Here is a 71430-nt window from a genome sequence, read left to right on the forward strand (position 1 = left end):
TCACAAAGAGGGAACTTGCTGTTTACAGTTAACCGTGGAGGTAATGGGGAAGAACGGAGGCACTAACTCAACCTAGGGACCATGACGGCTCTGTCAGGAAGGCAGGTGAACAGGGTTCTCAAGGCCAAGACAGCATCTTCGCTCCTACAAACTGCCACTACCCTTAGAGAATACCGGCCTCTCAGTGCGCAACACCTACGGCAGCATGGCAGACAGGCCTGCGTAAATGAGTAAATTAAATTGCAGCACCCTGGGTCTCAGATCTCTCTGTTGTTTTTAACTCCCCTCTGGGAGGAGGAAATGAATGTGCTAACATTCCCCATAGGGGAACTAACTGATTTCTCAGAAGCCGTGGTCTCATATGCTCTATTTGTTTAAATGAGTTTAGGGCGCTGAGCAATTGGGAGCATGACAGGCTCTATTTGAAAAAGGCCTCCCTCAGAACTGACAAGGGTCCTGCCAACTTCTTGGTCTGTATGCCATTCCTCAGCCCTGGGGAGAAATAAGCTCAAAGCCAATTAGCCCATTAGCCACCAACCATGTGCACAGGAGCAGTGTGTCACTGGGGAAGTGGTCTCGTCATTATGTGTCTGTGGAATGCCTGCCATGTGTCGAGCATTGAGCACAGCACTTCGAGTCTAGCAGGAAAGGAAGTCCACCAAGGGTACAATGACTGCCTCATGCTAGTGCGGGCCTGTAATCTCAGCACTTAGAAGGCTGAGGCAGGAGGATTTCAGCGAGTTTGCAGGTCTAGTCAGTAAATTCCTGGGCTACACAGTGACATCCTGTGTCTTTACTTTTTTCCTGTTCCTGTGATAAAACGTCACGACCAAAAGCAGCTTCTGGAAGAGTTTATCGACATAATACTAAGCAACTGTATGTGGCCTATGGTTTCATTATGACTGGAATGTGGCAGGCATGGCGGCAGGAACAGGAAGCTGGGACCACATCTTTATCAGCAAGCATAAATCGGAGTGTAAACTGGAAGTGGGTGAGGGTTTATACTCTCAGATCCTTCCAGTGACGCACTTCTGCTCTCAAGACTGCACCTCGCCGTAGCCTCTTCAAGCAGCATACCAACCCTGAGGACCAAGTGTTCAAATGCCTGAAACTATGGGGGATATTTCAAACCTCAAACCCTGTCTCAAAATAAATAGATAAATAAATAAATAAAGTCATGCACTCTAGATAGCCAGGTGTTTGGTTTGAGGGCTCTGTGAAGCACGGGCTTTCTCCGGCTGGACCACTGGTGATCCTGGAAGACTCACTCTTGCGGTCTCTAGCTTGGGCATCTTGAGGAAGTTCTATGTTCTAGAGAGGCTGTGTATAAGAAGAGAGAGCACAGGCACTGTATGGACCTTATTCTTTATGTAAAAATGTCAGGTAGACAGAAGAGTTCCATGTTACAGCCAGGTAGGGAAGGTACTTTGCTGCATGGCTGTCCACTTCTTGACAACAAAAGGAATCTACACAGGTATAGCCCAATCTCTAGTCAACCCCTTCCTCAAAAGATGGGACAAAGCCAACGCAGGTAACTTTCTTGAGTCTTCCATTCACTACTAGAGAAAGTGCCTGAATCCGTTGGGCATCAGGATTGGTTTTAATGATCATAGGAAATGTGGAATAAAGACCTTTTAATTCTCAGTCCAACACAGGTTCTTGAGTGTGACAACTAGACTGATAATGTCAACTTGTCACCATGAAGCTACCATGCTGAGGGCAAAGGTCTGACAATCAGACAACAGTGAGGGGGAGGGAAAGGAGCCCCGCCACCACTTTGAAGGTGTGGCCCAAGCTAGGCATGAGGCTATGTGCTTATTAATTCCTGATATGTTTTCCTATCATTTAAGCCAGGCTGTGTTGGCCTTTTTAGCTACTTGCAAACTTGTCAAAAGCCCTGCAGAGGTACACTTTATAACAGGTGACAGGCCAGATCCTTTCTGAACTAGAAGGTTGAATTACAAATAATGTGCTACATTCTACTGAGAAGGAAGAAGAGATTTACTCAGGCCTTCTCATTTCTCTGTAGTCTGGCTTAATCTTGCACTTAGATGAAAAGGCTTACTGAAGTATGATCACCCCATAAACCAGGCCCCTCATTCTTGTGGTCCCAATGCTTGGGAGGTAGACCCAGGAGGGTAAGAAGTTCAAGATAATCCTCCTTGACATGTCAAAGTCAGCATGGGCCACACGAGACCTTATCTCAATACTAATACTCATAAATAAAAATAGGAAACACACATACTGGTTGTAAGGCAAACAGCAAGGACTATTCATGAAAACCCAGAGGATGTCAAGGACACTGCCTCTAAAGCCAGAGGGCAGACTAATATGCATGAAAACCAGCTCTTCTTGTCCCATCTTGGGGCAGCTGGGAGACAGGATGAATACAACCTTTGGATCACTTAGATCTTGGCTCAGTAGCCTTATTATATCCTCTCATTTTGGAGAGTCCCAGAGTCTCTTCAATGTAGTCAGCCTTTCTTATCTTACAATGCAGACCTTGGAGTTCAGACTGAGCATAATATTAAGTGACCATGTGACATTTTATATTCATACAACCTCTGATTTTATTCATTCTTTATAGTGTCCCCACTGACAGAAAGATAGTGAGAGTGTTATTAGACCCATTTTGCTGATGGAAAACGGAATTTCAAAAAGGTTATGGCAAGACTAAGTTTGATTTTTTTTTTTTTTTTTGGTTTTTCGAGACAGGGCTTTTCTGTGTAGCTTTGGAGCCTGTCCTGGAACTCACTCTGTAGACCAGGCTGGCCTTGAACTCACAGAGATCCACCTGCCTCTGCCTCCCGAGTGCTGGGATTAAAGACGTGCGCCCTCGGCGCCTGGCTAAATTTGAATAATAAGACTGAATGTGGGCCTTCTGAGTCAGACTCCAACCATTCCTTTGAGACATTGTCCCGTCACTACACTGGCCCCCTGATAGCATTCATGTAAGGGTTTGTGTATGTGCTTGATGTTCACAAATGTTGGGTCTGAAAGATTTGCTGTCAAATGGAAAGGATGCAGCCTTAGAACTTATGGATGAGACAAACTACTTGTTTAACTGATCTGGGTCCTGGTCTTGTGTGGCCAGCCATGGGTTCTGGAGATGAAGAATGAGACATCAAGTCAGAACTTGGAGCCGCTATCTTAGAAGACAGGTGAGGTCGGGGGACTTTTGCAACCACAAGCTCTATATACAAGGTTGGCTTAAAACTCAAAAGTTCCCTGCCCCATCATCCTCTTGAGCACTTGTCTGCCGACATGGACTACTACCATGGACAAATATGACAACAGGTTTTGTGATTCACCTTTCTAGCCCCGACTCACGCATAGGGCAGTGTGGCGGATGCTGCCTTAGATGGAGGAGGAAAAGGAGGATGGGCTTTGAGAATTCCACTGGGGCAGGGGGGGGGTACATCCAGCCATTGCAGTGCCTTTCCCTGGGAATAAGGAACTCACTGTGGGTTTTGTCTTGCTGAAGGTCATGTCCTTTAGGTTTTTACATGTGCAGGCATGCTGCAGACATACATGCATTGTACAATCCATCACAGCTCTCCCTCATCATTCCTCCGCCTCCACTCTCAACACACCTCTCTCTATCTCTGAAGCATCCCTTCCTAAGGATGCTCTGTTGTCCCGTGTCACACACACCTGCCTAACTGAGCCAGGAAAAGACAGTATGGGAAGGCAAGTCCTCCATCCACAGTGTGTCTGACAGAGATGCCAGTGTTGCAGGAAGGGAATCTCAGTCAGCCACGGTGCGTCACGTGTAATCCTAGCTCTCCAAGGGCAAATCTTGACCTCAAGGCCAGACTAGACTACTTCGGGAAAATATGTCTCAAAAAAGGAAAAAAGTGCCACCCAAACCACACTTTTCAGAAGAGGAAACCGAGGTCCTGTCAAGGCTATGACTTGTGTAATAGCCAACAAAAGACAGTGGTAGGGATGTCACCAGGAAGCTTTAGGCTCCTTTGCCCAGTTTCCTGGGATGTCACATTCCATGACCAAGTTGAATTTGACTGAGGACAAAGTTGAGTTTGACAGAGGTCTGGAAGCCACTGACCCTTTGGTCTACTGTTATCTTCAAGTGCCAGATGGTTGCTCCTGTCTCCTCCTATTCAGCTAGATTCCCGAGGCACTTTCACCTCTGAGCAGACATGCTTAAGCCGGGTTAGTGAGTGGGACACAGAGACAACAGGAGGCTTTAGCCAGCAGAGATCAGTCTGCCTGTAGTGGTTGCAGAGGTGTAAGATGGTACCGTAGGTCTGGAACCTTGAGGAGCAGGAGAAATACTTCTTTCTCAGATAGAGAGACAGCCCAGAACGAAACTGGTAGCTCTCCCCTGTCTGAGTCTCCCAAGTGCTGGGATGACAGGCTGGCTATCTACATCATGTCGTCGCTGCTACGCCCCTCCCCCCTTCCCCCTCCAGGCAGCCCCTCGGCCCCATTGCTGTATTCTGTTCAGGAAGCCTAGAAAAGAATCAAATAGAACTTAAATTCAGGGTCAAGATCAGGAGACAGCGGCAGGGGAGTGTCAGAAACATTCTGTTTCCCCCAGTCTATTAGAGATCCCTTTTCCTCCTCCCCTTAACCTTCAGGCCTGACTGATACTTTCTGGGCCGCACCTCAGGGGGCCTGGTTTTCACAATTCTACCCTCAGTGCACCCTCGGGCAGAAGGTGAAAAAGTGAGCGAACGGCTGCTGGTTTTCACTACTGGGGCTAGAAACTAAGGCTTCAACCTCTACCACTAAGCTTCATCTCCAGCCGCCCCCGCGCGCGCCTCATATTTCCACTTCATATTTTGAGACAAGATCACACACTTCGGTGATTAGACTGGCATTGAACTCATTTTGTGTGCCCCCCAAGCAAGCCTTAAATTTACAGTCCTCCTGTTTCGGCCTCCCAAGCCTCTGGGATTACTGGCTTGCACCACCAGGCCCGGCTTCCGAAGTGGCAAATTTTGAATTGAAATTGTTGAGCAGGGGAGCGGGAGCGCGGCAGCTCTTGGTTCCAGTCTGTAAGCTCAGCAGCGGGGTATAGCAATGCCCTCGTAACCCCTCTAGGCCTCTAGTCTGACCCTTGAACCAAGAAATCCAACCTTTAGCAGCGGCTGGGGCTGAAATACTGGTGAAATTACTGGTATGAGGTAGCAGCAGCAAAGAAGAGACCAGTGCAGAAAACGGGTTAAGAAAATCAGAAGGCGAACAGAATGCAGGTAGTAAAAGCGGGATCCGAGGAGCTAGTGCAAGATGGGGAAGGCATGAGAAAGGGAGAGGAAGGCTGAGCAGACCGGAGCCCCGGAGTGGGGTAGGATGAAGAGAGCGAAGAAACTGGGAAACGGGACGCGCGCGGGCTGTACGCGCCCAGGAACCAGGAGGTCGGAGCAACCCCAGCTGTCAGCCGGGAACAAAGGCCGAGGAGAGAGCAGGACCGGGCGCCGGCAGCACGGGCCAATGAGTGGCTCCGACGCTGGTCCCGCCCCGCCCTGCCCCGCCCCGCCCTGCCCCGCTCAGCCCCGCCCTCGGCTGGGGACCCGGCGCAGAGGCCAGCGCGCCCGAGCAAGCTGGCGGGAGCGGGGTGGCTCCGACAGGGTTCCAGTCCGAAAGTTTCTCTGCCCTTCCGCTGCTCCCGGGAGCGGGACTTGAGCACTGGGTCCAGCAGCTCTACAAGAAAAAGAGACAGGGACACCAGACAAAATACACCAAAAAATCAAAATCTGCAGCCATTTGCAGCTAGTCCCGAGGTGCAGGAGGACAGGCAGGTAAGGTTCGGGTACCCAGGGTCCTGTTCCTCCCCCGCAGAGTGTCTGCAGCCGTGCCCGCGACCCAGACGCTGGGACAGCTGCGCTCCCCGCAGCTTGCCACTCTGGGAGTGCGTCCGCTTGTCTGTCGGTCTTTGTCTGTCTGTGCCTGCGTCTGTCTAGGTGTCTTTGTTTCTGCATGTAACTGTCGGGCGCGGGGTGGGGGGTTCTTCTCCCCTGTCACTGCATGTGTTGCTGATCTGGCCCCAGCCGGGAGGAAACGAGGTGCGGCAGTCAATCATTCTGTCTTTGTCCCTGTCAGACTCGGGGGGCTGGGGGTGTTTCTTCCCAAACCTGAATTTGATCTTGGAGACATGCGTTAGGTGACATGAGTGTGGTGTTGAAGGAATGGGAGGTGAGGAAGTGAGGTCACAGGGACGAGCTCCAGAGAGAGGGTCCAGCGCTTGGGGACTGGCTAGTGAACTTTACCTTGCCGGTGGAACTTTGGTGGTGCATTGTGTCTCTCTGGAAGGTGTAAGAAGGAATGAGCTTGGACGCGCACACACACACACACACACACACACACACACACACACACACACTTCAATTCACTCCTTTTCCTCACTCACCACAGGGGGTCAGATCCCCGCTGCCTAGGCAGCTCCCTCTGCCCTAGTTTAACTCAGTAGCAACAGGCAATCCAAACACCCAGGGCCAGGTGATATTTTCCTTCTTGCTCCAAGTGGAAGAGATTAAACCCTGGGGCATGTGAGTATTCTGCTCGTCCTTGGGTTGCCAGGCCTGGGAAAGCGCTGCAGATCTCTTGGCTTCCGTCCTAACTCACACGGGATGTTTAGGAATCCAAGCACCCATGCCTTCTACCTTCAGCCTTTCTGCATGGTCCTGCTGTTTGGCTCAGAGGTTCTTTAGAGCCCTCACGGGAGGGAGCTTCTCCACCAAAGGGCCCCTGCTCTTTCCTGGAAGCACAGTGCACTTAGAGTCTCAGAGCCCATCCGCAGAGAGATAAGCTGCCTGCGTGCAATTCTTCCTGCATGCAGAACCTGGCTGCTGGAAGGGGCATTTGAGGGTTTGTAACCTGAGCTTCCTTCAAGTTCAAAAACAATTTTCTGCAGGAAGGCAGAGGGAAAACGGAGGTGTTTGCGAGGTGGGCGCTCATGGGTATTAGACTTAGATTTTATAGGGGTAAGAGTGTTCAAGGTTGGCACAGAGCAGAGTGTGGGCAGGAGTCTGCGGGCAGAGAATACACCCTAATCAGGCATGGCCCACACCTTGTATTTATCCAGTCCTTTCTTCTGACTATTTTCTGTGCATCATAGACATTATCTCATTTGTTATCTCCTTTATCCTCACAGCATAACTACCAGGTTAGCGTAAGATACGATTTACTCTGTGTCTGCCTGGGAAGAAACTGAGGCACCAAAAGAGAAGGGTGTAGTTCCTCCAGGTCCCATAGCTAATGAGGTCCAAATGGCGAGCACTCACCCGCTAAAGGTGAGAAGAAAAATACGTGGAAAAAGAAAGAGGAGCATCTTTCTAGGGAGTCTTTATGCAAACTACAGGGCCAGATATTTGCTTTTTCTCAAATATTTTATTTTTAACGTTGTTAATATTTCTAGCAGTCTTGGTGCACCCTGCAAGGCAAATCTGCTTTCACAATTCAGGCTGTGCACTTTCGTGACTGAAGGAGATATTCTTGTCTGTCTTTCTCCCTCCGATGGTTGGCAGGAGTTGAGGTAGAAGAAGTGTGTTGGGCGGAGTGGGCTGGGCGTGCCAATACTCTGAGTGTGAGAGCGCATAATTGCCACGCAGAGTTAGGAAGCCAGATGTCTGCATGTATGGGAGAAGAAGTGGATGGGCTCTAACTGGGTGAAAATGGCCTCTAGTCCTGAACACCCATTTTTATGCCTTTGCACCCGTTTAACATTCATTTCACAAATCCTCGTTGGATGCTCCAAAGTGCAAGGCTCTGGGGCCTGGCAGCGAAGCTTAGGAATGAATGTCACAGGCTGGAACCACGGTTTAGCTGAAAGACCGCGTGCTTGGCATGCACAGGCTCCGGGTTTGAGCCTTAGCACTGCCTAAAACTTCGTGTGATGGCTCAGGTGGTGGAGACTGGAGGAGCAGAAATTCAAGGCCAGCCTTGGCCACATAGGAGGTTCAGGATCAGCCTGGGCTGCCTGAGACAATCTCGAACACAGGAAAGAAAAAACATACAACAGCAAATAAGGTAGTGAGAAATAACCTACTTTAAAACATAGTCAACTCATGTATGAACAATACTGCAGTAAAGTTTAATACCATCTACTGAGTGCCATCAGATCTTACACTGTTACTTTATCCATGGGGATCTGTCACTGTAGGATAGTCTGCCCATCTTTTCCTTGGGTCCAAATCTGAAAGATTACTACAGCTGTTACCACGCAGATCCACATCTTCCCAAGAGCTGCAGAGTTTCTGAGGCACAGGTCATACAGTGAATCCCAGCTCAGGGTGTAGTGTCTGGCTGTTTGCAATAGGCCCTTAGTAAGTGTTTGTTTAGCAGAGTGTTGGGGAGGAGGGCTGTCAGGGGAGCTCCGGTTCCAGTGGTAGACCTCTGCATGGACACCCTTCACTGATCTGGCCCCTCGCTTCCCTTGCTGTTATAAGGCCCTGCCTACACTAGCCTGTTCCATCCCAGGCCTGGTCCTAACAGTTTTTAGAAACAAGGAAACCCTTACTTTACCTACTCAATGTGTTTGTCAGCCCACAAAAGCAGATGTGGCAGGAGAAGATGCTAGACCTGATTTAGACCTGGGGTCTGGAGTTTGTACCTTCAGAGCTTCAGGGCATATGGTTGCAGAACAGATAAGGGGCTTTTAAAAAAACTTTCCAACTAGCTCTTTGAGTTTGCTTTTGGATGGCTCTCCTTGATACTGCAGTTTGGACACCCCAGGGCTTCTCTGAGAGATGGGAACCGCTGCTGTGTTTAGGGAGGTAATTTAGCTGTGCTTTATCCAAGAGTAAGAGTAAATCCACATGTCTTAGCATTGCCACTCATCGTGTCTCATATTATGATGGTCACATATGCTTTCAGGGGCCCATGATCATTTTAATTTTTCTTTGGAATATCATTACTCAAGCTTTAAAACCTGTATTTCACTGTTATTTATTTAAGAAATGTTTTGAGACAGGGTCTCATGTATTTGAGGTGGGTCTGAAATCATTACATAGCTAAGAATGACTTTGAATTTCTGTTCCTTTAATGGTACTTAGATTATAGGCATGTGCCACTACACCCAAATTAAATGCTAGGGAGCAGACCCAGGTCTTCATGCATGTTCTCCTAACTGAGCTATGCTACCAGCCCTCATTCCTCTGTGAGGGGTGCTAGAGAAATGAATGATACCTTTGGAAAGGTGAACTAATGCTTGGAGGCTAAACTTGGTGACGACAACTAGAAAGCGAACCTAGCATTTATGAATTAGTGACAATCACACTGAAAATGGGGGCAAACTATCTTTACCACAGCAGCTGTCTCAAGATGGAAGTGAGCTGGAGATGCGGGAGAGGAGTGGTCAGGAGCTCAGCCTGGAAGATGAACCTAAATGGAGTGTAGAGACTAGGTAGAGCGATTATAGGTGAGGGCAGGAATGCATATTGCCACTGAGAGCTGGAGAAAACCCCCCTGAGAGGAGGCCCCAGGAGTAGGCCCTCCCCTCCGTATGTGGGAGACAGTTGTGTGGCTTGGACTGGCTGAGGGACCCCTGGCAGTAAGACCATAGTACAAACCTGGTACATGAGTTGTCTGGTTGGAGCCCACTCCTTAGGGTGAGATGCCCTGCTCAGTGGCAGTAGGACCGTGGTACAATCCCAGTACATGAGCTAGCTTGTCGGAGCCCACTCCTCATGGTGGGATGCCATGCCCAGCCTTATTGTGGCAGACTATGTTGACTCCTCATGGGAGTCCTTACCTGTGAGGAGGTGTGGACTGGAGGCGGGCTAGAGGGAAGGTGGGGGGGATAAAGGAGGCGAGGGGGGGCGGGAGGAGAGGTGGGAGGGGGAGTTGTGGTTGGAATGTACAAAGAAATTAAAAAAAAATTTTTTAATGGAAAAAAGCCCAGAACCTTCTAGGGAGCCTGCCGCCTCCCTCCTGATGGAAGTGAATGAAAAGTGGGAAGTAACTGTCTCCAATCAGTTTGCAGCTTGGGCCCCAGAATCACTCCTCTAAGAGTTAGGAGAGTGGGCAAGAGACCTTGGCTAAACTCAGGCCTGCCTGGGCTGGCCCCCTGGGCTCCTTAGTTATCTTTGTAGACTGCTGCTTCATCTAGTCCCTGGCTGCCATCTCCTTAGATAGTTCCAGAGCAATGGTGTGGAGTTTGGGAGGTCTTGCCAACCAAGAAGTATACAACCCTCTGGGAAGCAATTTATGTCAAGACTCTTTGAGTTCACTCTTTTTTCTTTAGCTTTTTTGGGGGACAAGATTTTATATAAGCCCCAAGTTGCCTTGAACGGTCTATGGAGCCAAAGATAGCCTTGAAGTTCTGATCCTCCTGGGCCAGGCTCTCACTGCTAGGGTTAGGCTTAGAATCCTGTACCAGTACAGCCCCAGGTTTGCTTTTGAATAGACCCAGACTTCCCCAAACAGCTACTTTTTTTTTTTTTTTTTTTTTTTTTGGCATTGAAACTACCAGGCGCTGGGGGTGCACACCTTTAATCCCAGCACTTGGGAGGCAGAGGCAGGAGGATGTCTGTGAGTTCGAGACCAACCTGGTCTACAGAGGCGAGTTCCAAGACAGGGTCCAAAGCTACACAGGGAAACCCTGTCTTGAAAAACCAAAAACCAAACCAACAAACAAAAAGCTACATTTTAAAAGAGGACTTCCTGTTACTATCATTGATAACCTCTCACTGACCTATGCAAAACCAAGGAACTCACCCAGGATTTTCAACTGAGTATTGAGCCCTAAACCAAACTGACTTGAGTCCTAGTTGCAACATAGTTATGAAGACACTGGGAGTCACTGATTTGTATTTTCTCCTTGTGGGTGGGGGAGGGGTGGGAGTGGAGTACTGCTGGATGTAGAACCCAGGGCCTTATATGTGCACAGAATGTATCATAGCTTGGAACTATTCTCTCAGCCTCTGGCCTTATAAATTAAACAGATATAGGCTCCCTAAGTTTTTGGGGGAAAAACCTAATAAACAAAGAGATATCTTTGGTGGTTCCGTGGGTAAATGTACTTGCCACCAAGCCTGACTACCTGGGTCCCAGTGGAAGGAAAGAACAGAATCCTACAAGGTACTCTTAGCATCATAGCTTATATGCTCCCACCAACAAATAAATGAAATAAATAAATGTAGTTACATTTTTTAATTGTAAGAACTGAGCTACTCTAATTATTATTATAAATTGAGGATGATAAAGACCTCAAATTTTTCTTTAGTTTTATTGTATGTCTCTTAACCCCTAAGTGCTATATACAAATATGTCATGTATCTGTTAAGCCACCAGGAAGTAGCTAGGGATGGGATATCTATTTGAGGTTTGCTTTAAAGAGTGACCTTAAGCTGGGCGGTGGTGACGCATGCCTTTAATCCCAGCACTCGGGAGGCAGAGGCAGGTGGATCTCTGTGAGTTCGAGGCCAGGCTGGACCGACAGCCTCCAAAACAATACAGAGAAACCCTGTCTCGGAAAAAAAAAAAAGAGTTACCTTAATATGTTAGATTTCTCTTTAAAATGAGCTAATTCATGACATTTATCGATAGAGTCCACATTAAAATTAGAGTAAATGTTTCCTGCAAAGAAACTGAGTTAATGACAGGTAACTGACAAGTCAAGACAAAGCTTTATTCTGCTTTGCCTTGTACATAGCAGGTAAGTTCCAGCATAAAACGCGGCTCCAACCTCTTTGCTGTGAGTCAGTGAACACACTCTGTGGAAGTCAGACTCCCCGGCATATCACCCATGGGAGCTCCCCCAGTGAGGGTGGGGTGTCCCAGGAAAGCAGCGTTGGTGGGGGAATGGGAGGAAACAGCACAGAGAGGGAATCGCTCTAATCAACACAGCAAAGTCTAAGTTTTCTTACTGAGTGACAGGCTAAATTGGCACCTAAGTAGATGTGATGTGGGTTGTGTCCACTACCTGGAACAAAGGCTGCCCTCTGCAGACCACCAATGGCTTTGCTTTGTCACTTAATCACTGTGACGACATGACTGCTCTCAGGGCAGCTGCCAGAGCACAGCATGCCGGCTCTCTCTCTCTCTCTCCCTCCCCTCCCTTTGGTTTATTCATCCCCTGACATTGCCTGTCCTTCTGAAATATGCTTCCCTGTGACACCCATGTACACATGCACAATCTCATCATGTGACACAAACCTTCTGTGACTCTGAAGATCTTAAGACCCAAAGTTCCACATCCTGCCATCCTGAGCTGCCTCTCTGTGGCACGACCTGAGCTGTGCTCAGTCAGCCCACTCCCTAACACCACAGAACCTCGCTATCTATCATCCCCAGAGCAGTTTGGGAAGCTCTGGATTCTTCACAGCTGCCGTTGAAACCCCCAGCTTGAGGAACGTACAAGAAAGGGTCCAGCCAGTGGAGCTGAGCTCAAAATGGGAGTGGCTTTTGCTCTTTGCTTGGAATCCCTGTGTGCTGTGTCCCATCCAGCACACTTCCAGGTGGCTGGTGCAACCTCTGCCCCAGGCACTCAGGGCAGGGCTGCGACTTGGCTCAGTGGCCTGCTGACTTTGGGGGCAGCTTCACTCTCATTGCTGTTGCAAAGCCATTTGATGCTAAATCACCCTCCTCCTGGCACCCTGGGCTGCTAAATTGGTCTCAACTTGCTGTACTTACACCCACCACCTTAGTCATTATTCGCTGGCAGCATTCAGAGTGGGTGTAAAGCAGCTGAACATTGTATTCCTGCTGTAAAGAGAGAACTGGGTATAGACAAGCATGGAGAGGGAAGGAGGTAAGAGGGAGCGAAAGGGGGCAGGGAGCCAGAGCTTGGGGTTCGCCAGCACCTTTTCCTGGGTACCCCAATAGCATGGGGTGCCACATGTCAGGGAGATAAGGCATCTGAGGGGCCGTTCCTGCTGGTCTGGAAGGAAGGGACAGGAGCCACAAGGAACGACTCTCACCTTCATAACTCTGTCCCTTGAATTTTACAGTGTGATTTTGTTGCTCCTAGTGAGCATTTGTCCTCAGGTGTTAGATTTAGCTTTTCAGCTCTGTCTTTCCTCCCAGCTGAGATTAGAAGCCCTTGAAAGAGAACGAGTACTACGTGTCCAGTGCCCTGGGTATAGGCTGGATACAGCCTGATAACTGAGACAGATGGTAGCCAGGCTTATGGTGGCCCTTTGGGTCTTCCTGTGCTAAACGAGGCACACCAGATGAGGAAAGTCATGTTGAAGAATCAGGAAGAGCTTGGCTGCCATTTCAGTGAGGAAGCTTCAGGGAGGGAAGGCATTATGTAAAGATCAGACAGTGCGGAGAAGGAAAACCCCTGATAACGTCCCCCAAGGAGACACCTTCCTCCAGGACACATCGTAGGCCTGGCGTTGTCCTGGGCTTGCAGGAGCTGGAGAACAGAGCATCCGTGGCTGCAGTACTCAACAGAGCAGTGCACCCGAGTCACTATTCACTATACGTTGCCATGGTGTGGGTTTGGCCATCCAGGGAGAGGAACACACTAACCCAAGAGAGCCTGAGGGCTAGTGTGTTCCTGAACCCGGGACCTTCTTCCTGCTCACCCTCCGCTTGAGCAAGATAATAGAGAAATCCTGAGAACCGGAGCCTGCACACTGCTAAGGAGCACTACAAACTGTTAGGGACAGAAACAAGGGGCCCCAGGGCTGCACCTGACCTTCCACTTGACCCAGCCCCTGAGCAGCCACGGGGAGCAGTGTTCCAGAAGAGAAGCCGAGCTTACAGGGCAGCTGTCTGATTATTGCAGCCTTCAGAAGTTTAGTCCCGGAGCCCCCGTGGAGGGTGGAAGGGCATCTCAGCAGTGCAAGGGGGGGGGAGGAGGGAGGGTTGTACTGGGCTCACATCTTGAGACAACACCCCCTCTTCACCGATCAAATTGCCCCAGCCTTAATGCCTCTGTGGCGCCAGCAGACAAACCGCACTGCAGGCAGGTGGGGGAAAACAAGAGAAGCCCGGAGGAACACTCCCCCCCCCACCGCCCCACCCCCCCCCTCCACCTGCACAGTAAAGGGAACTGAAGGAGAGGCCGGGAAAGAGTTTCCAGCTGCCATGGGCTTCTCCCTGGCCAGACGCACAGCTGCCCCTGCTCAGTCTCAGCAACCACAGAGGCTGGTAGGCAGGTGTGGGCAGCACCCATGGCTTTTCCTGAACCTCCATTTTCTCATCTATCAGATTAGGAAAGCTGCTTACACCGTCTCCGTGAGCCCTCTAAGAGTACCTCCAGACCTCCGCTGACTTAGAACGCTCCTGGAGTTACTTTTACAGAGCACCTACATCCCAGGTTCAAGTCTAAGGTTCCCAATGGTTCAGAGAACTGAAAAGCCCGCCAGGCTTTGGGGGTAGAAGAATTCCTAAATAGTAGTGTATCTGTAAGCACAAGCTCCTTGCCCCTCATTACTCCACAACTGTTCTTCCCCAAGTTGCTTTTATTCTACTCAGCTCCAAGAAATCTCAGTTTGAACTCCCAGAGCCCAGTCTGTTTCAGTTTAATTCCATTCTTAGAATCGTAGAATAATGGAGGTTCTGGGTGGCAGGAATGCAGACATATATCCATCCTTGAAGCACCCTACCAGCTGAAGAATGCACGTAACTGTGCTGTGACACCTAATGTGGCCCTCCTTGGGGGCCACCTCTAACCATGCTATGCCGTCTGTCTCCAGAGGGTGTTCCCCTCACCCAGGAAGCAGCCTGCTATCTAGCAGGGGAGTAGATGAGCCCTAAAGCCCATGAACCAACACTGTGGGTCCAGCTAGGGAGGTTGACAGCAACAAAATAGGGCTTGGAATCAGGCAAACAACTGGGAAACCAATTGTGATGTTTAGCTTTAATTGTCAAACTTGCCACAGTCTGTAATCACTTGGAAAGAGTCTCAGTGAAGGATTATCCGGATCAGGCTGGCCTGTGGGCAAGCCTGTGAGGGACTGCCTTAATTATATTAAACAGATGCAGGAAGACTCAGACTAGAAGTGATATATATGTAACAATAATCAAAGAAAAACAGCCATCGGTGTGAGAGGGAGTGAGGAGGGGACATGGGAGGGATTGGGGGGAAGGAAAGAGGAGGAGAAAGTGATGCAATTGCATTTTAACTTTAAAAAATGTAATAAAAAATTAAAATGTATGGCACCATTCTTCCCTGACTGTGGGTCCTGAATTTGAGATGAGCAGGTAAAGAAATCAGAGCAGTAGGCATGAATGTATTCCTTTCCTCTCTGCTCTTGACCATGAACATGAATGACTGGTTCGGGCCTGCCTTGGCTTCCCTCCAGTGATGGACTGGAAGCTAAAGAACTCTTTCTTCCCTAAATTAGCTTTTATCAGTTTATCACAGAAGCGGCAGTGGAGTTAGGACACTGAGTGTTAAAACCTAGCTCCGCTGCCTGTTGTCTGTCTGTGTGCTTGTGGGTAAGGCACCCGGCGTCTCTGAGCCTCGGTTTTGTATTGGCAAAACGAATTGTGTCTTCTGTAGTGTTGCCGTGGGAATACGTGAGCCAGTATAAGCAAAATCGTGTCAAACATGGTGGCTGTCCAATGTGTCAATGCCCTCCACATTAGTTCCAAAGGACGCCAAATGCCTGGAGCTGAGTTCCCTGTGTGTGAGAGATGGTCATGAGGTCTCCCTGTAGGTCGAGAAGGGACAGCTCTAGCGCAGTACCTTTCATCGGTTTGCTCTGGTGATGAGAATTAGTTTGATGCCTGGAGTCGGTGACAACTGAATATTGTCAAGGAGTGATTTCCAACTTTGTCCCTTGAGCTCCATCTCGCTTGTCTGTTTGACTAAATTTAAACTCAGATTACCTGTGAAAGGGTGCTGGGTAATGAGCTGGCATTGTCGTCCTGAAGTCAGCATTGAAAATTAATTCCTTGCTCAGAATGGCTGGTGCAGAATGCCCAGGAGAGGCAGCGGGTAGGAGGACAGTGTCAGGGACCATGCAAGCCAGCTGGCTTCCTTGTACCCCACCAAGACAAGATACCCCATCTTATCAGGAGTGGGCATAACTACATCCCAACTGACTATTGTCTGGAAAGGGGTCCATTCCCCTCATTTCCCTTCTCCTCCAGTCTCCTGCTTCAAAGTCAATGGCTTTCCCAGCTGGCTAATTCCAGGATTACGTTGATGCTTAAGGACAGGAAGGAAAACAAATAGGAGGGAACTTCTCTGTGTGTTCACCTTGTGGTAGTTCTTCAGATGCGAGATGGTCCAGGTCTGGCTGAGTCTCCGCAAAAGAGTGCAAAGCATGGCAGGGGTGAATCCTGCATGGGAAGATGAGAAGCTTGTCTCTGCTTAAATAGCATTAGACAAAGTCGGGCGGGGGCAGACTGAGTGGGCCTGGGAGAAGCTGCTTCTATTGGGGACACATTTTCCTACGAAGGAAACATCCAAATGCTCCCACAGGAAATGCGTAGGCTGGAGTTTAATGCACCATCCAGGAGGACTCTGTATTGCCTTCCTTCTCCTCCTTGCCCACCCCCCTCTAGCCCCCTCCACACACGCGCAGTGGAGGGAAGCTTTCCCTGTTACAGGTGTAGCTGTGTGTTGAGGTGACTTGCTTGGAGGTACACAGCTATTAAAGTGTCCAATCTGAGGTTCAGATGTGAGAACCCTGCATTGTCGACGTTCGGCAATCATTCTTTAATATGTCAGCATCTACCTGGGAGAGAGTGGTGTCTCTACCCACGCCAGGCTTCCTTAGCGGCTGGCAAGCCTAGAAGAGGGTGCTGTGGCTGTTTGCACAGGCTAGTTTGTAGGCCTTTTGATTCGGGAGCTAGGTGTGAGGACCAGAGCTCTTAAGCTGCTCTGAACCCGGATGAGGCCCAGGCATTTCCCTCCAGGCAGTCTCATCCCTCCTGCTTAAATTATAAATGATTCAGTGGTGGGAACCACCCACCTGTGGGCAGGGTTCAAAGGCTGCCCTCTGCAAAGTCCCAGAGATGACTATTAAACTCCCACTTGACCTTGCTTCAGAGACTCCCAAGCTCAGGAGAGATAGGAAACTCATTAATGAAGCACAAGGCAGCCTGGAATTGTATCTTACTCTCTTTTCGGGACGCCTGCCAGAAGTCAAAATCATGGTGCTACCTTGAGGTCTCTGATTAAGATTCCCTACCCAGAAAGCTCCGGGAAGGCATCCCACAGCACAGGAAACAAGAAGAGATGGCAGCAAGCCCCTTGTCCTCCTTTCCCTTCCCTGCTTTTTGACAGTCACTGCAAGCTCCAGGGCGAGGGACCCTGAGGCAAGCAAGGACCTCCTGGGAACGCCCAACTGCTGGGCTGGTTTAATTGCAGTGCTGGTCTCCCGGCCTTGCCCAGGCCTGTGCTTCCCAGGCAGCTGGACTAGGAAGTCTGTGAGGACAGAGTAAGGGAACCCTCCGTTGAGCGGCCACCTGCTTGCTTGGTCTTCTTGCTGAGAGGGGCTTTCTGAATCTGAGACTTGACAGGTGAGTCCATTTCAACCCCGAGTGGCAGTAAGGGACTTTCTGGAAGTGTCTGGCATCTGATTGCAGGTTTCTCTTGCCATGCATACCAGACCCAGTGTATGATCCAACATCTGGAGCCAAGCCTGGTGGTGCAGGCCTGTCATCCCAGCTTCTTCAGAACCTAGGGCATGCCTGGGCTGCAGTGTAAGTTCAAGACCAGCCTAAGCCAGTTTAGAGAAACCCTATCTCAACATAAAAAACACAAAAGGGTATGATACAGTATTGCCCTAAAAATACTTGTGTAAGCACGAGATCGAGGTGCAATCCAAGTACACATGTGGTGTACACATAAAAGGCCAGTCCTTGTCTAATCCCCATAAGCAGACAACCAGATATTTTTGGGGAGTGGGTGTTTCGAGACAGGGTTTCTCTGTATTGTTTTGGAGGCTGTCCTGGAACTCTCTGTAGACCAGGCTGGCCTCGAACTCACAGAGATCCGTCTGCCTCTGCCTCCCGAGTGCTGGGATTAAAGGGGTGCTCCATCACAGCCCGGCAGACAACCAGACTTTGTCCTCTGGTTTCCACATCTCCACATGCTGGTGCCCCACCGCCCGGCTGGGCATGCACTTACCTAGCATGCCTGATGACCTAGGCTCAGTCCCAAACAAATCTCCACTCGACTTCCTCCTGGTTCCCCACCTCTCCTCACTCTTCTTGCCCAAGCCATAGAGGTGAGAGGCGACCTTGGAAGTCCTTTGTGTTCTCCTCCCTCCCACCCCAAGACTCAGGAGAAAAGGACACCTCCTAAGAATCCCTAGCTAAGCTTCCTAAAGGCTGGGGGAAAGTTAAGACTGTAGCAAGGAGCCAGGAACAGGAGGTCAGCATTATAGACGCTAGAGTCGCCAAGACTCTAGGGTGGGGTTCAACAGAAGTGCCTCTGGCTAAAGATGGATGAATCTGATCCTATCTACACCTGGGGCTGGGTTGCTGTTACCTGCCCGAGAATCAAGGCAAAGCCAGCGGAGGACAACAGGAGATGACTTCAACTGAAACCCTCCAGGTCCAGTCTCTGGGTCTTAGTGGGAGGGGCTAGCCCTACCTAGCCCCTCCCTACTGCTGAGACACCATAGGGAGCCTGTCCTCAGGGAGTTTATCCGACACTGCAGAGCATTCTCCAAGCATTCTTCCAAACCATGCCGCCTAATCTTTTATGCTAATGTACTCCTGGTCCTGTCTTCATTTTAGTCGGTTCCAAAGGATCCAAATGAAAATGTTCTCAAAATTCTTTTGATCATGAAAAGACAGGAAATAGATCCCAGGGCACTGTGAACCTGTGAATCTGGAGAAAAATATATGAAGAATCTGAGCTTCAGTGATCCCACTAATGTCTTGAGTCACCAAGTCCCATATGTTAAGAAAAGCAAGCAAGAAAGAAAGAAAGAAAGAAAGAAAGAAAGAAAGAAAGAAAGAAAGAAAGAAAGAAAAAGAAAGAGAGAAACAAAACAGGAATCAAACTGTTAATTATACCCTGGTCCCTTCACAAGTGTGGTTTCCAGGTTATAGATAGGAACCAGAAACCCAGGGAAGTTACAGCAAGGCCCGAGGCTAGGAGCAAAGGATTGCAAGCGTTACCACAGACCAGCATGAGTGGAAGGGAGGGAACTTAGGAAGGAAAGGAGGGCAAGGCTTGGGGTAGAACTGGGGTAGGATCTGCAGGGACAGGGAAGCCCAGTGGTAAGCATCAGGGTACAAAGGAACAATGATGCCATTGTTTACTGGACTGTCACCGAGTTATGTTAGCCACAGCCTGCATTTGAGGCATGGCATACCATTGGCCAGACACAAAACTTGGAGTAATGAGTTGCCTGGGGCTGGAGAGATGGCTCAGTGGTTAAGAGCACTGACTGCTATTCCAGTGGACCCAGGTTCAATTCCCAGCACCCACATGGTGGTGGCTTACAACTGTCTGTAATCCCAGTTCCAGGGGACCTGACATTCATGGCAAAACACCAATGCACTAAAACTAAATAAATTTAAAAACTCAAAGAAATGACTTTCTTACGCTGTCAGATGGGGTGAAACCTGCCCCTTTGAGTTGGGATGAGGTTTTCACCTTTTTACGTCCAATACCAAAAATGCATTAAGAAGCCCAAGGCATCTGACAGGGAAACCCTATCCCCCTAGCTGGAAGTTGACTGATGCTTCAGGTGGGACATTGCCTGGGGCTGGGGGGGGGATCAGCCACTGGATTCCTGAGCTGGGGGAGGGGAGGTTCGCAGGCAGCCTTTTCAGCAGACTTTCTTATCAATATCCAGGTCTTGGTTCCTTGGGAGGCAGAGATGGAAGGAGTCCCAGCTGTGTGGGGGAGGAGGAGACAGGAGGACAGTCCTGCTCCCTAGCCTGCTGAGCTGACAGGCCAGACAGATGCTTCCCTCCCTCTTTTGGGGAAGAAGCTTGCTAGGCAGGGAGACAGCAGAGCCCTGAAGCCAGCGAGAGATGGAAGTTGGTGTCTGAGCTGATACCACATGGAGTTGTGTCCAACACACCCAACTTACATTAGCACGTGGTTGGTGGCTTTGCCTGAGGGGTGGGATGATAGCCCAAGCAGGAGGAAGGAGCCATCTTAACAGACATTTGTTCAGCCCCTTCATTTATGCTTTTCTACCTGTCCTTCTGGGTATGTGACTGACATCTGCCTGTCCCAGAGATGGCACTGATTTGGCCAAGTATTGAGGAAAAGTCGAGTTGGGACTGCTGGGGATGAGACTCAGAGGAAGAGCACTTGCCTTGGAGTACAACCCCAGCAGTGCAGAGAGGTAAAGAAGGCCAGGCTAAGTTTAGGACGTCTGTTAGAGCCAGAACAGAAGGCCGGTACAAGAGTGAGTGATGGGATTTTGTCTCTGACCTCCGTTCTTCAGTAAACATGCTCAGAGCTGTGGCTTCCAGCCCTGAACTGACTACAAAAACAGTTCAAGTGCCTGGCTTTGGTGGCTCAAAGCCCAGGGAGGAGCTGAATCAGAGCTGTGACGGGAATCAAACATAAAGGCAGGGGATGCTGTGTAGGAATGCAGAGTCTTGGCTGTGCTTCCCATCCCCCTCTACCACTGGACACAATTCTCATCCCTTTGGTGCATCTTTCTTTGCGAGATTATTGTGAGTAGATTTTAAATAAAAAATGCATTGACGTGTTTGTATATGTCATACAGAAATGTGTGCAAGCCATGAGGGACAAGTTTTCACACCAATAGAACACACAAGACATCTTGGAATCCCAGCACTCAGAAGGCAGAGGGTTTAATGTCCTTCTCAGTTACCAGTGAGTTGGAGGCTAGCCTGGTCTACATGAGATCCTGTCTCAAAATAAAAGAGGCAAGAATTTTAAAATTGAACAAGAACAGAAACCAGTCTTGTTTGTCAGTTGCTAGCATAATGATCTATCTAAAAAATATTTATTTATTTATATAATGATTTACTTGTTTGTTTGTTTGTTTATGTGTGTGTACACCAGAAGAGAGATTGGGTCCCTTGGAACTACAGTTACAGATGGCTGTAAGCTGCCATATGGGGGCTGGGGATTGAACTCAGGATTTCTGGAAGAACAGCTAGTGTTCTTAAATGCTGAGTCATTTCTCCAGAACTGTGGAATGGTGACTTTTATCTCTCTCTCACCAGCAGAATCACAGCATGTTCTCCTTTGTAGGTGACCAGTGCTGTTGCATATAGGAGCCATTCTGTTATTCTCCTTACCCTCTGCTCTCTGAATGTACCCATCTACTAATAACAAGTATTTAAGTTTCCAGGCCTTCTCCATTTGGGGACTCTCAATACAGTGCTGTGAGTACTCTTAGTGATCATGTGACCACCTCTCCCAGTGTGTAGGAATGGAACCATTGGGTCATACGCTCAGCTTGGATAGACATCCTGGCTGCATGTCCCAGGGTTGCAAAGCACATCTGTATTGTTGTCAGTAGTGGATGAGTTTCACACCTTCTTCCTCCCTGCCCATACTTGGTATTATAAGGCTTCTTCATTTTGCCATTCTAGTCATTATCTAGAGGCTATTGCTTATGACCTTAGCTTATATTTTCCAGATAACTAATCATACTGAACATTTCTTAGTCACTGTATGTCCTATTTTACAAATCACATGTTCAGATTTTTCACTCATTTTGAACTTGACTTCTGTCTTTTTACTGAGAATTTATGAGTTCATTTTTGTGTGTGTTCTGACAAGTTCTTTGGCAGATACTTTTACTGTAAACGTTTCTCTCCACGCAGGGCTTTGTCTTTTTTCTCCTAATGGAACTCCTTGACAAAGAAAAATATTTTATCAATATTTTTCCTTCACAGTTAGTACATTTTATACCCTGCCTGAGAGGCATTTGCAAAAAATCAAGAAAATCACTTCCCCTTTTTTCTAGAAGCTTCAGTGTTTTGCATTCTGCATTTGTGTCTATAATCTTCCCAGGATTGTATGTATATATGCGGTGTTAAGTAGGAGTCGTGATGAATTTCTTCATGACTTCATGCCAGAGGATACGGTTGTTATCTTACCTACGACGCATAAAGTTCTGGCACCACTGCCAGGTGTGCTGGAACATACCTGTAATCTCAGAGCCTGGGAGGTGGAAGGGAGCAAGAGGATCTCAGAAGCTCAAGGTCTGTGACCAGCCTGACCTATATGAGACCCTGACTTTTATTTTGTCTTGTCTTTTAATGAGTTGCATAACCACTTGTAATCCCAACACATGGAAGGCAGAGTTCAAGGTCAGGAGTTCAAGGTCATCTTAGCTGCCTAGCAAGTTTGAGGCCAGCTTCTGCTACATGAGACCCTTTCTCACAAACATCCAATAATAATTATTAATAATAGTAATAATAATAAATATAGATAGATGATAAAGAGATAGAATATTTTTCCAAATGGATACCAGCAGTTATTTTCCCACTCTGAAATGTCTCCTCCATCATAAATCAGGTGTCCCTTGTGGAATTCTCTTTCTGATTCTTGTTTTCCTGCTGGTCAATCTAACTATATGTAAATATCATGCTTTCTTTTTTTGTGCTTTTTTTTTTTTTTTTGAGGCAGGGTTTTGTGTCTCCCACGGTGACCTAAATCCCACTCTGTAGCTGAAGATAGTTTTGAACCCTTGATTCTCCAGCTTCTACTAAATTGCAGGGATAACAGGTGTGTGCTACTATGCACAGCTTGACACCATCTTGTTTATGCGTAGCTTGAAACTGTCTTGATTACTGTCTGGTAACCTCCACCTTCCAGCTTTAGTCTTTTTGATGCGGGGGTGGTGGCCATGACTGAGGGGAAATGGGTGAGAATTGTGGGGTCAGGATTTACCAGTAAATGGAGAAGAAACCCCATGCAGGGAAACAATGTGCAGACTGTCTTGAATGGACATTGAGGGATTTTCTAGAGATGTAAATGAACTTGGCTACTAGTTCTGCCCTTCACAGTGTAGAAAGCCCTTTGACATGTAGGGTGTCATTGACCCTCAGGGTGTGCCTATGGGGTCACCAGGAAAGAACTGTAAATCATTTTCCTAGATAAAGAAAGAGACTCAGGGCATTGAGAGACTTGACCAACAAGCTCTCACATAGGAAGTAACAGTAATTTTCAAGATTTATTTATTTATTATTTTGTATACAGTGTTCTGTCTGCACGTATGCCTGCAGGCCAGAAGAGGGCATTATTACAGATGGTTGTGAGCCACCATGTGATTGAACTCAGGACCTCTGGAAGCAGTCAGCACTCTTAGCCTCTGAGCCATCTCTCCAGCCCCCACACATCACTCTTAAAGCTACATACTCAGCTCATACCTGTAGTCCTGACTGCTGAGTCAGCAGGTGGAGGAAGAAGGATGGATAGTGTAAGGCTAGCCTACCTTTTAAGACCCCATTTCAAAATAAAAGTCAACCACAGTTTATTGATTCGTGATTTCCTGGAGAGCTTTTCTGAGACTATCAGGTAGTAGCTTGAGTCTTGAGGTGATGAACTGTGGAGGTTATCTGGTGCTGAAATCCATGCTTGGAGGCAGGGGAGCAAGCAGGCCATCCTCTAGGATGTCACTGTTCTTTGAGCAGAAGACTGCAGTGGTCCTGGAGTAGAGAATGAGAGACAGGTGTGACACATGCAGAGGAGATCTTCAGGTGTGGCTAGGCCAGCTGTGAGGAACCCAGTCCTCAGAGCAGCAAGTGTGTAACATCCACACGTCTGCAGAACACACCTCTAGAGTGCTAAGTTCTCTATTCTCCAGAAGAAGAAAGAAGCAAAAAGTATTTTTTTTCTTAACTTTCTCAGCTAATCCTGTGATTAAAAACAAAAGAGCAAAGCTCCCCCTTCAGCTGCCCTGCTGGGCTTTCTCTCTCTCTCTCAGCTGCTGTGGGTCTCAACTCCTGTGGCATATGTGCTTATGAATTTTTAAAAGGGCTGCTGAGCTCTGCCTTCCTGAGCAGATCGACCTTGGCTCATCCTGTCAGTTCAACCCTTTCATCTGTCAACTCCTTTTCAAGCGGCCTGGCCTTGCATCCTCAGGGGGAGACCGTACTTGGTGGCGGGCCAGCGCTCTTCAGTAGCCCTTCCTTCCTCTTCAGAGTGGATGGGGTCACTGAGGTCTGTAGATACACCCAGTGCACCTTAGGGAGAGGTTGCCAGCCTGCTTGAGAGCAGATGACAAAGGAATCCCTAGAGAGAATGGACTCAGTCAAGGCCATATACCTAGTTAGTGACTAGTGTTGCAGAACAAGTTTGGTCACCTGGTCAAGTCTGTTATCATTTCTGTTCCACCGTAAAGAAAGACAGGTTGAGGGCTAGTGAGATGCTTTGGTGGGTAAATGCACTTGCCATGAAGACTGATGCCTTGAGTTTGACCCCTGCAACCCACAGAAAAGTGGAAGGAGAAAACGGGCTCCATAAAGTTGTCCTTGAACATCTACTGTGGCGTGTGTAGGTCCACACCCATGTATCACATGCAGACAATAATAATGTTTTTAAAAAAATTAAGAAAGAGAGGTTGGGGTACTAGGGAGCTGATCGGTTGGTAAGGGGCCTGCCACACAAGCATGAGAACCTTGTTCAGTCTCTAGCCCTCATGTTTATAAAAAACAAAGGCCCGTCATGGTGGTATGTGTTTGTTATCCCAGCCCTGGGAGATAGAGACTGAGGCTCATTGACCACCTAGCCCTAGCTTAATTGGTGAGCCATTGTGAGGGTGGGGACGGACAAATCAAAACAACAACAACAACAACAAAAAACAGTTTGCCTCTCATATACACCCATGCACATGTATGTGCGTGTATGCATGCAATCACACACTCACACACTCACACACACACACACATGCTTGCACACACAAGAAAAAGGTTGAGCCTCTCAGATTCCTTTAAGTCCCTCTCTATCTGCAGGTTCTACATCTGTAGATTTAACCAATATCTTGGATCGAATGTATGTAGGGAAAACCAGTTGTGTCTGTACTGAGCACATACAGAAAAAAAAAATCATGATTCCCTGGGGAATACAAAATAACAGCTATTCCCATAGCATTTACATTTTGGTGGGTGTTGCAATTAATGCAGACATGATTTAAAACACAGGAGACATTGCAAATAGGTTCTATGAAAATATACCACTTTATATCAAGGACTTAAGGCTTGAGGTGTTGGCATAATTCTGTAATCCCAATGCTTGAGAGGCTGAGGCAGGAGGATTGTGAGTTAAAGGTCAGCCTAGACTACATAACAAGTTCTCAAAAAAACCAAGATCTGGGATGTAGTTGAGTGGTAGAATTCTTGCCTTCAAAAGGAAAAGGAGAGAGAGTAAGAAGAAAGGAAGGAAATCTGTGTATCTGCAAAGTTTGAAACTTGAGTAGATTCCTAGGCCAGTCCTTACAGAGGCCCAGGATGACAGTGTTCTGTTGGTTTTTGTTCTGGAAGAAACCAGTGCTGATTTAGAAGGTTCCCATTGGTTCTAGCTCTTAAGGAACCTCCAGATTCAACATGCCCTGTCCGTATGCAGAGAAAGCCTGGGTCAGGGCAAGTAGGATGGTCAGAGCAGCTGAGGCCAGGTGGATAGCGGGCATTCAGGACAGGAAGCTTCTCCTCTGTGCCTGTGCTTATAGCCTGCAGAGCCTAGCTTTTTCCTCCCTTGCCCTGGCCATGCCAACAGACTCAGCATTCTCTCCACACTGCCCTTGTTATCTCCTCTAGCATGAATTCTATATCCTCCCAGAACAGCAAGGGGGAGAGAAGGAATTGAGACAGAAATGGATTGTCTCCTTGGAAATGACTCCTAAGTTGCTGCAGTATCTGGGCTTCCAGTAATGTCTTACTGTGGTTGGGCTGCTATAAAAATAAAGAGTTACAGATCCCATGACTTCTAAGTAACAGATTTTCATTTTCAATTTCTGAGGACTGAGAAGTTGGAGATGAAGGCCCCAGCAGATTCAGGGTCTGGTGAGGGTCCACTTTCTACTTTATAGAGTGTGCCTTCTTGCGTGGTCTCTGTGTCATGTGGGGATATGGCTGCTTTCTGGGCCTCTTCTTATAAGGATAATAATCCCACTTTTGAGGACTCTACCCATGTGACCTAAGTACTTCCCAAAGACGTTCATCCGGCTGGTGATGTATATGAGTGTATTGGTCTAAATGTAACCACAGCTACCTGGGATACTGGGTTAAGAAGATCATAAATTCAAGTTCTTGCTGGGCTGCAAAGTGAGTCTGAGGCTAGCCTGGGCAACTTAGTAAGACCCTCTCTCAAATGAAAACAGAATTGTGAAAATGCACTGAGAATATAGTTCTGTGCTTAGCTTGTGCTAAATACTAGGTCCAGCACCTCAAAAAATAAAACAAAACAAAAAAGCAAAAACAAAAACAAAAAATAAAATAAAAACAAGGCAGCGATGACAGAATTCTATACCATAGCAAACTACAACCCCCCCCCTTTCCCTTCATGCAGTTATGCAATTCCAAATACACCAGAGCCTTTTGAGATGTCTACTGCTCTTCATTTTGAGATTAATGAAGTCACTAGTGATACCACTCGGCTTGGACACCTCCCCCAGAGCTCTTTCCTAGGGACTGTGACACTCCACCCAGGGACTATCCCTGGTAAGTGAGTATGGGAGGGGAACTTACAGAAATTTTACTTAAAGTATTAAATGAACTAGCACATGTGGGTCATCCCCTGTGTACTGGATTGCTGTGTGAGATACCTACATGTGCTAACATGTCATCTAATCTTTAGGAAAAACCCAGGGTGGGTATGGCAATGCCTTTCAACTGAGGAGGAATTTTGCTCCCCAGGGAATATGTGAAAATGTCTAGAGATATTTTTAAATGTCACAGTTTGGTGTGGGTGAGTACAAACAGCATCTAGGGATGTTCTAAACTTGCTGTACACACAGGACAGCTTCATCTACAAATCATTATACTCAGGCATTGTCTATTGACAGGGACATAGTCAAGGCAATTGTCTATAGGTGAGTTCATCACAGAGTGACTTATACAAGCCTAACAGTACAGAACAGTCATTTCACATGGCTTCTTGCAATAAAGAGACGTATGAAGCTGCTGTATATTGTTTACAGTAAACCATTTCTTTCTAGGTAGAAGACATATACTCTAAAATAGTAACGAAGATATCATACAACACACAAGTCAATGTATTAGCTACTTTTGCCCTTGCTGTGACAAAGCTCCTGATAACAGCAACTTAAGAAAGAGAGGCTTCATTCTGGCAGGGCAGGCATAGTCTGGGTGTGTGGGAAAGCTGGTCACAGGCATCTGCAGTCAGGAAGCAGAGAGGTATGGATGCAGGTGCTCAACTAGCTTTCTCTTTCTTATTCCTGAGAGCCCAGCCCAACGAGTGGTACCACACACATTGAAGGCCTGTCTTCCCCCTCACGACTCCTAGCTCATTATAAACTTGTCGGTATAACAATGAAGGTTCGCCACCACCACAAGTGAAACAGTCAGTATGAACAAGCGTTAGGTATCATGCCCAGCTGTGTGTGTATACTTTCATATAGCAGCGTCACGGAAACCGCACCAGTGATGGGCCTTACTGCAGCTTCACAACGTTGCCAGGTGATAAGACTTTTCCAGCTCCACTGTAATAAGACTTTTATTGGACATGTGATCCAGTGTCGACCAAACATTATTAATGTCGAGCATGACAGTATCCCGTCTAATTTTTCCAGATGCCAAAGCTAAGAAACGTATAAATACTAACAGAAAAACTTGGGTTTAAAACAGTTCAGAGGCTTCTCCAAGGCCTTTTGTCAAAGCAGGATTCTAACCTACTTCTGTATGATCCCCAAGTCATACAAGAGAGCATACACCCCTGGGAAGGACCAACTGCCCTTTTGATGGTATCTATCCTGGGAGAGAAGACTTTCTGGTGTTTCTCACCAGGCAAGCAAACAGCAACCAGTGTCCGCTGGAGCAGGAGCCAGGCAAGGCCTGAAACAGCTGCTGATAGGCAAAGCCTTTCCCGTCAGGCCCACTGAGCTTTTACAGAGACTGCAGTCCATCCTCTTTCTGCCCAACATTTGAAATCTCTTGAGTCCATGAAGTGGCTTTGCTAAGAAACCCATTGGCTTCAGGGTCTATGCAGTGACAACCAGCGAAGGCTCTGTCAGTGAAGGGTTGGATTAAAATAGGCCCCGACAACACTCTGCAGAAATGGTCAAGCTCTAATGTCAGGGAGAATCAAGGCTGGTGCTTGGGGTGGCCTGCAATCATCTTTCAGTGGTCAAGAAGTAGATGATTAATAAAACGGCCCTTTACCTATTTTTCTTATTTCCTAGTTCATGCTCTTAGTTTTGCTTTGCTTCCTATAGTGCTAATAATAATCATCCTAAAAATGTTATTAAGAGGCGGGGCAGGGCCGGGCATTGGTGGCACACGCCTTTAATCCCAGCACTTGGGAGGCAGAGGCAGGTGGATCTCTGTGAGTTCGAGGCCAGCCTGGTCTACAAGAGCTAGTTCCAGGACAGCCTTCAAAGCCACAGAGAAACCCTGTCTCGAAAAACCAAAACAAAAAACAAAAAACAAAACAAAACCAAAAAAAAAAAAAAAGAGGCGGGGCAGTTGTGGTGCCCGCATTTAATCCCAGCACTTGGGAAGCAGAGGCAGGTGGGTCTCTGTGAGTTCGAGACCAGCCTAGTCTACAAGAGCTAGTTCCAGGACAGCCTCCAAAGCCACAGAGAAACCCTGTCTCGAAAAAAACAAACAAACAAAAAATGCATTATGAAGAGCTGTGCACATAGCTCAGCAGAGAGCATTTGTCTGGCAACCTCAAGGCCCTGGATCCCAGCACTACCCCACAAATAAAACCAACAAACCAAAACAAAGAGAGCGGAGCTGCTGGCTGAATGGAACCGGATTCAATGTAGGAAGTGGAAGGAGAGTCTAAGAAGTATGAGAGCGGCCGGGTGTTGGTGGCGCAGGCCTTTAATCCCAGCACTCGGGAGGCAGAGGCAGGTGGATCTCTGTGAGTTCGAGACCAGCCTGGACTACCAAGGGAGTTCCAGGACAGCCTCCAAAGCCACAGAGAAACCCTGTCTCGAAAAAATAAATAAATAAATAAATAAATAAATAAAAAAAGAAGAAGTATGAGAGCATCATGTATGGTGCAGCGCGTCTCCAGAATGGGCTGGTTCACGAAGGATGGGAGGAGCCTGCTGCAGTCTCTGGACCCCAGTCCCTGACAGTGTTTTAAGAAGTTGGCTGCCAGGATCGCCCTGCCCCTCCTCCTTCTCAGCTCTCAGCAACCATGCACTTTCCTATTTCTTGAGATAACTTGAGTACAACAGACTTGCCACCCATTAGAGCGGGGAGCAGTTCTTTATTCAGGCGACACTGCCTTTTATTCAAGTGTCCTCAGTGCTAATGGGGACATGGGGGTCTCAACACACGTGCGCACGCCCTGTGCATGCGGCTGCTGGAGGAATTATACCCATGAATGCGAATGAATGGGTAAGGACAATGAACTACAGTGAATGAGTCGTTGTAAGGGAGCCTTTCATGAGGCCCGAATGACAAGCGAACTCCCAAGAAGGGGCCAGCAGGAACACTAACTACATCCAAAAAACCGGAGAGGACGTTTCTGCCTGGCAGAATCAGGCACCAGGGGAACCAGAGTTCCTCCAATTAGCAAGATGACTGGGCAGATGGAAGCCGGAAGGAACACGTACCCTTATTATGGAACTGCTCTGAGATCAGGACGAGTTCTTCCAAACAAAGGATGGAAACAGGAGGAAAGTGTGACCATGTCTTCTCTGGTGAAAACTGGGCTTAGTTGAAGGGGCAGTGCCTAAGGGAAGCAGTGTTTTTACCAAAGGAGAATGGTATAAGGGCTCCTTCCCGTCTTAGTGGGACTTCTGCTTCTCAGTGTATCTGAGTTAGGAAAAGAACGTTCAGTTTCTGAAACCACAGTTTTATTTTCTTAACAGCAACCTAATAATGTTTCCTCTACCAAACTCTTTGAAGCTGTCTTCTCCCTCCATACCACTACCCCCCATCTCTGCACGGACAGTTTAGCTGGGTATATGAAGATGAATAAACTAGGGTTAACCTAAATGGATTCCAAAGGCTTATAAATGGTGACACATGAATTAAACACACACACACACATACACACACACACACACACACACACATTGTTCTAGAAACAACTGGTTCAATGAGAAAGATCAGACAAAGCAGCAAGGTAAAGTAGGAAGGTTTCCTTAGAGGGAGGATATTGACAAGGGCCAGAAGACTAGGCTTTGAGTGGGATAGAGGTGTCCACCTTGGTGGTCAGTCATGGAAGAGATTCTAGGTGAGCCAACAGCCTTAGCAAGGCCAGGAGGTGGTGTGTGCTTCCAGGTGGTATAGTGTTATGGGGGGGAGGGGGTATGGGGAGGATTGATGGTAGATGAAGGGCTGAACAGAACTGGAAAGAAGCAGGTGCTAAGATGTGTTACATACTCTGACAAAATACCTGGCAGATAGACTTAAAGGAAAGTGGCTTTGGCTCCTGGTTTCAGCGGGAACCATCCATCATGGCTGGGAGGAGATGGCAGCTAGAGTGGTTCCATACACAGTGCCAGCATCTAGAGGTGGCAGCTGCTTATACTGGTGGATTAGGTAGAGTATCAGACCAGACCTGGAGACTGGCATAACCCATGGATTAGTGGCTCTTCTTGCTGGACAATAAAATACCTGACAGGTGCAATAAAATCACTCCTTTAGAAAAGAAACAGATTTGTTTTGCCTCCCAGTTCAAGGGCAAATTCTGCCATGGTGGTAGAGGCTTGGGGCAGCTGGGAACCTTACATCCTCAGTGAGGAAGCAGAGAGCAATGGACACTGGTGCTAGGTAGTTTTCACCTTCTTATGCAGTCTAGGATTCCAAGCCACAGAATTGTACCCCCTATTGTAAATGGAGCTCTTCATTGGTCTAAATAATAAAAACCCGGAGTCAGATATAGAGGAAAATGCTGAGAGATCAGAGAGAAGGAGCAAGCCACAGCCACACCTACCCCCTCAACGTCTCAGCAGTCCAGAGAGCAATTTCTTGTTTCTGCCCGCTTATATCGTCTCTCTGACTGCCATCTCACTTCCTGTATGTCTATACAGACCTTCAAACCTCTATGGTTAACTAGTGGCAAGCTCCATTCTCTGACCTTCAGACAGGCTTTATTTGTATAAGCAAGACATCACCACAACCTATGTTCATGATAGATCTTCTCAGTTAAAAGAATATCCAGAAACACCCTGCACAGGCATGCCCAAGCACTTGTCTGCTAGGTGATTCTAAATCCTGTCAATCAATATTCAACATCGGCGTTCCCAAAGGCCCACTTGTAGTGGCTAACATCATCAGCCAGGCCTCACATCCCAAAGGTTCCATACATAGCAGTCCAAAGCAGCACCGTTAGTTAGGAACAGTGTTCAAACTCCCAAGCATGGGACAGCATAACTTAGGTTGTGGAGGGTTATGAGTGAGTACAAATTTCTGAAAGGGAAATTAAGGCAGTGGTTTCAGAGAAGTTGCCAGGGTTCCCAGCTGGAAGGGACTGGGTCAGTGTTTTACAAATGCAACTTCTAGCTGCTGCAAAGTTTCATCCGCTTACTCAATGAACATTTGTTGAGCTCCAACTGTGTGGCAGACTCTGTGCTCAATGGTATAACTATAGTGGTGCGTACAGCAGTCGCCAGTACTTACAGTTGGCTAGCCTTTCTGCTTTCATTGTCTCCTACCGGCTCTCCTCCAATACCAGAATTTCCAGATTGCATCAAGCCAGAGTTGGCAGTAGGCATGGACAGCATCCTGGGATGGTGCCAGGATGCTGACAAACTGTTTCAGATTCTGGTTCTGTAGTGGTAGAAACAGATGAGGGTGCTTTGAGGATAGACTGCACCCCAGGGTGACTGGGGTGTGAGATTCATAGGGAAAGGTTCAGTTCTTAGATTGTATCTTTTAAGGTTTGTTCCATTAAATGTAAATACCTGTCTCTTACTCTTACACTGTGTTTTGACGTCCAGTATTGGAGACATCTTTAGTAATTAAGCTGTTGTGCCTTTTTAATGATCAAACAACATAAATTTAGCCTAAGATTACATTATTTTTTGTTTGTTTTGCTTTTCCACCATAAACAGATTCTCATTTATCAGGTTTAATTTTGTGGCTTCGTTCAAAAACCTGGGTTTGCTCTCTAGCCTGTAGTGTGTATGTGTGTGTGTGTGTGTGTGTGTGTGTGTGTGTGTAGTTGCTTCATGTTGCCTATTTTAAAAAACATCAATGATATCAGGTGTGGTGACTCTGTGTGTGTGTGTGTGTGTGTGTGTGTGTGTGTGTGTGTGTAGTTGCTTCATGTTGCTGGTTTAAAAAATATCATTATTACCAGGTGCGGTGACAGCACTCAGAGATAGATAAATATGAGTTTAAGATCAGCTTGATCTACGTAATGCATTCTAGGCAAGCCAGTGCTACAGAATGAGATCCCCATCTCAAAAAACCAAACCAAACCAAACCAAACCAAATGTTGATTATCATTTCTTTTAAAATTAGGCCCCGGTGTCCTGAAATATGACCTTAATCCCATCACTCAGAAGGCAGACTCAGGCAGATCTCTATGAGTACAAGACTAGGGTGGCCTCCATAGTTAGTTCCAGGCTAGTCAGAACTACGTAGTGAGATCCTGACTCTAAAATGAATTATTTCCCGGTTAGTATACAAGATAATGTTCTTCTCTCTGGGACATCGTCACACGCGTGTATCATAGCACCTGTTCATATCTTCACACGTGTGTATCATAGCACCTGTTCACGTCTTCACACGTGTGTATCATAGCACCTGTTCACGTCTTCACACGTGTGTATCATAGCACCTGTTCACGTCTTCACACGTGTGTATCATAGCACCTGTTCACGTCTTCACACGCGTGTATCATAGCACCTGTTCACATCTTCACACGTGTGTATCATAGCACCTGTTCACATCTTCACACGTGTGTATCATAGCACCTGTTCATGTCTTCACACGTGTGTATCATAGCACCTGTTCATGTCTTCACACGTGTGTATCATAGCACCTGTTCACGTCTTCACACATGTGTATCATAGCACCTGTTCATGTCTTCACACGTGTGTATCATAGCACCTGTTCATATCTTCCACCTTCCCTTTACTCTCTTGTTCCGGTCCCAGCTCACACACGAGAAACCCCGCCTCGACATCCAGCAGCAGCGGTACTATGCTGTTCTCACATCCTGTTTACAGCTCCACTTTGGCCTTGCACTGTCCCCCTTCCTGCCTGACGCTGGTCCTCTGGGGTCCTTTCATCTTCATCACAGTCAACTGTCTTCTGAGTCTCCAACTAGCCCCTCCCTCTCCTGCAATTCATCTGGAGCCAACCATCTTCTACCCGTCTTCTGACTCCCTTCCACTGGGAGGATTCCCTGGATTCCCTTCCACTCCTTCCCTCCCACACCTTCTTAGACTTCTCCCACCCTCTCTTCTGTTCCTCTGCCCCACCCTTTGATGTCTGCCGGGAGGCTTCTGCCTGAGGGAGAAGGAAGGGAATAAGCAGTGTGTGAAGGTATCATGAACTATTTATTTCTCCTGCCCCCAGTTTAACAAATCACCCCACTTCTCCATACAATATTCTGTGTTGTCTACAAACAAGCTCAGGATCATATCTTGAGAGGCAGCTTTACTGAGGCATACATGCATCTACTAGATCTTTCTATTTATTTAGTCACCTTGCCCCAGCAGGCTACTTGATGAGGGCCAAGGGCCAGATCAGTGGATTTTGTTGACTAATTTTGTTTTCTGCGAATCCCAGCTTCCTGCTTGTGTAGGCCTTCCTTCTAGACTCCAGGGATGCTGTGAGTTTATCATTACTTGGGACTGAAGTCTTATGCCCCAGGAATTCCAAGGGCCCAGGCAAACTGAGACAGCAGGGTGCTCAGTAGATCCTAGATCCTTTCCCTGAAACCCACCTTGGCATCCACACAGACCCATGACTACAGCTACACCATTAAAGCTTGTGTCAGTCAGTGAATCCCCAGAAGGAAGGCCTAACACAAGTCTACACATACCTTCCACTGCCTCAGCCTGAACAGAGGTTTAGGCTACATGCAGTACTACCAAGGTCTACAGTGACAATCAGCTTCATTGTCAGCCTCATGGGAACATCACCCAGGAGATGGCGAGGCACACCTTTTTGTGTGTCTGTGTGATTTCCAGAATGAAGAAGACACACCTTGAATGGGAATAGCATCACCTTCTTGGCTGGGTGTAGGGGAGAAGCCAGCAGAACACTGGCATAAATGTCTTCCCTGTCATGGCGGGTGAGCCCACTGAAACTGAGAGGCAAAATAAATTTATCTTCCTTCTAAGGAGTCTTGTCAACTGTTTGTCACAGCAACATGGAAGTAACTAATAAACTTATCTTGTATGCCCTGAGGTCAGGTTTGTCACAGCTGTGCTAGAGCCATTGAATACATTCCAACGTGTCCCCTAGGCTGGGGTTAAGGATGAAAACATTTGGTGTTTTGACTTATTTTGAGACAGGCTCTCTCTAGATAGCCCTGGCTGTCTTGGAACCCAATATGTAGATCAGGCTGACCTCAAACTCACAGAGATCCACCTGCCTCTGCCTCCCAAGTGCTGGAAGCAAAGGTGTGCACCACCTCATTGTAAACCAGGTTTGGTAGTGCACATCTTTAACCCAAGTACTGAGGAGGCAGAGGCAGGTGACTCTCCATGAGTTCAAGGTCAGCTGGGACTACAAAGCAAGTTCCATGACAGGGCTGTTATACAGAGAAACCCTGGCTCATGGAATCCTATTTCTGAACACTAAGTCCTGGGTCAGGAACTGTGCTAGAGGTTAGGAATTCAGTATTGGATAAAACTGCTTTCGGTTTTTGAGAGGAACAGAGAGGGCCCGACATGCCAGCACATGGCATCCTTAACTCCCAGCCTCATCCAGTACTCAGGAGGGGAGGTTGGAGGACTAGGGGTGCAAGGCTAGATGGGGCTACACACCAAAGTCTTATTTCACATTATAAAAGAGGAAAAAGAAGCAGAGAGAGGGCGAGTGCCTTTCAAATACACAGTCATCTTCCCTGCGGAAGTGTTGTCTGGACAACCCCAGGGCTTGGGCATGGGAAGCAGAGAGAGACGCCTGGGAGGGTTGTGGAAGAAAAGTTTGCATAGAGTTCACAGGAAAGACAGTGACACCACGGGACACAGGGTCTTAAATTATGGCTTGCAATGCTCTAGGAGGAAATGTAACTGAATGCGAGGCACAGTTGTTAAAAAGTTGTCAGAAGTAAAGAGAATTTGAAGACACAGTCATAAATGACCCCAGATGTCCAGTAGCATCCTGGTAGTGCCAGTGACTCCTTATACTATGGGTCAAAAGCAGCCAGCATAGTGAATATAGACAGCTTGGATAATGGGGGATGAGCTGGGAGAAGAGAATGGTCTTGTATGGGAGGTTGAAGCCAAACAACTTTGCCGTTTCCTTATATAACTTCATCTGTGAAGGAGGACTCTGTCCTGATCACTGCTATAGTGACAGGACCCTGATTGTAATCACACATTAGGTGTTTGATAAATACTTGGAATGCCATGACAATGCAGTGTTCCTGGCAGTTAATCCCACCTATGACACAACTGTCCCCTTTAAGGGTTGCTATGATACAGGTTCCAGAAGGTGGGAGTCAGTAGTGCCTGCCCTACCAGGTACATCATGCCAGGACAGCCCTGTTCATGTCTTGGCTGCCTTATGAGGAGGCTGTACAGGTTCAGGAAGAGTGAGCTGTGGCCTGTGAGCCAGAAACCCCAATTTCTAGAATCATCTTTTAAGCTGTGGCCTCAAGAAACCCTGTCTCTAATGCTGTGAGTAATGCCTGCCTGGGTCATTGTAGAAACAGGTGTCATAAGGACCAAGCACGAGAGTACCTGAGCAGCTGATGTGTTAGCTGTGACACCTAACTTCCTGGTTGTCTCTTGAGTTCTCGTAGTGGACAGGACGTTTAATATCTGGGGTGGAGTATGCAGCTCGGTTGGTAGAGTGCTTGCTTCATATGCCTGAAGTCCTGGATTTCATGTTCAGTATTATGTAACCCAGGCATAGTGGCATATAATTCTGTAATTCCAGTACTTGGGAGGTGGGAACAAGATTATCACAAATTCAGACTCATTCTCAGATATATAGGAAGATCAAGGCCAGTCTGTGATACAGAATCCCTGTCTATTAAAAAAAATGGTGATGCTAAACTTCCTCTTCACCCATGTTTGGCTGTTATTAGAAGAAACATGACTGACCCATGACCTACACGGTAAGGCGACTGTGCATCCCAGCTTTTGCCTGTTGACCTAATGGAGTCAGTTATTCAGATGAAATATAAAGAGACATCCAACTCAAATCTACACACTTACCTAATTTCCTGAGGAAAATAAGACAAGATGCCCACTCGCAAGGAGCTGGTCAGGCTGTGGCCAACAAAGTGATAGAGATGCAAAGAAAATATCTGAACCATGGGTCTCCACTGCCAGTGGGCATCAGGGATCTCAGCTCTGAGCAGCCTCCGGCCACCCTTCCCAGCCCCCAGGCAATGGAGGCTTGTGATTTGGCATTTGATTTCACACAGGACAGCATTGCTTTCTTTTTTTCTTTTTTCTTTTTTCTTTTTTTTTCTTTCTTTTTTTTTTTTTTTTTGGTTTTTCAAGACAGGGTTTCTCTGTGGCTTTGGAGGCTGTCCTGGAACTCGCTCTGTAGACCAGGCTGGCCTCGAACTCACAGAGATCCGCCAGCCTCTGCCTCCCGAGTGCTGGGATTAAACGTGTGCGCCACCAACGCCCGGCTCAGCATTGCTTTCTTGAGACACAGCCAAGCAAGGCGGTGCTGAGGGAAAGGCGCTCCCCCACATTCCCTGCACCTGCCTGATCAGCCTCATTGGGTCAGAGGAGGTCATTCCAGCAGAAAAGTGAGCACGCGGAAAGCCACTGAGAAGCGGTGATGGCGCCTTGGGACCACATCACTGGGGCTGGAAATGTGCAGAGGTCCTGGGGTGTGGCTCCGGTAACTCTATTGTCCCTGATCTCCACAAACTTTTTCAGGGTGTTTTCATATGCCTCTGGCTCTGCCAGCGGCTAACCCTGCAGGAAGGTTCACAGGTACCAAGGGGTCAAAATCAGAGACTGGGGTGGCAGCTGGGTGACAACCTGCTGATACCCCGCACTTCTGAAGAGGTTTGTGGTTCTGTTTTCCCACTGGATACTTTAGAGCAGGCTCTAGGACCACAGGTTCAGAGGGTCTCAGGCCATTTGTTGACTGTGAGTCTCTGGTTCCAGCAGGGTTTGAGTCCTGCTGGAAGGGGGGGGGGTGGGCAAGACAGGACAGAAGTCACAGAAATCACATTCCCTGGCCAGACACATCAAATGATGCTGAGAGAGGTTTTCAGCTCAAGGCAGGTAGAGAGACACCAGGAGCAGCCCATGCCTCGCAGCTCGCGATAGAACATACTCAGGTGTACCCGATATTAACAGGCAACTGAAGCAGACTAAACCTAACAAGCACTAGGGCTGGGGTGGCTTTGCAGTGCTCCCTTCATTTTGTAGTTCACCAGTTATCTCTCTTGTGTTTCCCCAATCCAGAATACCTACCCACTCCCGCCTGGCACAACACACCATAAACAAACAGACATGGCAAGCATACCACAAAAAATACCTACCCAATACATATCCCCAACACTCGTGCACACATGAGCATACACACCACACACACACACACACACACACACACACACACACACACACACACACACACACACGCACGCACAGCCCATAGTAGGTATGGAGGAGCCAGCACAGGGTAGGGATGGGGGAGTGGCAAGGCAGGGAGAAACACAGCCTTTTAAGGCAGCTCTTGCCTGCTGCTCACTTCGTTGCCCCCGTTCTTCTGTGCCTGCCCACAGCTGAGTTTTCCATCCTCCTGCTTATGGCAGAGCCCTCCTCGGGATCTCAGAAGTGGGAAGCGGATTTCTACCTTTTCCTGTTTCATCTCTTGTTACAAGTTCCAAATTTCTGCTTGGCCTTCACCAGGGTTGGTGACTGATGATGACATTGGACGTCTCAGGTTGCTGGGGTGCAGGCTAGGCACGTGATCTCATCTTGAGTCTGATCTGAGTGTTTTTTAAATGGTACCTTTCAGTGTGGAATGCTATTCCTACCCCACCCTTTCTTCTGAAGTTAAAAACAGACATAAAGAGGAAGCAGGCTTATGGTGCTGACTACGATTCTACCTTGCTGATGGCCTCAGACAGACTTTGCCATGGCTTCTGAGTGTGGAATGCTGAAGCATTAAAATCTGTGCTTAAAAGTTCTCCCAGAGTCGGGCAGCAACGGCACACATCTTTAATCCCAACACTTGGGAGGCAGAGGCAGACAGATCTCTGTGAGTTCTATGACAGCCTGGTCTACAAAGCTAGTCTAGGCCAGCTAGGACTGTTGCACAGAGAAATCCTGTCCCCTGTCTGAGAGAGAGAGAGAGAGAGAGAGAGAGAGAGAGAGAGAGAGAGAGAGAGAGAGAGAGAGAGAGAGAGAGAGAGAGAGAGAGAGAGAGAGAGAGAGGAGAGACAGACAGAGACAGAGTGAGTTCTTCCAGAGCTGGTGATGTAGCTCAGCTGGTAGAGGACTTGCCTAGAATGCTGGAAGTCCTAGGTTCAATTCCTAGCACCACATAAGGGAGGTGTGATGGCCAGTACTTACAATCCCAGCAGATGAGATTTAGAGCAGGGGGATCAGACACTGAAGGTCATCCCCAGCTGTACTAGAAGTTTAAGGCCAGTCTGAGCTACATGAGTCTATTATGTATGTATCTATCAAGTATCTATCATCTATCTACTGGTCTGTATGTCTATCATATCTATCTGTCTGTCTATCAATTTTGGAGACACAATGTCACTTTTGTAGCCTTGGCTTCCTGGAACTTGCTATGTATCCATCTGCCTCTGTCTCCAGTGCTGGGCTTAAAGGTGTGTGCCACCCCACCCAGCAAGACTCTATCTTAGAAAAACAAACTAACAAAGATATTTCTTCATCTGTCATTTCATCTGCAACCTGGGGCCAAGTTCTTTCTGTGCCTGCCAACTCCCAAGGCCTCTGAGCCCTATCTACCAGATGGACCTTAGGCCCAGGTTGGGGAGGGGGTGCCTTTGTGATAGCCTGGGATGGACCCCACCATCTTTGTATTCAAAGGATGTCATTAGATAGGTGCTCCTTGCTCCTTGCTCCTTGCCTCTGGCTTTTGGGGTAAGTCAGTAGACAGGATCTACATCTGGAAAAATCAGAATTTTCAAGAGACCCACAGAAGCACACCTCAGAGTCATTAACCTTCAGGACTCAGGGAGTTTGAGATATATCCAGCCTAGGTAGAGACTTGAGAATATCAATTGGCCAAGTGCTGACCAGATGCCAGTTCTAATGCCCAGAGCCAGGAATGTCATGGTGCTCACAGGGTGTCAACATACCCCTTCCCCAAATCCACGGTTATGTCATAAATGGTTTTTCAGATCCTTCCCAGCCTGAACTTGGTCTCAAAATCATTTATGTCTGTCCACATGAGGTGGCAAAGTATCTAGGCAGCTGTCCAGCCCTCCTTGTTCTCACACATTCTGTTCTCTAAGATCAGAATCTCCGTTCTTTGGTCCATCTGTCCAACTGTCTGTCCCAGGCCAGTTCTGCCCAGTCTGCCCGACTTTGGCACCCACAGCACTGAGAGCCATGTTTGTGAAAGAGAATGCTTTGGGCTTGCTTTTGTAGGGTAGGTAAATTTGCCTGAGCTTTGCAGGTTACCGGGGCTTTGTGTTTAAAATGGGGGAGGTTGGGATGGCAATCATATTCCTGAGGAGAGACGTCAGTCAGCTGCCGCGGACACACAAGCCGCCTGCTTGGTGTGGAGGAAGGCACAGCTGGCAGCAGAGCGCTGCCGACCTGTACACAAAGGGCTGCCAGGCAGAGTGGCTTTTGATTCCTCCAGAGCCGTGAGAAGCAGAATTGCTTCTGATTGTGCAGTGGGGTGACTCAGCCTGTCAGTGATTACCCCTTCGCGTTCTCTGTATCCAAGTTCACTTAATTGAGAGCTGTGTGGGCCCTAGCTCTCAACCCACCGACAGCCTGCTCCCCATTAGCACCCCAGCCTTGCCTCTCACCTCCCACGCTCCCCCCACCCCTTCCTCCTCCATTCTTGCCTCTTTTTTTTTTCATTCATCATCTATTCACTCAGAAAGTACGTATTGAGCGCCGCACATGGCACTCTCCAGGCATCTGAAGCTTGCAAACTGGGCTCACCCCGTCCCTAGCCTTGCTCCCCACCCCCACCCCACCCTACCCACAAGCAAATGAGAGAGGGGTCAAGGACAAGGAGCTGGATCACTGGGAGGAATTCTGGATAGGAAAAGCTGAATCTCGCAGTGCCAAGTAGCTTGAGGGGCACGTGCCCCTTAGCCCCTTGGAGGCCTCTTTTGGAGATGTGCCTGGAGGCCCACCTGCCAATCTGGTATAGCTGACAGATGCCTCAGACTAGTTTCCTTGGTCTGTAAGACTGAGCAGCCCCCTCCTGCTGGAGGCAGAAGCATCTGCCTAGAAGATGCTGTGAACTCACCCCTAGCAGCAAGGGGGAATTCAGGGAGATCCTTTCTGAAGGGCTGTGCATGTGTGTGTTGGAGCGTGTGTGTGTGTGTGTGTGTGTGTGTGTGTGTGTGTGTGTGTGTGTGTGTGTGTGTGTGTAGGTATGCCTGCAGAGGCCAAAGGTTCATACTGGGTGTCTTTATGAATGTCTATTTTATTTATTGGCGTAGGGTTTCTCAGGGAGCCTGGAGCTGTCTAGTCTAGCCAGGCTGCTGGTTCCTGACTCCATGCTGAGTTTGCAAGTAGCTGCTTGCTCTTGTGCAGCTTCTACAGATCCAGACTCTGGTCCTCACACTCACACCACAATTGCCTTATCCACTGAGCCATTTCCCCAGAGACGGGACTCACTATTCTGACTTCACAGGTGAGGGTGGAGTTCTTACATCTTCCCACACTCCCTCCTAATTTCAGAAGGTCTGGTTGGCAGTTACTGTATTAGTTTCCGTTCCCATTGTTGTGGAAAAGTACCTTGACAACAGAAACTTCAGGAAGGAAGAAAGGGCTTATTTTGGCTCCCCATTGGAGGGTTCAATAAGGCAACATGAAGCAGGGTGTTCTTTTTAGCTGCTTATGGGATAGGGGCGGCTGGGTTGCATATCCAGATGGGGAAGAGGGAGAAGGTGGCACTTCCTGCCCGCCCTGGGCTGTGTGTGAAGGGGGGCGTGTGGGGAGAACGTGTGTGAAGGGGCAATCATGGCAGCAGCAGCATGGGACAGCTGTCACATTGCATCTGCAAACAGGCAGATGAGGAGGACACCACCAGTGCTCAGCTCACTTTCTCCTTCACATGTAGTCAGGGACCCCAGCCCATGAAATCGTAACACCCACACAACCCAGGCTAGACCACATGCTGGTGATGTCTGGAGCTGCTGTCAGCTGCAGTCATCTGACACTCAAGGAGATGGAGATCCTGGCGGATAATGATCCCTACGCCAGATGGGAGTGGGTGCTGTGGTCCTTTGTTGAGAGCGGGTAAGATATGTGGTGATGCGGGGCCCGATGATTGGAACTGAAGGGCTTCTTCCGGTGCACTGTTGTCCCCTGCCTGCCAGCAACAACAGTGAGCGGAGTCCAGAAAGTGACATGAGGGGCCAGAGGTGGAGCGAGGCAGAACTCCAATCAGCCAAAATAGAACCTTTTCTAGTTTTTACCCTACCCAGAAGCTGCCAGCCATAGCTGGAGACAGACTCACAAAAGCAGTTACACAGATCCCCTCTCCTGCAGACACACTCATAGGGAACTCACCCAATCGTGTTCTCACTCTCAAACTCATAGACCCTCACACGTGCGTATTTGCCCACATACTCACAGTCATGCCTGCTCTAATACACGTTTGCAGTAGCAATCATGCATGTACATGCACGCATACACACAGCCACACACGGTGTTGTCCACAATCACACCCTTTCTCCCACACACTCGTGTGTTCACGTATGTGGATATGCTCAGATACTCTCATACATTTGCATTCTAACGGGCACACATGCATACACTTATCCGTATATCACCCCTAGAGAATAGTGCTACTCTGACTGGTCCCATCTATAAATGGAACCCAGCTGGTTTTGTCCCATTAATGTCTAAAAAGCGTGCTGTGGCCCTGGAACCTGAGGTATAGTCCCTTCCCACCTGAACCTCTATATCATGAAAGATTTAGGTATAGGATGTCCAAGGTCTCCCTGGCTCCCATGTTATGGGACATGCTATTTGTCCCATCGAGCTGCTACAAAGTTACAGAGATTCTTCTGACTGAAGCTTCTTGGCCGCCAGGGCTCCTCTCACGCCCCCCCCCTCCGCCCCACAGTGATGTCGTCTCTTAAGGAAAACCCAGCCACAGACTCTGTCCTGCCATAAAGTGACAGACACTGCCCTTGCCTTCTTGTGACAGGGTGATTTGGGGGCTCGGTGTCTCATCTTCCTGCCTGCCTTCATGGCTAATAAAGGACTCAAGTGTCAGCTGTCCTGGAGGTTTTCAACTAAACGGCACCTTTAAAGCCTAGACACATTTAGAAAAACTCTCATGTGTGTGCCAAAGTTGTCATATATAGGGCAGTTTTGGCAGCACAATGGCTAGGTTTGAGCAGAGAACATTTGCAGTATGAAGAAATGGCCCCACAGATGGCAATAAGTGATGGTAGGTGCCCTCACTGTGACCTGCACGAACCCGAGTTTAGGCAGTGAAGTTAAGTGGCATAAAATTTGTGTAAGAACCATATAGCATTGATATAGAATATGTTAAAATATTTTATGGTCCCGAACCGGTCCAGTCAAATTCAAGGTACTGGCTTCCCTTGGGGAGAAAGCTTGGGGTAAGGGGTTGGGGAGAATGTGGGATGGGGAGTCCAGCTTGGCCATGTTTTATTTCTGAAATCAACATTTTAACAATTGTCAGTACTTCGTGGAGTGCTTTAGTTTTTCTTAATTAATTCTTATTTAAATTGGAAACAATCTTATTTTGCATACCAATCCCAGTTCCCTCTCCTTCCTTCCTACCACTCCTCCCACCAATCCCCCATCCCCTCCCCACGGATGAGGCCTTCCATGGGTGATCATCAAAGTCTGTCACATCATTTGGAGCACGACCTAGGCCCTCCCCCATGTATCTAGGCTGAGAGAGTAACCCTTTATAGGGAAAGGGCTCCCGAAGCCCATTCATGCACTAGGGATAAATATTGGTTCCACTGTCAGAGGCCCCACATAGACTGTCCAGGCCTCCCAACTGACACCCACATTCAGGGGGCCTGGTTCGGTCTTCTGCTGGTTCTCCAGTTGTCAGACTGGGGTCAGAGTCTTTTTTATTGTTATTCTTATAAGATTTTTTTCCTGTGAATTAATTTCCTGTGGATGTGTGTTTTACACGTGTGTGTGGATGTGTGTTTTACACCTGTGTATGTGTGTGTGTGTGTGTGTGTGTGTGTGTGTGTGTGTGTGTGTGTACTTTGTGCACCCTGGGTGCTCTTGAGAGTCTGAAAAAGGTATCGGATCTCCCAGAACTGGAGTTGCAGACTGCTGCAAGCCACTATGTGGGTTCTGGGAGCTGAACCAGGTCCCGTACGAGAGCAGAATGTGCTCTTATCTTAGCCTCTCCAGTCCTTGGGTTAGTTTTGTTAGTATTTTAATGTTAAAAACCTGTGCTAAAATAAGAATGAATTGCAAGAATGAGGGTGGCATAGTGGATTGCCAGGTACCAGACCAGCGAAGTTGAGGCACAGTACCCTGAGCACTGTTGCCCTAACTGGGGGGCCTCCCAGTCTAAATACCTGGTGATCCTATCCCCTTTTTCCTTTCTTGAGACAGGGCCTTGCTAGTCCAGGCCGGCACCTACTTAACTATTCTTTTAGGGAGTACAACACTATGTCTGGCCTGGGCATTCCTATGGAAGTCAGTCTCAAACATTGCCCACATCTTGGGAAGTAGGGCAGCTGCGCTGCAGTTGTGAGGAGACTAAGGTCACTTTCTACGCTCTTTCACCCCGCCATGGCTCCCATTTCCCATCTTTCCAGTCCCAGAGGGAAGCAGCAAAGTCAAGTTCATAAGCCAAGGCCAAACTTTCTCCCCAGAGTTCATGTTGGAGCGTGGATTCATTTTTTAAAACTAGGCCAATCAAGGGTCAGGCGCGAGTGGTCAAGGAGCCCTCAGAAGTCTTAGCCAAGAGGTTGTAGGGTACATTTTTCTGATGAGGAGACAGTAATTCTTATTAAATTCTTAAGGAGTCAAAGAACACAAAAGTGAATCAAATTCAACCTCATGCTATGATTGGAAACTGAGCCCAGGGAAGACTTAAGGCTCTCCACTCATGAAGATGAGCCTTCAGCCTTGTCCTGAGGTCTCTGCCTGCTTCCAAGTTTGGATTGGTTCAAGAACACGGGACCCCATATGGGGTGGTCTGTGTGGGACCCTCTGTGGGGTACTTCTCACACAGAATCTCTGCCAACTGTCCCTGAAAACAGCAAAGCATCTATGGCATGGCTGTGAGTGCCAGGCCAAAAGCAAGTCTGTCCTGCCTACCTCACCTCCTCCAGTAAAGGCCCCTCCCCATAGAAAAGGGGGCTACAGAGGGAAGGAGGGCAGTGGGAGGGAGAGAACCAAGTGGGCAGCTAGAGGCTCCTCATCCTGAGCTCGCCAGTGACTTCTCTGGCCGTGTGGGGAAGAGGAAGAGGATGCCCAGAATCTCTCCCTTAGGCCTGAAGCCTGCATATGTTATGGGCTAGGGCCAACTGCTTTGCCCCATGGCAAGGAAGACCATTGGTTTAGAATTCAGACAAACTCCGCTTGCACTTTCTGGAGGGGATAAACATGAATGTAATTATCACATCTGCTTCAGCCCCAAATTCCTTTGAAGAGGAGAGGGCAGAACAGGAGTGGAGAAGTGTCAGAGCCATCCCACCCCTGATCACACCGAAGGGTCAAAATTGAGGGCATTGGGTATCCAGTCCATTTCCGGTACTGGTGTATTGAAGCACAGTGCAGGCTGGGACTGGGGGAGGGGCGGGTGCTGGTGCTGCCGTGGTGCTGGGATAGGGAGGTCCTGAGTTCCCCTGGGTAGGGATTCTGAGGCCACTTTGGGTTCCTGTTCTTTTTGGAGCTCCTCACACACGACGTCTGCTGCTAACTCAGACTCATCTGTTCCTAAGAGCGCGTGCAGCCTAGGCTACCCCACCACACTCAGAGTGGCTTCCTCCCCCTTCTTTTCCCCTTCCAGAGTCTCATAAGATCTATATGGCTCCTCCTTTTCCCCTTGGCCAATGAAAACTTTTACCCTGTCCTTGCAGAGGAGAGAGGCATTAATTCTGATTGGGGGGGGGAGGGTAAGAATAAGGCTGGATTACAACCAAGTTTGCTGGAATGCTCCCTGAGTTGATGGTAAAACAAGTCTGGACACTTAAAAAGTAATGAGCTTAGTTTCAAGTGGACCCCAGAGAAACATTGAACTTTACAGCTCCCTGAATGTTAAGACCCGAGGCTGTATGGGCTAAGGGATAGGACTGCTCTCCTTGGGTCAGAGGTGTCTCTCCTTTGTCCACCCCTCCCTTTACTCCTAATGTTCTTTGTTTTCTCCCAATTCTGGGCACCCAGCATCAAACTTGTGCACAGCGAGTCACTCAGGCTGTCACTCAGGGCTCCTGGAACCTTCCTGGTATTTGTACTTGAAGGAAATAAAGGTGTGGCTGGAGGCTACGGTCCTTGTTTTCTCCTCTGGGTTCTCTCTTAACCTTAGAGACTCCCTTTGGTCATTGGGAGCTAAACATCTCTATGTCTACATCCCCAACGGCATGTGATAGCATGGATCTGTGTTTATGTAACAGGACTAAGTTCAAGGCCCCCATTGCTCAGTGGTGAGCTGCCTGACTGAGGCCACAGCGCTATAGTAGCTCTCGGAGCTGCTGACTAATCTTCCTCAGTTTTGCTCTGGGAGCCACAGATACAAAGCATTTGTTGCCACAGAATTCAACTCCTGGTGGAGATATGTGGAATAAGCTACATTTTTAAAATAAGTGTTATAGTTGAAGCAATTATTAGATGGAAAAAGAGTGTGTTGGTGGTAGAAAGCAGTGGAGGAGCTGTCCTTGCCTAGGGTAGCAGAAGGTGAGCTGCCCGCAAAGGATGAGAGGGACTTACATGGAACCACAGGAAGGCAAGGCAGGCCAACAGCAGATGCGCGTGTCCTGAGCGGACAAAGCCTCTTGTGCTCAGTGCACAGAGAGAAGGGTGTGGCTCTGGCCGTGGATGTCAGGAAAGGATGCAGAGTGTGGAGTTTTACTAAGAGAACGATGGGAAGCCTGGAAGGGTTTGCATGGTAACACACAGTGTTTGTGATGTGTGTAATAAGCAAATGGGGAAGGCATCGGCCGTCTCACCTTTGACTCAAGAGCCAGGCGAGAGGAAGTGGCAGCCATGGTAGAGTTTGTTTAGTATGTTTACCACTTAACCACTTGTTGCTGCACTAGAACACCTAACAGAAGCAACTTGGAGGAGGGGAGGTTGACTTCACCTCAGAGTTTGAGAGGCTCGCAGCCTATCAAGGCAGAGAAAGCATGGCAGGCAAAGTATGCATCTGGGGCTCTTCACTTCATTTTTTGTTTTGTTTGTATGTGTGTATACATGCTCTGGGTTTGTGTGTTCACATGCATCTGTGCACACATGTATGTATATGTACATGTACATGTATCTATATGTACATGGAGGCCAGAACCCTTCTCTATATTGAATCCAAGCTCTCCACCTCTCTATACTGAAACAAGGTCTCTAACTTGAAGCTTGGGCTTGTCGATGCTAGCCAGGCTGCTCTGAGGATCCTCGTGAGCACTGGAATTTCAGATGGGTCGCCATTCCTGCCCACTTGAACTAATGTGGGTTCTGGGAATCTGAAATCCAGGCCCCCCACTTGAGTGGCAAACACTTTATTCATGCAGCCACCTCGGCAGCCCTGCCACGCACATCTTGGTGAATCAGAAAACAGAGCACTCCGGACCAAACTGGCACTGGCTGTATAGCCCTCTTGCTTCCTCATGTGGCCCTATGTCTGCCTGTTAGATTCCAGTGCAAAAGGCTCCACGAATTCCCAAAGCAGTGCTGCCAGCTGGGGACCAAGTTTTTAAACACACAAGCTTGTGGGAAACCATTAGCATTCAGACTTAAAACACACATGCCCCGTATTGTAGTTACACTTCATCTGTCACTGGCTTTTGAAGGCACCATGCTGTCATAGGCTTGTGTTTATCCTAGACACATCTGTAGGGGCACGTGCCCTACGCCGAGCACCACACTGCACCCCAGAAGCATGATTCCATCTCCCTACCGTTCCTATTTAAGTGTGGACATTCCAGCCAAGCATGGTGGTTCACCTGTGTCTCAGCACCTGGGAGAGTAAGAACTGACTCAAGCTTGAGGACAGTCTGGGCCATCTAATATCAAACCAACCACAGCTACATAGGAAGATCCTAAAAACAATAAATAGTTCTGCCTTGTAATAAAATAAACCGAGAAGTTGGTTTTCATATTGAAAATTTTCTCAGTCCAAAGCCGGTAGTCTGGTCTTACATCATGGCATGTGTAACCGTCACAATGTCCACTTGGTGTGCCCAAGAGGTGAAACGGTGACAGCAAGATGGATCACTGGCTAAAGGCACTTTCTACCAAGCCTGAGGGCTGGAGCTTGATCCCAAGAACCCCCACGGGAGAAGACAGAAGGCAGCAGAGCCTTTTCCCCAAAGGACCTCCTGCGTGTGGAGCCTTCGCCTCTCCGCGTCCTTCCTGCCTCCCGAGCTTGCTCTCTGGAGCCACCCTCAGACTTGTCTGTCTGCGATTGCAGCTCCTGTGTCAGCTGTCTCCACAGACTAACATCTTTTACCTGCAAATCTGCAGCTCCAAGCCGGGTGGTGGTGGTACACATTTTTAGTCCCAGCACTCGGGAGGCAGAGGCAGGCGGATCTCTGTGAGTTCAAGGCCAGCCTGGTCTACAGAGCGAGTTCCAGGACAGCCAGGGCTACACAGAGAAACCCTGTCTTGAAAACCCAAAATAATAATGGTGGTGGTGGTGAAGATGATGATGAGGAAGATGATAAATTTGCAACTCCAGTGCCTCTCTCACTGCCCACAACCTCCTCCATCAAGCCCAGGTACCCAACAGCTTTCACAAACTTACAGTCTTGAACCAAATCCTGTTTTTCAGCTCAGCACAGTTGCTCAGCCTATGATCTTGTTTCAGTGTGTGACAAATCCCTGCTTCTGGTTGCTTCATAAAAATACTAACATTCTAAAAATTAATTCTCTAAGCTATTTATTTGCTTTTTTCTTTATTCCTCTCTATTTCTTCTTTGTGTGTGTGTTTGTGTGTATGCGTGTGTATGCACGCACACACTCACATGCATGCTAAGGATAGAATCTAGGTCCTTGTGCATGCTTGGTAACTGCCCTACTGTTAATAGAATTTTAAATAAAAGTCTAGGCTTTGGCAGCCTCAATAAGCTAGGCTATGCCATCCATCCCTACTATACCAATTAAAGAGACAAGCACTAGTGAAAAATCAGAGAGGGGAGATTTATTTGATGCGGACATGCTGGGAGGCGGGATAGACGCAGAGTAAGTGATGCTTCTGTTCTAAGTCCTCTTCAGAGTAACTGATCTGAGCGTTTTCCTGAGAGCTAGGGGTATACATAATTAAGCAGTTCCAGTAGGATGTGGTCCTGTCCATCATGGACTCAGTCTCTCCTGCAGGGTGCTCACATAAATTGTCAGAACTTCGAGAAATCTGAGAGGCAACATCAACCTCTGACTGTCAAGGAGGACCTCAGATTTCACCCCTCAAGATTCCTAGGGAAACGTTCATTTTTGAGACCCTTTTTTTTTTAAAGATTTATTTATTATATATACACTGTTCTGTCAGAAGAGGGTGCCAGGTCTCATTATAGATGGTTGTGAACCATCATGTGGTTGCTGGGAATTGAACTCAGGACCTCTGGAAAAGCAGTCAAGTGCTCTTAACCTCTGAGCCATCTCTCCAGCCCCTTTTGAGACCCTTTGTTTCAGCATCTCTAGAATATCATCTCTGTTGCCAGGACAGTCGCATTACCAACAAACTACATCCTCCAGCCCTCCATCCTCCCAGACCTCCCAGAGCCCTTCTTGTCTTCTCTTTCTCTCACTTTACCAAATCCTTCTGCAAATCCTATCAGACCAGCCTTGAAAGTACATCCAAAACAGTTCCCAGCTAACTCCAGCCCAACTGAATCAGCCACTAACAGCTGAGCCCCTCCGCGGCCCCTTTACCCAGCTGCTGTAGGGGCCTTCTGCATCACAGGAAATGAAGTTGTCCCCTGCTTACACTCCTTCCTGTCTCAGTCAAGCTAAAATCCTTGCAGGTGCCTAAACTCCCTGCTCCCTGGACCTGCCTGCAGGTTCTCTGCCCGCTGCTGCTGCTGCTTCTCCAGGGGACCTTGCCAACCCAGGGGCTTTCCAGTCAGGACGGCTTTCCAGTCAGGACGGACGGCGTCCCAGCTGGTCCCCAGGAGCACTCTGCCTCTGCTCTCAGGGTTTTTGTACTTGCAGCTTCTTGAAGCTTTGTCCTTCCCAGATTCCCATGGCCTGCACCTCAGTTTCTCCAGATCTCCTCTGATGCAAGTCTGACGACATCACTTACTATGACAGAAGGCCATTAACAGAATAATTCATAAAGAATATAGGCATATTCAGCTCACAGTTCTGCAGCCTAAGAAGTTCAGGAAGGGTAGCACATTCACAACCAGTCCAGTCCTTCTTGCTGTGGAGAATGTGCTTTAGCCATCCCCCCCTGCCCCCATCCCCTGTCCCCCGTTCCCCTGCCCCCGATGAGGGGGAGGGGTTGTACAGGCAGCACATTTCCAGATAGAGCAAGTGTGCAGTTCCGCCTCATTCCTGCTCCTCCTCCTCCTTTTCTGAAAAGACGGGTTCTTACTATGACATAGCCCAGGCCTTTTCTGTCTTTAACATGCAGTCTGGGCTAGCCTTGACTTCTCCATCCTCCTGCCTCTACCTCCTAAGTGCTGGGCTGATAGGTATGTGCCATCACACCTAGATTTACTTCCTCTTACGGAGCCACCCATGTCGTCATTAGTCTTCCGGAATTATGATCTCATCTCATCCTACTGAGTTCAAATCACATTCCCAAATACCATGAACATATGACACTGGAGACTGCTTTTCCAAAACAGAAATCCTGAGGGACGCTTCTAAACCTCAGTACTCCCTGGGCATACAGAACTCTGTCGTTTCTGACCCCCGACATAAACATCCTGACTTCTCCTTAGCATAGTGCCGGGCCTGTAGATTAGCTACGGGCTGTCTATCCCCATGACACTGCACATGGGTCCCATGATCATGTGCCATGCTTCAGCATCCACTGGATGCCACCTCCCTCCCACCTGCTCATGTCGTCAGAATGACAGAAGCACTCAGGAAGAGGCAGTGCTAGCATCTGACTGACACACATTTCTCTACCATCGAGGTTGCATGGTAGGAATAATGACACTCCTGAAATCATCATGACGGTGTATGTATGATCTCTCTGTGTCTTTCCAGGTCCATGGCTCTCCCATGCTCTGAGAGGATTTTGCTCTGACCGTAGTCCCCTGGCTGAGCCAGGACTACATTTTGCTGCTACCGTGTCACCAGGCCCCTGTAGTAGCCCACAGTCCCTTGGCCACGTGTCACCATGGGCAGTGTCAGCAGCCTCATCTCAGGCCACAGCTTCCACAGCAAGCATTGCCGGGCCTCGCAGTACAAGCTTCGCAAATCCTCGCACCTCAAGAAGCTCAACCGGTACTCGGATGGGCTGCTGAAATTTGGCTTCTCCCAGGACTCAGGGCGTGGCAAGTCCAGCTCCAAAATGGGAAAAAGCGAAGACTTCTTCTACATCAAGGTCAGCCAGAAGGCCCGAGGCTCCCACCGCCCAGACTACACGGCCCTATCCAGTGGGGACATGGGGGGGCAGGCTGGGGTCGATTTTGACCCAGCCACCCCACCTAAACTCATGCCCTTCTCCAATCAGCTGGAAATGGTAAGTGGGGTGCTTTGACAAAGGTGTTTGGGGGCATTGAGAAGAAGTAGGGATGACCCTGGTCCAAGCATTTAGTCCTCCAAGAGGCCAGAGCAACAGGGGTGAGAGCGGAAATGTTTGGCCTCACTGCAGAAATCAAGTGTATCCCCTAAACCGGAAGTCTTAGGTTTGCCCTGGAACAAAGGGCAGCAGGGAATCTAGCCTTTCTGGGTTCTGCTGGGACATAGCTGGATGGTTCTGATGGGTCAAATATCAGCAGGCTAGGGAAGAAGGGCAGCTCTTATCCCCTGAAGAGCGAAAGGGAGATGAGGATGCTCTCTAGGGGCCTCTGGGAGGCGAGCATCCTCCCTCTGTCCCTGCCCTATCTATCTGTGGTTTGGTTTCTGGCCCCCTTGGCTGGAGAAGGGCCATGGGATTTTGTTATCAGATGAGCAAGGATGCCTACAAAGAGCCCTGGGTATTTAGAAATCTAGCCCCTCCAGCAGTTCAGAATCTCATAAACCTCACTAGTGCACACTGGAAGCCAGTCCCCATGCCCACTCTATGCAGAGCCAATGGCTTTAAAACATAGGTTAAATACCCCTTATCTGAAATGCTTGGGAACAGGAGTACCAGAGGGTTCAAGGTTATTGTCTTTCAGATTATGAAATATTTGTATGGACATGAGATGTCTAAGCACAACATTCTTTTATGTTTCATATATACCGGGCACACAAAAGTGGAAAATGATTATATAATGTTTTAAATAATTTATGCACAAACCAACCCAAAATCTCCTAGTGTGTGGATTTTTTTTCCCCACTCTTGGCATCTTGTCTGGGCTCAAAGCCTTGCAAATTCTGGAGCATTTCAGATCTGAGATTTTAGGACCAGGAATTCTCAAGCTAGAATAAGAAAGATGCCTGTGTTTGCCCAGAGCTTTCCAAATGAAGGTCTCATGAAAGGTGAGGTCCTCCACTGAGGGAAACTGCAAGTTTCGGAAAGGACTTCTATTCCAAATGATCTTCCAATTAGGACTGGAAGTAGTGATTCAGTCTTGTGCTAGGCTCAGTGGAGGAGGCAGCGGGCAAGCAAGTGCTGTGTTTGCATAGCCTGCTGCCCTGACTGCACCGCACCACAGTGCCCGTCTGCCTTACCCTAGCCTAGAGTGCTGGGACCAGTGACAGTGACTGCTATTAGCACAGTGACTAGGCCGTCACTGAAGACATTCCGTGTGCCTCTGCCTCCCAAGTTAATGACTAAAGGTGTGTGCCATCAAGCCTGGCCTCCTCCTTCTTCAAAGATTTTATTTTATTTTATTTTATGTATGTGAGCCTTTACCTGCATGTATATATGTATACCACGTGTGTGCCTGGTATCCACAGAGGCCAGAAGACTGTGTCAGGTCCCCTGGAACTAGAGTTACAAAACAGTTGTGAGCCACCATGTGAGTGTACGGAATGAAATGTAGCTCCTCTGGAAGAGCAGCCAGTGTTCTTGAACACTGCCTCCAGCTCCCTCAGAGCTTTCCCAAGAATGGTGTGCTGGGGTGGGGGAGATAGCCCAGCAGTTGAGTGCTTGCCACCAAGCTGGACAGGCTGACTTCCACATGGTAGAAGGAGAGAATGGTCACCTGAAAGCTGTCCTCTGACCGCCGCATGCATGCTGTGGCGCGCGCGCGCGCGCGCGCACACACACACACACATACTCACATGTGTACAAGAACTCAGTCCATCCAGAGCTAACAAGGTTTACCATGGCTACCAAGAAAGAAGGGTGTCACGTGTCCTCTTGGCTCAGGTGGGCTCGTGAGGATGGCACATGTACACCCACAGTGAGGAAAGGTGACACGGACATGGAAGGGACACTCAAGTTTCCGTGGTCCTTTGTTTCCCCAGAGCTCTGACAAGGGGCCAGTGAGGCCCACTGCCTTCAAGCCCGTGCTGCCACGGTCAGGAGCTATTCTCCACTCTTCACCCGAGAGTGCCAGCCACCAGCTTCACCCCATGCCTGCGGACAAACCCAAGGAGCAGGAGCTGAAGCCAGGCCTGTGCTCAGGGGCACTGTCTGACTCAGGCCGGAACTCCATGTCCAGTCTGCCCACACACAGCACCACCAGCAGCTACCAGCTGGATCCTCTGGTCACCCCCGTGGGGCCTACCAGCCGCTTTGGGGGCTCAGCCCACAACATCACACAAGGCATCATCCTTCAGGACAGTAATATGATGAGCCTAAAGGCTCTGTCATTCTCTGACGGGGGCAGCAAGCTGGCTCACCCAGGCAAGGCAGACAAGGGCTCCTCTTGCGTGCGGTCCCCACTCTCCACGGACGAGGGCACCATCCAGGAGCTGGAGCAGAAGCTGCTGCAGCGGGAGAGTGCGCTGCAGAAACTGCAGCGCAGTTTCGATGAGAAGGAGTTTGTCTCCGGGCAGACCTTTGAGGAGCGGCCGAGGCGTACCAGGGACGAACCGGAGTGCCTGGAACCTAAGAGCAAGCTGAAGCCAGCCTCTCAGAAGAGCCAGCGCGCCCAGCAGGTTCTCCAGCTGCAGGTGTTACAGCTGCAGCAGGAGAAACGGCAGCTTCGGCAGGAGCTCGAGAGCCTCATGAAGGAGCAGGACCTGCTGGAGACCAAGCTGAGGTCCTACGAGCGGGAGAAGACCAACTTTGTCCCTGCACTGGAGGAGACCCAGTGGGAGGTAAGATCCCAGCAGTCCCCCTGAACTAGCATGGGGGTGCTCTGAGTCAGTCCCTGTTTCTTGCTCTTTCCATCTTCCTCCTCATGGCCCCCACTCTTTGAATTTACCAGACAAGTGCGGTTCAGCCAGGCTGCCCGAGGGCTGACCTCACTTATGTAGACTAGACAGAAGCATAGTCACACCTGTGTCTGTTGGGTCTGAGGATCCTATTTGGTGCTTTGGGGAAAGGGGTCTTAACACTGCCGTGAGTGGAAAGTAATAAATGATGAAATTGACCCTCCTTGCCGAGGTATAAGACCAGATTCTACTGAGATTTAAACATTGGGGAAAGAAGAAAAAGGAAAACCAGACACACAGTCACACTTTGGGGATAAGTTCTGTTTTCTTTTGTCTTGGATTCTCTGAGTGCGTGCATGCATATTGGAGATTAAACCTAAGGCCTTACATTTGCTAGGAAAGCACTCCATTCCGGCTCTATTTCTTCAGTCCTTCAGTCATTTTGGAATGAGTCGTATGAGCCTGGCCTGATTGGAGAGCAGTCAGGTCCCTCATGAATCCTGCTAGTAGGTCCAGGCAGACAGGTAGGGTGTGTGTACGTCAGCGCTGCTGTTCACGCTGAAATTCTGTGTACGGAAGGACAGCAGTGGTTCTGTTAGGATGGATTAGCATCAGGCTCACCATCAGCAGCATGGCCCTGACTGCCTGGAGCTGCCTGTCCTCATCCATAAAGTGACAAGCAGTCACAAGAAGGGTGAAGAAAGGGACCTTTTGTGCATCTCAGAGATAAAAAGTGAGTGTTGGTCTTTGTCATCCATCCTTATGGTCCAGTCTAGAACTAAGTTGCATATTGCAATGATCTTGTTCCAACCTTGGCTAGTCAGGATACCTAGCAAAACAACAACAAAAAAAAACCAGTAATAAATGGGGGCATAAATATTGGTATAAGCCCATTTAATTTACAGGGAATTTAGGAAGTACTATGATCTTCTATCTAATCCTTATAACCATATTGTGAAGTAGGTATGTTAGGGTTTTTCATTTTATAATTAGGGAACTGACACAGGTTAGCTACGATAGCAAATATCTGACTAAGTGATTTGGCTAACATCTGATACATATGAAAGATCAATGCTAGGATTTAACTATAAGAATGTGGACTGGAGCTGAGTGGTGGTGCACGCCTTTAATCCCAGCACTTGGGAGGCAGAGGCAGGCGGATCTCTGTGAGTTCGAGGCCAGCCTGGTCTACAGAGCGATTTCCAGGACAGGCTCCAAAGCTACACAGAGAAACCCTGTATGGAAACAAAACAAACAAACAAAAGAAAGAATGTGGACTGGAAGTTCTCATTTTCATTATTTATTTGGGGGATGGGCATGTACATGCCACTGCCCAAATGTGGAGGCCAGAGGTCAACTTTCCAGAGTTGGTTCTTTTCACCATGTGGGTCCCAGAATTCAGGCTGTCAGGGCTGGAGACCAATGTGTTGAGCCTGCTAGCCATTTCACCTTCAGCATCCACAGAGCTCACACTCTTGACTGCACGCTGCCTCCGCGCTAATGTGCCAGCTTCTCCTGGTACATAGTGATCCAAGCAGGATTCAAAGCCTGCACTTTATGTGGCTGTCCTCACTCTCTCCCTCAGGCTTATATAGGCTTGCAGTTTTTTTTTTTGTTTTGTTTTTTGGGTTTTTTTTTGTCATCGTCACAAAATGCACAAGGCATGAATTTACAAAAAGGAAAGGTTTGTAGTGTCAGAGGTTCCACTTCGTGATCCACTAACAGACTGTTGCTTTGGGCCTGGGATGACGCCTATCATGGTTGGGGCTTGTGGCCATACAACGGTCACCTCATGGTGAGGAAGCAAGGAAGAGAACAAAGAGGCCAGGATCCCACAGTCCCCTTCAAGGGCCAATGGCTAACCATCCTCCGCTAGGCCTTACTTCTAAGAGGTTTCAATAGCTCTCAGTGTTACCACACTGGAAGCCAGGCTTTTAACATGTGGGCTTTGGGAGACATGCAAGGTCTGGATTTGGCCTTGTCAAGAAATTCTGGGCTCTAACTGCATGGTGGTGAGGCTAAGGTGTTCTCCTTTTCATTGGTCAGGGTTTCATTGGGAGCAAAGGGGGTGCTTTACTGGGAGAAGAAAAGGGAGAAACTCAGGGGTGTGGCCTCTAGTTTTGCTCCAAGAGTCCATTCTGTAGTGCCAAGCCCTGGCCTTCATTTTACTAGTCTAACTGGCTTTGGTCACCAGGCTTCCTTTTTTTGTGGGAGAGGTTCATGGTGGAGATCAAACCCAGGGCCTCATGCATATTAGACAAGCACTTAAAAAAAACATCAACTTTTTCCTTTCTTTCATGCTTTCTTTTTTCAGTCGGAGGTGAAAGGCTTGATACGTGTAGGCTGGTGTACATACCATGGTACAACCATACCATGATATGGCCCCAAAGAGCCAAGACCCCAGAGACAAATTGACCCGACTTCCTTGTGTTCCTGGCCCAGCATTCATGGCCAAGGGGTGTTGAAGTGGTTGGAGAAGCCAGGAAGGGAGGAAGCCCACAGTTTATTGTCTGGCAGATGTGTACTGGACTCTTGTCTGTGGGCTAGGCTGGATGCACCTTCGGGGTACAGCAGGACAAGGTGGACTAGTCTTACCCCAGAGGTGAATGCAGGAGTGGGCACACGCAGGTGTGAGGTTTGGGCATTTGCACCCTCAAGCCGGTGTTAAAGGTGGGTGATCGAGCTGGGAGCAGTGGGTGGGGTAAGCCACTGATTATTGAGTCGCATATAGCCTTGGATTTGGGCACAGACTGGGGTGTGGAGCCTGAACTGGAGATAAGGTGTAGGCGCTTGGAAAATGCAGGCAAAAAGAAGTAGATTGTCTACATGCACAAGACCAGGAGCAGCCTGAGCCCTTTAGGAAGTGGAGATGTCGTCTTGGTTAGGATGCCAATCACCTCTGGCACCATGTCTCACCCTTTCTCACCCCACCCTTGGCAGGTGTGCCAGAAGTCAGGCGAGATCTCTCTTCTGAAGCAGCAGCTCAAAGAGTCCCAGATAGAGGTGAACACCAAGGCCAGCGAGATCCTCAGTCTGAAGGCACAGCTGAAGGACATCCGGGGCAAGCTGGAGGGCATGGAGTTGAAGACGCAGGACTTGGAGGGTGCCCTGCGCACCAAGGGGCTGGAGCTGGAGGTCTGTGAGAACGAATTGCAGCGCAAGAAGAACGAGGCGGAGCTGCTGCGAGAGAAGGTGAACATTTTGGAGCTGGAGCTGCTGGAGCTGCGGGCCCAGGCTGCCCTGCAGCGAGAAGCCGCATCTCTGGGGCCCCTGGGGATTGGGCCTACCTTCTCAGAGGACATCCCTGCCCTGCAGCGGGAGCTGGAGCGGCTGCGGGCTGAGCTGAAGGAGGAGAGGCAAGGCCACGACCAGATGTCCTCGGGCTTCCAGCACGAGCGGTTGGTGTGGAAGGAAGAGAAGGAGAAAGTCATTCAGTACCAAAAGCAGCTGCAACAGAGCTATTTGGCCATGTACCAGCGCAACCAGCGTCTAGAGAAGGCACTGCAGCAGCTGGCCCGCGGGGACAGTGCCATGGAGCCCTTTGAAATTGACCTGGAGGGAGCCGACATTCCCTATGAGGACATCATAGCCACTGAGATCTGAGGGACTGCCGAGGGGACGGAGGGTTGGGAACTGGACCCCAGGAGGCAGGGCGTGCTGAGCCTGTTCCAAGAGAGAAGTGAGCTCTGGCGCCCAGACTCAGGGGTCTCCAGTGGTGGGTAGGGGTCACCACACAGCCTTTCCTCCCCTCTTGCCTTTTTCAGTCTAACTACCCTGCTGCTGATTGGACCTCGATCTCTGAACCCCGAACTCTCCTGGAGATGTGTTCAGGGAGCTCCATGGACTGGTTGATGTTTCTCTCAACTTTGGTCTCATTCAAAGTAGTGAGAAAGGCGCCCCAGCAGGGAGTGGGGCAACTACCGTACAGGCCAAGTGGCCACCCAAGGACAGAAACATCTTCCCTGTCATCCCCGACTCCCTGCTATCCCCTAGGCATATTGGGATGCCTTGAGATAAAAAGAAGCCATGCGTAACCAGAAGCCTTGGACACTCTTTGCTGCAGCCTGTTCTTTTCTGATTGTGGAGGTGGAGGGGTGGGGTTGCCAGCAAGTCATGGGAGGAAGGGGGTTGGGTGGACAGTCCTGCATTACAGAATTGTCACAGGTCTCCCAGAGGTCAGAGTAAGAGGTGAAGGGAGAGATTCGTGGCAGACACTGGGATCCAGAGTCTAAAATGAGCTGCACAACCCCTTTACCCTCAGCGGTCACCCTTTTTAAAGCCATAAACATTGGGGTCCCCAGTGGGATGCATGGAAATGATAAGAGTCATAGCTTCCCAGCTGCTCCTGGGGAGCCTCCTACTTGGTCCAGCCAAGGCCAAGACTCCAGGGGCTTCCCTGAATGGTTCGGTTGGCCAGCAGCCAATATGGACTGTTCCCCTCCCCGCCACCCCTAATGTCAGACTCTTGCTTGGATCCAGAATAACCCATCCACTTAGATAGCGTGGAGCCGGGCACTAGCCTCCCTTGCCTGTAGCCCTAGCCAGCAGCATCTCTTCCCCTATAGCATCTTCAGAGCTATGTTACGACTTTTCGTAGATTGGGAAGGGTCACCAATGCCGAGTGGGTTGCAGTCCCAGGTGTGGGGTATGATACAGGGTACATACACAGCCCCCCCCCCTCGTGGAGCCCCAAGCTGCAGAGAGTCAGTCTAGAGAACAGCACGTGACCATGTGGGACTTGTCTTTTGAAGATATCCAGTGCTAGGGGCAGAGGGAAGTACAGTTGCTTGGTTCAAGGAATTGTCTTCTGCTCTTCCCGCCCCCTCCCATTCTGTAGTTCCAAAGCAAGCCAGATTAAGCAGGCAGCCAGGCTGCTCCATATTCTATTTTTGACTCTTACCACAGCTGTTGTCGGTAGGACACCCAGCCCTTGCTAGATTCCTGAGCCATGTGCTTGCCTGGTGGGCGGGACCCAGGGAATAGGAGATATAAGGGAGGGTCTAGGTGCTTGGCAGGCTGGGAACTAACCATAGTTCTAGCACCTTCCTAATGCTGGCCCCTAGAGTCCCTGGGTGGACCCCATCCCCATTGATGCTGTCTTTCCATGAGCTTTCTTCCCTTCCTAGTGTCTGTAGGCTAGGTGCCACCCATGTAGATGGCTCTGCTGTCTGATCCCGGGGTTAGGCTTGGCCTCTCCTGCTGACTCCTGATCTACCATTGCCCATAGTCACACATTCAATTTAAACCTGGAATTTACAGACCAAAGATGACATTCCCCCACTTGTAGGGTCATACCCTCCACTGGGCACCATTCACAGCCCAGTTTTTTTTTTTAGATTTATTTATTTATTACATATACAGTGTTCTGTCTACATGCCAGAAGAGGGCACCAGATTGAAATGTAGATGGTTGTGAGCCACCATGTGGTTTCTGGGAATTGAACTCAGGACCTCTGGAAGAGCAGACAGTGCTCTTAACCACTGAGCCATCTCTCCAGCCCTACAGCCCAGTTTTAAAAAAAAATTGATGGCCCTCAGTCCTTTGTTCTCTACCAGTCCGTGCCTTGTTTGAGTCCTTCTTCCCACTGAGACCGTCCAATGGGGGGGGAGAGGGGCAAGACTGGTGTTAGCTGCCCCTCCCTAGACTGGAGGATTCCACCTCCTGGAAGAGCAGCCAGGAGCCCAGTGCTGTGCCGTGGGGGTCCTTGTCTACAAAGAAGCGGATGCCATGCCTGGAGCAGGCGCACAGGCACCAAGCGTGCCCTCCGTGTCTGTGTCCGGTGCCTTCCACTCCCAGGGAGTTCTGCCCGCATCACTGCCCAGTCCGGTGCCGCAGGTCATCTCTGAGATCTCTGTCTGGGACTTGTCCAACAACCAACCAAGGTGGGCAGAACTAACAGCCCCAGACCCCAGGGTAACTCCAGGATGCAACTGTGCTGTAACCCAATAACCTTGCCTTCTTGTGGGCTCTCCTTGCCTCTGTCCTAAAGTCTTCTCACTCTCTGTGGTCTATACCCATGTTGGAAGGCTCAGATTGAACAGCCCTTGGGATGCGTAGGTTCAGGGCAGACAAGTTGCCTGCCATGGTTTGTCTCTCAGAACCGTGTTGTTCCCCAGAGGTGTCTGGTCTGGGAGTGCTGCTGTTCTCCCAAGGAAGAAAACCACCCCTCAAGAAGAGCCCACCTCAGGTGTTGCAAGGCCCAGCACCTTCTTGCTCAGTTCTGTTCTCGTCAGGTGCCCTTGAGCTTCAGCAGGGGACCATTTGGAGGACTGGCTGTCTCTCCTCTAGGATGCTTGTTGACCCTCTTGTCCTGGCTCCAGCCTGGCTGTGTCTCCCGAGAGAGAGATGCCCGAGGGAAAGCCGAGCTGGACCAGAGGTTTCCTTAGGACCCGAGCTCTCCTCAGATGCCACATAAGAGACCATAGCACCTCTCAGTGGCACCTGCTTCCCCCCTTGACGGCTCTGGAGCCCTTGGCAGAGGCTGGCTTCTGAGGGATTGGCATTTTGAAGACTGTGTACATAGTTATTTTTCTCTCCCTTGTTTGTGGTTTGCTTTGCTCTTGATGGCTTCATCTTGTTTTATTTTTGAAATTCTTTGTTGGCTCTGTAAACTATTTCTGGTAATTTTATGTTTTTATTTATGAATAAAGAATGCCATTTCTCATGTCTTCACTTTTGTCTCTTCAAGCTAATCCCTGCTCCTCTGTCATGATGTAGCAGGCAACTCCTGGTGACCTCTCCCTTTAGAGCCAGAAAGGCAATGTCCCTTTGTGCCGGCTGGGGTGGTCCTCACTTAGAGGCCTTGAGGAAGGCAGCTCTGTGACCTGGGGGGAACCCTGCCTTCACTGGTCTGGTGACCTTACTTGTGACAAGTGTTTTGAGCTGGCCCAGAGGAAGGAGGGAGGGGACCAGGGGTCAGTGACTTCAGAAACATGTCCCTTCAGTCTCAGCTCCTCCTTCCAGCAGCTGCTCACCTCAGCCAATATTTGGCCCATTGCATATGGCCTTTTGGCAAGGGGACTAGAGTAACTATTGTTGCCAATTCTCTAGGCCCCTAGGTGGGAATGCTGTCACCACAGCGACCATCTGTGCTGCCTGCCTGAAACCAACTACTACCCCTGGTTCACCTTGATGGGTATTCCTGGTTTTGGGTTCAGATCCTAGGCCCAAAAGAGAGTCACTATTGTGACAAATGACAGAGAGATCAGCAAAGAGAAATCTAAAGGCCCATGGGCATAAAACAATGCCTCTGGGGAAGGGAAGGCCATTAGAGGCTGATGTTAGGGCAGGCAGCCAGGTTCTCTTCCTAGACCCAGCTAGGAGTTTGCTATTCATAACCCAGCCCCAAATGTGACACTGGAGAAGACTGACCCCTCCCCTTTACTGGGGGGGCAGACCCCCGGGAATTAGGCAGCAGAGCTATGCTGCCAACCTTAGCATAACTCTTGGAACTCTTGGCAGTTTCCACTTTAATGTTCTTGGGAGCCTGGTATGTCACATCAGAAGCCTCTTACTCTGCTGGAACAAGAAGGTTGCTAATCCCAGCATCTCAGCCAGAACCACCCAGAGCCCGGCCAAAGCCACATGCAAAAGAGATTTGTCTAGAGACCCTCCAGCATCATGACCCCCAGAACCATGACACTTAAAAATGGTTTTTTTAACATTTATCTAGTTTCATACACAAAAGCTGCCCCACTGAAGAGAAGCAGCAATATGGGGAGCAAAGGGGTCTCCCCATGCCACCTCCTCATCCCATGATAATCCAAACAAGAGAGAGGAAGGGAGGGAGAGAGGGAGAGAGAGAGAGAGACAGAGAGAGACAGACGGAGGGAGGGAGGGAGAGCTCTTCTAACAGCAAGCAGCTCAGACCTGAGCCTGGACCAGCCTGCACACATAGCACACAGTTGCAGCAGATACTGTTGTCCAAATGTCTCAAACCCTGTGCATACCATGTGTGAGGAGAGAGGCCGACCAGTCCATGATCCTCCCTGAGCCTCTTCAGTAGCATGTACTTAGTTGATTCTGGAAGGTCATGCCGTCTCCATGTTTCTCCCCAACCAGCTGTTGCCTGCCTCTGTTTCCTGAGTGCTCAGATCAAAGGTATGTGCCACTACTCCCAGCACTCGGGAAGCAGAGGCAGGTGGGGATCGAGGCCAGCTTGGTCTTATAGTGAGCACTATATAGAGAGACGTGTCTCAGAAAACCAACCACACAAAAGAATCCTTTGCTCTAAGAGAGTGCATTCTCCAGGTAAACAAGCTTTGCACAAGCAGGGTGGCACACGCTGTCTGTGCAGACAGTGGTGTGTCTGAAGGGTATGTGGCAAGGCCATTGGTACCGAGAAAGGAAAATCTCAGCTTGATGTCTCCTCAAATCCTTTCTCTTGAGAATCTCTTCTCTCCGAGCCTCGATAGACATCTTTCTAGTAAGGGGACCTGCAGCTCTTCTCTGACTGCTGCTATCCCATAATCCCCCTCACCTTCCATTGCCACCTGGGCAACCTATAATCTCTGGTGCCTTCCATCTAAAGCAAGCTCTATCACCTGATAGCCTTTGGAAAGCTTCAAGCACTTATCGTGCTCTTCCCTGCAAAGTGGAAGCCTTGCTAAGAAGTGGTATGATCCTTGCAGCGATGCAAAAGTCAACCCGGCCTCTCCCCGCTTGTTTCTATGTAAGTAAATCTTTTTTTTTTTTTTAATTTTTCAAGACAGAGTTTCTCCATGGCTTTGGACGCTGTCCTGGAACTAGCTCTTGTAGACCAGGCTGGTCTCGAGAGCTGCCTGCCTCTGCCTCCCGAGCTCTGGGATTAAAGGCATGTGCCACCACTGCCCGGCTATGTAAGTAAATCTTTTAAAAGTTTTAAAAATGTCTAAGTGCTGGGGATGAAACCACGTGCTTGCACACAGGGCAAGTGCTCTACCACTGAGCTTTACTCCAGCCTTCCTTGGGTAATTTGACAATGAAATGTTGGGCTTAAAAGAATTTATCCACACATGCTGTTGCTATTGTTTGCTTGGGCACAGTAGGAAGGTGTTTGCTCAGCCTGCTGTGTGATTCATACTTCCTCACAGCTCTGTTCTTCCAGCCTCACCTTGAGCTTCGGAAGCCACAGTTAACTCCTCACTCTCTCATCTTCCCTAGCAGATCCCGGACTCTGTAGGTCCTGCCTATTCCTTAGAGCTCATCCCTCTTCGTCCTACATCTATTGGCCAATCTGACAACATCAAGGAGTCAAAGAATATGCCAGATATCCTAGACATTTGGAAATGTACCTCCAAATCTCTTTAGTAGAGAAACAAACAAGGTCCAGATGTCCGGCTGGCTTCGATGGCTTTAACTGTAGACCAGGTCACCTTGACCCCATGACTGACTCCGTTCCTTCTCTGTCCCTATTCTGAACCCACTGACCCCTTGCTGCTAACAGGTGTATGCCCTTAAAGCTCCTTCCATCACGCCTTTTCTCTTCTCAAAACCTTCAGTAGCTCCTACTGATCTCAGAGGTTCAGCCCTTTAACAGTCTCTAGGGTCTTCCTGGATTTAACATGTATCATAGAAAACAGCATGGGGTTTAGAAGGCTCCCCAAAGGAGGTTTACTAAACCCTGAGGAATTTTTCCTAATTGTCATCCAAAAGACTCTATGTAGTCTGTCCTTCAATACTGGACTCCTCTCTAAACCTCAGCACGATGCGGTGATTAGCTGTAGAATCTGGGTTGCTTACACTCTAGAGTCCCCTGGTGCTGAGCAGTATAACATGAATTACTTAGCTTCTCTGTGACTCAGAGGGTGGCTGGATAATTAAATGTGATAAATGTCCTCTAAAGTATCTCTGTTGCTGTTATCACCACCACCACTGAGTGTTAGTGCAATCACTGGTGTTTGTTGGTATAACATCAGTGCTCCAAGCCCTGATAAAGCCCCACTGCACCTATGCTCCCTGGGCTGCTGTGAGAACAGTTATTCTGATCTCCAGCAGCCTGCAGCATCCTACTCTCAATTCCAGAAGACTGATTTCTTGGGGGGACAAGGCTCTGGGTGAGAGGGTATAGGTGGGGGAAGAAAGGAACAAAGAGAGATTTGTTCGAGTTGGTGACCTGTGACCTAACTCACAGTAGCAGCCTGTGACTCTGAGTACCAAAAAGGAAGCAGAGCCCTCACTCGCCACCACTCTGAGCACAGCTTCCATCCCTGCTCTGATTATTTTAGCTCTATCACACAGTGCCAGCCTGAGCATACCCACATGCTGTGTACACACACACGGGCACACATGCAGTGAGCACACACACACGGGCACACACACACACACACACACACACACACACACGGGCACACATGCAGTGAGCACACACACACACACACACACGGGCACACATGCAGTGAGCACACACACACACACACACACACACACACACACAGTGCTCCAATTGCCTCAGTTGTAGCTAATTGAGAACTAAGGAGGCTCATGACAGACTTTGTAGTCAGTGGCAGGTGAGGCCAGTCAAATTCTTCGTTCTAAAAATAACAGGGCAATATACCTGAACGGCTTGTCACTCAGATGGCGCCCTGTAGGGCTACAGGGCCACATAAAGTGGAATACATGACCAGCAACACCCAGTCCAAGTAGAACTCTTGAGTCTTGAGTGACACTGTTAACATTCATCAAATGAGATGATTGAATGCTGTCTGGCTGAGGCTGGGGGATTCTTTGGGCCCCTCTGTCCATTTTCCTTGTAAAGAGAGGTCAGGTGACCTTGTTGAGCCATAGTACCAGGCCCACTTCTGCTGGCCAATAGAGTTATGTCTGTGCACAGTGAAGGAGGGAAGAAGAATGGAAAGGCAATGTCCAACGATGTTCAAGGTCACTTAGGTTTCCTCCTCCTCCCCCATACTCAACAGAGTGACCTGAAGTGCTCCTGGGCCACCATCTTCTGAGTCCTGAAAAAGGCCACGCCAGAGCTAGGGGCTTGACCTGTCCTGCCAGCTTTCATCTCCACCATCCTGGAGGTACAAACGACCACCCAGAGGAACTGCAAGGATGTCTCTCCAAGCCTCCACCCTATAGACGGTGAAAGTCAGGCTCACTTCGGGAGGAGCACCTCAGCCACTTGCAACGCCAACAGCACTCTCAGACAGGTCCCAGCCCTCCCCTGCGGAGTTACATGCTTTCCAGGGAAATGTTGGCTCCGGTGCCCACCTGGCTGGGCCCCAAAGACCAACTTAGCAAGCAGAAGGGGCCACATCCATGCCAACTGGCCAGCTCTGAATGTGAGCCTGCGTCACAGAGAGACACACACTACAGAGAAAACCAAGTCAGGTCCCCAGTCCAAAGCCCTGCTTCTGCTCCCTGCCATCTGGTCACCAAGGAAATGGGAGTCTTGGGCCCATTCCCACAGGACAGCTTTGGTGGTCATAGCTAGGCAGTGATTTTCCTTCTTATAGATCGCCGAAGGTCCTGCCACATGAGGAAAAGAAAACCCTGTTTTCGAACCACTGCTTGCACAGACACACCATGCACACATTTGCACACTCATGATGAGAGTAAACAGGGTTCAGCTGTCTTAAGTTAATGTTGAAAACTGAATTGAAGAGGAGGTAGTGTAAATGTGTTGAGTGTGGGGGTGTGGATGGGGGGGCTATGTGTCTGTGGATGTTTGTGGACATGTATATTAGTTACTTTTCTGTTGCTGTGAAAAAAATGCCACGACCTCAGTGACTTATGAAAGAGTTTATTTGGATGTAGGGTTGCAGAGGGCCTAAGCCTTGATAGCAGGGGTAACTGAGAAGCAGGTGGAAGGTCAGCATGATGTCTGGAGAAGCAGTCTGAGAGCTCACAATCTGAACACAAATACAAAGCTGATAGTCACAGTGGGGATGGCACAAGTCTTTGAACTCTCAAATCCTATCCCCAGGGATGTACTTCCTTCAGCAAGATGCCACCTCCTAACCTTCCCCAAACAGCACCAACAACCGGAAATCAAGTATCCTAAGTCTATGGGGTATGTATATCATTCAAACCACCGCAGTATGTATATGTTAGATGTATACATGAATGTGCACGGGGATGGGTATGGATGTATCTATTGTGTGTGCATGTTTGTGTGTGTGTGTGTGTGTGTGGATGTTTATATATATGCTCATGCATGGATGCCTACATATGTGCGTTAATGAATATTTGTATATGTGTATGTGGGTATAGATGTGTATAGGGGTGGATACATATATGTATAGATCTTCATGGGGATATACACGTGTGTCAGTGTGGATGTATGCATCTGTACATGGATATTGTGGATGTAGAAGTACACACACACACATGTGACTGTGGGTATAGATGTGTGTTTTTATATGTGGACGTACATGTGTGTCTCAGGTCTTTTCCAGAATGCCCCGAAGAGCACAATAGCTTAGAAGCAGATTCTTCCTCTTCCAGTCACTGCCTAGGGTGATGTCATAGGCAGCTAGGCTAAGAGACTTGTTTGGCAAGAACCTTCCAGATCACCATGATTAAGGAGTTGGACCGTTAAGTGTCAAGGGGTATGCTCAAAGTCTGTTGAGACAACTGATAATAGAGTCCCCCGGGCAGCCTGGCTTCTGGGTCCTAGCCCACTTTGTCTGAGTGCAGCGACCCTAGGGACTATGGCTGAGCACGTGCTGGGTCAGCCTCATAAGTAGACATCGTGAAGCCCTCTGGAAGACAGGGCGGAACAAAACAATGAGAAACCAGGTGTGTTTCATGTGCAGAAACCCCTCCAGACGCTTATAGCCACACTCACGTGGGTAGTTTGAATGTCACTGGCCCTCATGATCTCTTAGGGAGTGGCACTATTAGGAGGAGTGGCTTTGTTGGAGTGGGTATTGTATTATGCTGGCCTGCCCCTGCCCTGTCACCTGGCAGAATGCACTCAGGCAGTGCCCTGGTCAGCCCAGGGGTCCTGATTCTGTAGTTCTGCTTGCAGGTGCAAAGGACCCCACCCAACTTATGCTATCTTCCCGCTGTTCCCCTGGGGAGACAGGACTTTCCCTGTCTCCCTCTTCTCTTCTGTCCTCTCTCCTCTCTCCTCTCTCTCTCTCTCTGTCTCTGTCTCTCTCTCTCTCTCTCTCTGTGTCTTTATCTCTTTTCTCTTTCCTTCCCCCTTCCCTCCCCTTTCTAATAAAACTTCTCACTTAAGCTCTGTCTGTCCCGAATGTTTGTTCCCCACCGAGGCCATGGAATCCAACAAGGTCATCACACGATTTATTCCTAACAGGCGTGGTCTTGTTGTGGGGGGATGGGGGGTGGCTTTCAGGTTCCCTCTATGCCTAACATACTTACAGGTGTCTCAGTCAACTTCCTGTCACCTGCAAGATGTAGGAGGACTCTCAGCAATCCAGCACCTTATCTATCTGCACGCTCCTATCCTCCCCATCACGCTAATAATGAACTGAAGTCCTGAAACTGTAAGTGAGGCCCCCTCGAGTGGATGTTTTCTTTTTATAAAGTTACCTGATGGGGGATGTCCTCTACATGCTGTGACTAGGGGTTTCTTCTATTGGTTGATGAATAAAGCTGTTTTGGCCAGTGGACGGGCAGAAGTTAGCAAGGCGAGAATTCCAAACAAAGAGACAGGGAGAAAGAGGACAGAGAGACACACAGGCCATCTAGCCACTAGGGAGGCAGGATGCCAGGGCATCACCTAGGTAAGTCAAGGTCACGTGGTGACACACAGACTAATAGAAATGGGTTAATAATTAAGAGAGAGCTAGTCAATAAGAAGCCTAAGCCAATGGCCAAACAATTATAAATAGATATTAAGTCTCTGAATGGTTATTTCATAGCGACTGCCAGGACCTGGTGACAGAGAAAAGTCTCCCATTACAGTTGCCATGGTCGTGGTGTCTCTTTGCAGCAATAAAAACCCTAACAAAGACAACATCCACATCTGCACACTTGTACACCTACATACGTAATATACACCTCCACACCTACAAGCACATATACCCACACACATATATGCGTCCACACCTACACACATAGACACATCTACACCGACGGTTCCTGCTTCTGTCCCTGCCTTGAGTTCTGCCCTGATTTGCCAGAGTGATGGATTATGAGCTGCAAGTATAAGCTTGTTAGACCCCTGAGACAAAAGGCTGAGGTGCCTATTTAACACATCAAAGCAGATCTGTTCCCCAGGTCCTCCTGGAACCCTCAGTCCTTCTTACCTGCTACAGGACCCCCTGGGTGGCACACCCCACCCTCTACCCAGTGGGCTCGTCCCCATATAACCCAACCATTCTAGCTGCCCACTCTCTTTGCATTTTGGGCCTCCTGGCTGCATACCTGGTTTGCTTCTCTGCCCCACCCCCAGTTCAATCTGGGCTTGTCCACTCTGGGCTCTCCCAGAGACAGCTTTCCCACATATCTACAATAAAGCTCCTCCTCCACCATGTTAGGAGCAGCCATGTCCCCTCATGTTCCTTTCTTCTCCTCTTTCTTCCTTTCTCATTCAAGGCTTAAATAAACTCTTCCTTGTCCGGGTTGCTGGGTGTTCATCACAGTAATAGGATGCAAACTAGTGGAGATGGTGAGCAGAGCAGGAAGACAGGGGAGATTGTGGGCGTGTGGAACAGGAAAGGAGTCTAGCTGAGGCCTCCTGCCGGTTGAGAAACAAGAATCCAAACATCTGCTGAAGGCCCTGTTCCCTTCCCCCCTCTAACCCTGCAGTCTTCTGGGCTGCACCAGAAACCCCCTTTACTGGAAAAGGACATGTTCACACTCCCTTGTGCAACTCCAGTGGCTCTTAGTTTTGTTTCAACGGATTATAATCCAACTGCAGACATCCCAGAAGCCACCCTGTACATGATCTCAATCATGAAAAGCAGAGAGAAAGGAGGGCGGGGTCACTTGGGGACCCACTGAACGATGACATTCCAGGAACTCCCGGAAGCCTATGCCGGTCACCACTGGGACCCTTGTAGTGTGACTCTTCTTGGAGAAACCCACACCTTATTCTTTCCCCAACACCTGTCTGTCTATAAACCCTGTGCTTCCAATCACACTGGCTCACCCTGACAGCCCTTTCTCCAGCCAACTGAGAGCCAGCCTTGTCTAAGGGGTGGGGGTGGGGGGCTTCTGACTGAGGACTTGGTGACCTCACCAAGGTTCCTTAATTATGTATGCCTCTTGCATTTTATCTATATCTAACCCTCCCAGAAATAAACTAAAAGGCAGCCTTGGAGGTCATTGACTTGCTCTTCCCAGTATGACCACATTGAATAAAATCTCTGTTTTGTACTTCTCAATGTTGTTACTTTTCTCTTCACTTGGTGTATTGGGATGAGAGGCTCAGCCTTATTTATCGGGGTTGCCAGGGCTCAGGCCTGTACCCTAAGTACTCTGGTAACATCACCAGCGGTGTTGCCAGCTAGCTAACATAACAGAGGGTCACGTCAGGATTTAGGATTATCCAGGACTTAGCAGGATTTATCCAAAATTTGTGTTGGGCCCCTGCCAGGAGAATGGCAGCATCTGTGAAGGGGGAGAGCTTGGGGTGGAGCTGGGGACATTTCCCCTTGGGTTCCCGAAGTCTTCCTTTTCACCCGGCTTCTCTTGCTATGCCACAACACATGTATTATAAAATCCTCCCAGCTGAGGCACAGGGATATGGAGAAACTCTGTCACAGAAGCTTCTAAAAAGGGTAGGTTTTCTGAGGTGGAGACCAAACTGGCAGCAGGCTCTGTTCCTGTGGGACAGGTGCCTCCTATTGACTCACAGACAGAAGGAAGAGCACAGCTTTCCTGCCTGCCGGCTGTGAGACTCTAATTCCTTTTGTGCCTATTTCCTTTTATTTCCAAACACTCTACAATGCAAGAGGCTCCCAAATTAAATTGGTATTTGCTGAGGTGAGGCTGAGGGATTCTATCCTCAGAATTAGCTGTCTGGCTAAGACACAAACACGTGTAATTATAACCCAGGCCTACTGTGCAGGCAGGAGCAGAGTGGAGGTAAGCTCCATTGTGTATGTGGAAGGTGTGTGTGTGTGTGTGTGTGTGTGTGTGTAAGATGCCTGCGTGCATGTGTGTGTGAGCATGTGAGCGTGTGTGTGTGTGTGTGTGTGTGTGTGTGTGTGTGTGTGTGTGTGTGTTGGAGAGGATGGGGAATGGATAGAGGAGGGACATTCAGGGCTGGTCCTTCCAACTAACAAAAGATAACTCCTTGGTAGAGTCATTTTATAGTGAGGTACTAGAAACTGCCCAGCTAAGCAGTATGTGAACATAGCCCTTAGCTCTCTCTGAGGACAGGAAGACCAGGCAGTCCTTACTTATAGGGATTATTATTTTTTTTCCTAGACCACCAGATATACCACAAACTTGGCAGCCCCACCAGAAGTTTGTTCTCTCATGGTTGTAAGGGCCAGGAATCCAAGATCAAGGCCACACTCCTTCACAAAACTGCTGGGGCATGGGTGAGGGGGTCCTTCCTCACTTTTCAGAGTCTTGCTTGTGGCTACAACTCTCCAAATTCTGCCGTGGCTTCACAGGGCGGTGGTCTCCTCATCTTAACCAGACACATCTACAATGACCACACTGACAAATAAGGCCACACTCTGAGGTGCTTAGGGACTGGGACATCAGCATATCTTGTGGGGACACACACAGAATCCAAACCCGAACAAGGGATATTGACAGATTCGAGATAGAAGCAGGCTGGTGGTACTCACCTTTAATCCTAGCACTTGACAGGTGGCCACAGATCTCTATGAGCGAAAGGAAAGCCTGGGCTACATAGTGAGAGTGCTTTTTAAAAAGAAAAAGAAAAAGAAAACTCCTATAAATAGAGCTAGGCTTGCTGTGGCCCTGTGAGTGTCCAGATGGAAACCTACTCTTAAGAGGAGACTTGCTAGACTGGGGGAGGGCCCCTGGGGATGTCTAGCAAGTGGGCATTAACTTCTGGGGGTTGTTTAAACCCGCCCCCCTGTTAGGAAGGGGGTGGGTAACTCACTCAAAGCTACTTGATTTTCCCCAGAACAAGGCTGGGTCCCCAGAGTGGGGCACTGGGGCCAGACCCCTTTGAAGTGCAAATGCAGGTCTGTGGCGGAGCCCGCCCCCCTCCCCCCCTCCCCGAATAATCAGTGCTTCGCATCTGCTGCCCCGTTAGGCCCTCGCCGGAAGTGCGCCCTGCCAGCTGCTCTGTTCTCTGAGTGCCCCACTGGCTAAAGTCAGGTGGTTGGAAGGATGGGGGGGGGGGGGGCAGGCAGAGCCGGGCAATCAGCACTTAGCAGGGAGAAGGAATTAGAAAACACAGAGCCGCTGGTGTGCTCAGCGGCAGCTGCGGGCCCATTTCTGCATCTGCTTAGAAACCAGCTGTCGACTCGGCGGTCCCGGCTGCTCGGCCTGGGCTTTGGCAGGGGGCGTGGCCCTTTGTTTAGTGGGAGCCTTCTGACAAGAGCCCTGGGGCATCTGGGCAGGTCGCAGAACGGAGTGGGGGTGGGGAGCAGATGGGATTCGATCTGAGAATGACTCGCTGATGAGGAAGTGCAGGCTTGGCTCCCTGCGTCATCGCGGTCCCAGCTGGCTGCTTTAACTCACCTCTAAAGTCCCACCTCAAACTCCAGAG

General features: G+C 48.9%; 1 protein-coding gene across 2 annotated transcripts; it reads left to right on the forward strand.

Annotated features, from left to right (window-relative positions):
- The first annotated feature begins 5530 nt into the window (after nt 1-5530).
- Nucleotides 5531-60502, forward strand: Lzts1 (leucine zipper tumor suppressor 1). 2 transcript variants are annotated; one of them, XM_005075203.4, is made up of 4 exons: nt 5531-5765; nt 50625-51102; nt 52980-53777; nt 56775-60502. In XM_005075203.4, exons 2-4 carry the CDS (start codon nt 50758-50760, stop codon nt 57435-57437), a joined length of 1806 nt encoding a protein of 601 aa, XP_005075260.1. In that variant the 5' UTR covers nt 5531-5765; nt 50625-50757; the 3' UTR covers nt 57438-60502. The 2 variants fall into 2 exon arrangements, with proteins under 2 accessions (XP_005075260.1, XP_040598137.1); XM_040742203.1 differs by lacking the exon at nt 5531-5765 and adding an exon at nt 35601-35774.
- The last annotated feature ends 10928 nt before the right edge of the window (nt 60503-71430 follow it).

This window comes from Mesocricetus auratus, unplaced genomic scaffold (assembly GCF_017639785.1).
Source record: "Mesocricetus auratus isolate SY011 unplaced genomic scaffold, BCM_Maur_2.0 Super-Scaffold_6731, whole genome shotgun sequence".
Taxonomy (NCBI): Eukaryota; Metazoa; Chordata; class Mammalia; order Rodentia; family Cricetidae; genus Mesocricetus; species Mesocricetus auratus.

Coding starts and splice junctions, on each gene's coding strand:
- Lzts1 (XM_005075203.4), top strand. CDS start 50,758: ATGGGCAGTGTCAGCAGCCTCATCTCAGGCCACAGCTTCCACAGCAAG. Junction 51,103..52,979: donor TCTCCAATCAGCTGGAAATG/GTAAGTGGGGTG, acceptor TTGTTTCCCCAG/AGCTCTGACAAGGGGCCAGT. Junction 53,778..56,774: donor TGGAGGAGACCCAGTGGGAG/GTAAGATCCCAG, acceptor CACCCTTGGCAG/GTGTGCCAGAAGTCAGGCGA.